This window comes from Diadema antillarum, unplaced genomic scaffold (genome assembly GCF_040938485.1).
Source record: "Diadema antillarum isolate AM-2024a unplaced genomic scaffold, OU_Dant_1.0 seq00002070_RagTag, whole genome shotgun sequence".
In the NCBI taxonomy this organism is placed as follows: domain Eukaryota; kingdom Metazoa; phylum Echinodermata; class Echinoidea; order Diadematoida; family Diadematidae; genus Diadema; species Diadema antillarum.
The window spans coordinates 54,606-117,212 of NW_027272717.1; the positions used below are offsets into that span (position 1 = coordinate 54,606).

At 38.8% G+C, this 62,607-nt stretch overlaps 1 protein-coding gene across 1 annotated transcript; it reads left to right on the top strand.

Moving 5' to 3' along the window:
- Positions 1–25,702: 25,702 nt before the first annotated feature.
- LOC139713812 (uncharacterized) lies at positions 25,703–60,621 on the top strand. The gene is made up of 21 exons (XM_071625518.1): positions 25,703–25,818; positions 26,930–27,267; positions 31,288–31,508; positions 32,277–32,427; positions 33,141–33,302; positions 33,919–34,028; positions 34,486–34,608; positions 35,544–35,635; positions 36,557–36,683; positions 38,167–38,244; positions 39,108–39,247; positions 41,743–41,918; positions 43,374–43,457; positions 44,521–44,639; positions 46,267–46,382; positions 46,842–47,043; positions 47,675–47,900; positions 51,416–51,563; positions 52,498–52,560; positions 57,758–57,989; positions 60,583–60,621. The coding sequence occupies exons 2-21, from the start codon at positions 26,970–26,972 to the stop codon at positions 60,619–60,621; spliced, it is 2,907 nt and encodes a 968-aa protein (XP_071481619.1). The 5' UTR covers positions 25,703–25,818; positions 26,930–26,969.
- Positions 60,622–62,607: the final 1,986 nt, after the last annotated feature.

Sequence of the window (62,607 nt, forward strand, 5' to 3'; positions counted from 1 at the left end):
ATCCCCTACCTTTAAGAAATATTGTGATGTATATAGATATATGTAATCATTTATAATCATTGGTTTGTAACTGAATTGAAACAAACATGAATGCAAAATACGATAAGATTTACAACTTGAATCAATTAAAAAAACGGATATGTGTAGATATGAAAGTAAAGAAAAGAAGAAAACTCCGTATTTAACTATTCGTCAACTTGTGACTTAATTGCATTAAAAAGATGTTGTTTATATAATCTTTCAAATTGTCTTACGGTCTTACTGATCCTGAAAACTATATTCAAATTATTCCATATAATAGTACCTTTATAAAATATTGATGACTGCGTACAAGATGTGCGATTTAATGGGGGATGAATACTCTGAGCATTTCTGGTATTATAATCACGAATTGAACTATTGAGGGTAAAATAATCAGAGAATACATCAGGGAGAAAACTATTATTAAGTTTAAACATAAATATTGCAGACTCTAATGAAATTAAATCTTGAATGGGTAATATTTGAGTTTCTAAAAACAGAGGTAAACTGGTGGAAGCATATGTTGAATTGGTTATTAAACGCACTCCCCGTTTTTGTAATTTATATATTCGATCAGTATTCTTATTAAGAGTGAATCCCCATACAATATTGCAGTAATTAATGTGTGGTGAAATCAAAGCATGTTATATTACATTTTAAGAACATTTCTCGGAAGATACTGTAATTTATACAAAACCCTATGTTTCTTGATATAATACTGGCTATGTAATCAATATGATAATTCCTAGATAATCTTTCATCTATAATTACTCCTAAGAATTCTATGCTTACAACTCTATCTATTTTCATATTATCAAAATACAATTGCAAATTGTGGTCTGTTATAATTCGCATACCAAATGAAATATAATGAGTTTTATCTATATTCAAAATCAACTTATTGGCTTCCATCCAATCACTAATAATTAACAATATCAAACAGTTTACATGGATCTGAGCCTTTACAAAATACACTGGTATCATCAGCAAATAAAACATAACTTAAATGTTGAGTTGATAAAGGTAAATCATTTATATATATAAGAAAAAGAAGAGGGCCTAAAATCGATCCTTGTGGAACACCACACTTAATCGTTCTGATATCAGATTCAATTTCATTAACTACAGTTAATATTGTTGACGATCTTTAAGATAACTACTTAAAAGTTTGAATGGGGGGGCCACGTATATCATAATAATATAATTTTTGTAATAAAATGAATGGATCTATAACATCAAAAGCCTTAGTAAGGTCAATAAATATTGTTACAGCATATTCTTTATCATCAATACCATCATTTATTTTTTTTCACAAGATCTAATATTGCTGTGGCTGTTGTATGACCCCTTCTAAATCAAACTGATTTTTTATCAAAATACTTTGTTTATCTATAAACTCAATTAATCTATTGAATATACATTTCTCTAATATCTTTGAAAATATAGTTAACACCGATATTGATCTGTAATTATTAATGTCATTACGGTTACCCTTTTTATGAATAGGTGTTTCACGTGCTATTTTCATTTTTGATGGAAAAAACCAACAGACATACAGTCATTGAAAACAATACTTAATGGTTCACGTATAACAGAAATTACAAACTTTTTAACTTTTATATCTAAACCATCTACACCTGAACTTATTTTACTTTTCATTTCCTCTACAATCATTATTATTTCTTTTTTTTATATTGGCTTACAAAATATACTATTTTTGTAAGGAAATTTCAAATATTTATCAAAATAAATTTTCATTTTTCTTATCATTACAGATCTGCAGTTTCTCCCCAATACTAACAAAAAAGTCATTAAAACAATCAGCTATATCTTTATTATTTGTTATTTTTTCATTCCCAATCTCAAGACTTTCTATTAAACTACTTTTAGTATTTCTTGTACCATTTAAAAGATTATCAATAATTTTCCATGTTGATTTAATATCATTTTTCACTTGCTAAAATTTTTCATTAAAATATTTCTTTTTGCTTGCCTTAATCGAAGTGTAACATAATTTCGAAATTTATTATACACCTCTTTTCTATAAGGGGTTGGTTTCTTAACATATTTTTTATACATACTTGATTTTTTACGACAAAGCTTAATTAAATCCTTAGTCAACCATGGATTCTTATTCTTCTTAAAATCATATGATTTATAAGGAAAACATTCATAAATATATTTGAATACTTGCAAAAAACTATCATACTTGAAATCAACACTTCCTACACCAATGTAATTTTCCCATTCAACATTTTTCAATGTGTTTAAAAAGCAATTATATTTGACTGAGTAATATTACGCTTTACATAAATGGGAGGTGATTTGTTTGTACTATGGGCAATGGATGAAGACATACAAAAAATTGGCAGGTGATCACTTACATCACTAATCAAAATTCCTGAGTGAGTACAAATATTAACATTTGTAAATATATTGTCCAACAAAGTGGCAGAGGTTGCAGTTATCCGAGTGGGACTGCTAATCAAAGGTTCCAAATAATCAATTTTGGAATTTAAACCTCTATTCACTAAATCTAAATTCAAATCACCCATTATGAAACAATTATATACACGCGGATTTACCTTATATAAAAATTTGCAAATTCATTCAAACAAATATCAATATTACAATTCGGGGGACGATATAACACACCAACAATTGTTTTTTTGTTTTTTTGTTTTTACATTTGGTGTTGTTATTTACTAACTCAACAAAAATACTTTCAAACGACTCAGATACAACTGTCAACTCTTGTCTGAGAAATACATGTAAGGAATTATGAACATATACACCTGTTCTACCACCTCGTTTGTTAATTCTATTATTACAAAATAAATTATATTCATCTAAATTATAAGCTTCAACTGAAAAAGATTCATTTAACCAAGTTTCAGTAAGTCCTTTTACCTTAAAATTATGACCAATGCTACTTATATACATATTCAAATTATCGAAATTTTTCGACAAACTTCTACAATTAAAATGAACTAACGAAAATAAATCAGAAAACTTGGCATCTTTACATTTTGAGTTAAAGGCGGGCACATCAAAATAAGATTCAGGTAAGTTTTGTTCGTCATGGATCGTATCATACATATACATATTTTTCATATAAGAATATACAACGGAAAGACAAAATATTCACATTATTGAACACAAGCAATTTGACATAGCTGTTGGAGTTTCGTGAAGCAGGTATAGAACAGAAGATATCGGAGACAAGGTAATGAATTGTAAAATACTGGTACATCGTTAAGTAGATGACATGTGATAATGAACACAATTTATGACATACAAATTCTATAATCTTGATTGCAGTGAAACGATAAGAAGAATAACATAAATCGGAGTAGAGGATTGTATATGACATGCATACTTTATATAAACAGTAGTAAACAGGTAAGTATACTTTGTATTTAAGTAATCAAAAATATATCATTATAAGAGTGATTAAGTGTTACTATGAAGCAGCTTCATTCAACTATTATTGTCAATGTAATTTCGTGATGTCTTCTTCGCAGGTGATCAGTTTTGTTGCTGTCTTGCCACCCGAGGCACTGATGAGGGCCAACATTCTAATGCATCAAACATTTTCATTATCAAGTTGTTTAACGATCCATTACTGTTTCACTCTATTTATATAACCTGAATCTTGATACAAGTACAAGTTATAGTTCTTCATAAGTTGATATAATAACACGAATGATTTTTCTGGGTTTGTTTTTTTCAGAACCCTTCGGAGTGGCAGTCGATCCCAGCGAGTCCAAAGTATACTGGAGTGATTTCTATCCCTCTCTCAGTAAGATAGCCGTGGTGAATTACGATGGATCTGGGAGAAGAACTTTAGTTTCTTTACCACAAAAGCGACCATACGGAGTTACCATTAATCCTATAAGAAGGTGGGTCCGTAGGATTTTACTCAGTGTAGAAGATTTTTACTTTATGCTAACAGTATTCAAGAAAAAAATGAGTGAATTGTATTTGATTCATTTGATTGAAGTCAAAGCAAGTTGTGACAGTGGCATAAAGTTACACCCATAAACAAGAAATCATAAAAACTTTTAAAGGAGTAACGTCAATTATGATTTTAAAAAATAAGAACAGATCATGTATAACTAAGTAAAGCCATCCTTTCGTTAGTCTCAAAGTTGAATAATCGTTGATAACTTTTGATACCAATGTAATCAATGTATAAGTTTCTAAGATGAATAATAACAATAGATTTGATGATGATATATTCTTTTGTAACCGTATCAATTTCTGAAAGAAACATCTTTTCGCTTCAAGGATGACTTCAGAATAGAAAAGAGGCCAAAAAAAAAAAAAGAGAGCAGATGATGGAAAAGAAAGCCACAGTCAATGCAGTGAAAGCTAAGATGATAAAGGGCGGAACACTTCCTTTTGAAAATAGAATGACTTAAGCATTGTTTTGAAGAAATTAACTATTCTGCAAGTTTAATATTATCAGGGAGACCAGTCCATAGTTCTGCTGCCTCCAATGCAAAAACTCATGGTCCATTAAATTTTGTTACGGTTTGGGGTTGAGCAAAAAGAGGCTTGGAACGCAGATTTCCAAGTAACTGATATTTTTGGATAAGTTCTTGGAGATTCATTGTTTGGCCAAAATTATATATGCAGGAGAAAATCAAAGAAAACCCAAACCCAAAGAGAAATGTGGATTGAGTGAAAGCAGCAACATTAGTAGAACATATCAGTGAAAGTTTGAGGAAAATCGGACAATCGATGCAAAAGTTATGAATGTTTGAAGTTTTGGTGTTGGAACCGCTGGATGAGGAGACTACTAGAGATTATGATGAATGTTTGGACATCAATAAAAAGAAAATATAAAGGGAATTCCACAAAAATTCACTTTTCATTAAAATTACACATTCCATCAACTTGATATTGACATAATAAGAGTTGCAAGTATTCCCCCCTGCTTTCTGAAAGCGGTTAGTCAAGTACTCTTTCATTATGCTAGAAAAGTGAATTTTTGTGGAATTTTCTTTATATTTTCTTTATACTGTTGTCCACACATGCGTCATAACCTCTTGTATACTTTAGTCTCCTCATCCAGAGGTTCCAACACCAACACTTTGAAAATTCACAACTTTTGCATCGATTGTCCGATTTTCCTCGAACTTTCACTGGCTTGTGGTACCAACGTTGCTGCTTTCACTCAAGCCACATTGCTCTTTGGGTCTGGGTTCCCTTTAATAAAAGAATCTGCGCCGATATCGTGGTCTGGGCAGCCAGTGTAATCCATGCAAGTGGCTGTGATGTGGTCATGTTTACGAGCATGGATTACACAACTTAAAGACGAGTTTTTTATTCTGTCCAGTTTTTTAATGTGTGTATCATGAAGTCCGCGTAAACTATCGCAAAATCATGACAATATACGCACATGCCATCTCTCCGCTGATTCCCGATTGAGAAATTTACGCATTGTCCCAATTTTAGGGAATGTCAATGAAGCTCTTTTATGATTCATTTACAAAGGCATTCAAAGTTAGATGTGAATCAAGCATGACACATACATTACATAATTATACAGGCCAACGGCGTAGCCAGGATTTCATCTTAGGGGGGGGGGGGCGGTTAGTCTGCGAGGGAGCGAAGCGACCGAGCCCGAGCGAGCGGAGCGAGCGAGGGGGGGGGGGGAGGGTGTGGGAGGGGGGTGTCCCCCCTCCCACGGTAAGAACTTTTTGCATTTTGATGTTGTAAATGGTGCAATTTGATGCATGTTTTTGTGCGTTTTATCGACGTGAAACAGTCCCACTTGTTTAAGGTAGCAGTTTATTTTGATGTAGATTATTATTGAACAATTTTCCCATAAAATGGTATAAGTTAAATACACTTCTTGTATTAATTCTTTTCACTGAATATCATGAACGCGACTGAACCCGAGCGAGCGGAGCGAGTGAAGGGGGAGGGGAGGGTGTGGGAGGGGGGTGTCCCCCCTCCCACGGTGAGAATTTTTTGCATTTTGATGCTGCAAATGGTGCAATTTGATGCATGTTTTTGCGTGTTTTAACGAGTTGAAACAGTCCCACTTGTTTAAGGTTGCAGTATATTTTGATGTAGATTATCATTGAACAATTTGCCACAATTTAAATACACTTCTTGTATTACTTCTTTTCACTGAATATCATGAACGCGACTGAACCCGAGCGAGCGGAGCGAGCGAGGGGGGAGGGGAGGGTGTGGGAGGGGGTGTCCCCCTCCCACGGTCAGAACTTTTTGCATTTTGATGTTGTAAATGGTGCAATTTGATGCATGTTTTTGTGCGTTTTATCGACGTGAAACAGTCCCGCTTGTTTAAGGTAGCAGTTTATTTTGATGTAGATTATTATTGAACAATTTGCCCATAAAATGGTATAAGTTAAATACACTTCTTGTATTAATTCTTTTCACTGAATATCATGAACGCGACTGAACCCGAGCGAGCGGAGCGAGTGAAGGGGGAGGGGAGGGTGTGGGAGGGGGGTGTCCCCCCTCCCACGGTGAGAACTTTTTGCATTTTGATGCTGCAAATGGTGCAATTTGATGCATGTTTTTGCGTGTTTTAACGAGTTGAAACAGTCCCACATGTTTAAGGTTGCAGTATATTTTGATGTAGATTATCATTGAACAATTTGCCACAATTTAAATACACTTCTTGTATTACTTCTTTTCACTGAATATCATGAACGCGACTGAACCCGAGCGAGCGGAGCGAGCGAGGGGGGAGGGGAGGGTGTGGGAGGGGGTGTCCCCCTCCCACGGTCAGAACTTTTTGCATTTTGATGTTGCAAATGGTGCAATTAGATGCATATTTTTGCGCGTTTTATCGACGTGAAACAGTCCCACTTGTTTAAGGTAGCAGTATATTTTAGTGTAGATTATTTTTGCCTATTTTTGCCTATTTTTGCCTTATTTATTTGCCTATAAAATGGTATAAGTTAAATACACTTCTTGTATTAATTCTTTTCACTGAATATCATGAACGCGACTGAACCCGAGCGAGCGGAGCGAGTGAAGAGGGAGGGGAGGGTGTGGGAGGGGGTGTCCCCCCTCCCACGTTGAGAAATTTTTGCATTTTGATGTTGCAAATGGTGCAATTTGATGCATGTTTTTGCGCGTTTTATCGACGTGAAACAGTCCCACTTGTTTAAGGCAGCAGTATATTTTAGTGTAGATTATTTTTGAACAATTTGCCTATAAAATGGTATAAGTTAAATACACTTCTTGTATTAATTCTTTTCACTGAATATCATGAACGCGACTGAACCCGAGCGAGCGGAGCGAGTGAAGGGGGAGGGGAGGGTGTGGGAGGGGGTGTCCCCCCTCCCACGTTGAGAACTTTTTGCATTTTGATGTTGCAAATTGTGCAATTTGATGCATGTTTTTGCGCGTTTTATCGACGTGAAACAATCCCACTGTTTAAGGTATAATCCATATTTTGATGTAGATTATCATTGAACAATTTGCCTATAAAATGCTATCATTAAAATACGCTTCTTGTATTAATTCTTTTCACTGAATATCATGAACGCGACTGAACCCGAAAGAGCGGAGAGAGCGAAGGGGGAGGGGAGGGTGTGGGAGGGGGTGTTCCCCCTCCCACGGTGAGAACTTTTTGCATTTTGATGTTGCAAATGGTGCAATTTGATGCATGTTTTTGCGTGTTTTAATGAGTTGAAACAGTCCCACTTGTTTAAAGTTGCAGTATATTTTAGTGTAGATTATTATTGAACAATTTGCCTATAAAATGGTATCATTTAAATAATCTTCTTGTATTAATTCTTGCACTGAATATCATGAACACCGTCTGTTCAGCAGTCAAACAGAAAAAGCATGCACACGAGGGTGTAGATAGGCGCATATCCCCTCCCATCACACGAAGGTGATTTTGCGTTTTCAGACCTGAAATTCAGCGATCTGTTGCAAATTTTTGGTGCAATACTTTTTCATCGAAGTGATAAAATCACGGAATTTAGCTCTTATTCCGAATGTGCACCATCTGTGTGTATGTATAAAGTCTAGTGAGGTAGAGCTTAGGGGAAGGGGGATTCCTCCTCCCGCTCGCGGAGCTTTTGCGTTTTTAGAATTGAAATAAAGCGATCTGGGTATAGCCACAGTCTACTTCTATGCATGGCGGAAGGGGGGGGGGAGGGGCGGACGAGCAGGGAGAAGGCGTGGGCGAGTGTTATCCCCACCTTTAACCACCCTTTTTAAGGTTGAAATTGAGATATCTCGTCTACGCATATTTGATGGAATCAACATTTGGGAAATGACACACACACACAAACTGATTGGGGGGAGGATTGAGGGAGGAAAGTGTCGATTAAAAGGGGAAATTCCCCTTAAACATGAGGGAACCTTGAGTTTTCGGAATATAAGTGATAAGTCTTGTGCACTCGGAATTATTCACAATTTTTTGTAAATATAAAAAGTGTACTAAGCTAGGGAAAGAGGCACAAAGGGGGAGGGTTTGGGAGGGGGTATCCCCCTCCCAAGCACGAGAGATTTTGCATATTTTGAATTGAAATTCAACGATCTGGTGCACACTTTGAGTGAAATATTAAAAAGTATCTTATTTGATGAAAGGTTGCAAAGGAGACCCGCTTCATGTGCATGCATACAGTATACACGCATTTTTTTTTTTCCGCCTCCCAAATCCCCGGTCCAAATCTTAGGGGGGGCGATCGCCCCCATCGCCCCCCCCCCCCCCCTGGCTACGCCAGTGATACAGGCCTACATGATTCGATGAATTGTAAGATATATACTAGACAAGATTAGGAAATAAACATTGGTGTCAAAAGGGCTGAAATAATTGATATGCAGTTATGCATTTTGCCTACACTGTGTCTATTTCTCTCTAAATTCCGTGGATTAAAAGTCAATCTAGATTGTAGTCAGGGACCAATCCAAAATTGGATTGAATGTTTCAATCGAAAAAGATTGAATTCTAACTCTGTTAGATTGAAAACTTCAATCCAACGTTTGGATTGGTCCCGGACTACAATCTGTTTCAATCTAAGGAATTTAGAGTGTTGGCAATATAAACTGTAATGTTAATCATGATTGATGTTTGAAATTTGGGGCGGAGAAAAAAATTACGAACACTTGGAAAACAAAATAAAATTCACGAAAAGATGCGATTAACAAGAAAAGGGTAAAAACCAGGTAGAGGACGTTTACTACTTCGACTGTTTGAGAAAGATGAAAATTGGCAGGAAGGTTGATAGCCCTTCAGCTAGACGTGATCTACTAGCAAGACAATCGCCGTTCTGACAAAAACAATGAAGAACAGTAACCTGATAAGATCCTACCATTGTGGACAGTATACCTCCATGGCTATACAGCAATGGCTATGAGGACAATTACCTCTGCGCTATATACAGTCTATAGGTATTAAACCGATTATGTTACTGTCTCCGATAATTTACACTCTAGGCAATATCACTTATTATACAATGCCATATCTGCTGGTGACCTGTTCGTATACTTTGGTTTAATCATGACATCAGTTGAATTGTGAGCTGAAGGTCCTGAGAGGTCAAGTCAACCTTATCTACCGTGTAGGTAATAGATTATAAACTTCAGTTTCATCGCGACTGATTGACTTTTTGTAATAATGGTAATGATCGGTGTTTATATACGTTAGTCAATAAAAAAGAATCATTATTTATTCTTTTGATAGTAAATACGCATTGATCACAACCATCACTGGCCATCAGGCGGAAGCTAAGCATTCTAATGGATATGAGGCATGTCTAGCAATCAGGAGATCCTGAAATTGAATCCCATTCAAATATTTTTGGCAATATGATTATCACGGTATTTACTCAGTCATTGATTGACCGGGGCTATACCTCGACAAAGAGCAATTTATCATTCAGTTTTGATAAAAACAACAACAACAACAACCCGACGCAAGAATAACTAATCTAAGTAAACTTCAGTTTGTTAATTTATTTTGTATATGTGGAGGTGTGAGGATTACTTTTGACATGTTTTATGTCAAACATATAAGTAGTCATTCACCCAGTCATATTCAGCAATTTTCGCACATTACAGAGACTATTGGTTTAGAACATGGGGATTTTTTGAAAGCTCTTGAGGAGATTACCTTCCTTTTTTTATATTCTTGACTGCATGGTGAAGTCAGCCACGCCAAGCAGAAGTGTGTTGACATATATACATAATATTACCCGTGATCGCTAATCCCCTGTCATCTAATCTAAAATAAGTCTGATCCTAATCATCTGCCTTAATTCAAATTAAGCGTGATCTCACAAAAACTACGAAGGGGAAAATTGGTGTTGGTAGATTTTTTTGACTGATGCCGGCAGGGTGTAGGAACATAAACTCGAAATATCTTACGGAACGTTGCGGAACGTAAAAAAAAAAAAAAAAAAAAAAAAAAAAAAAAAAAAAAAAAAAGTTTTGACGCTGATAGATCGAGACTCATTTATGATTTGAATCACTGTGAAAGTGAGTAAGTTTTGGTTTGCTGTCTTCCAGAGAACTATACTGGGGAGTCCAAAGCCCAGGAGCCATTCAAAGGATAAGCATAGACGCCCTCAACGCTGAACCCGAGAACGTTGTTGACACTCAAATCCAGTACGTTCGTGGCTTCGCTTTTAACAATGAAGGTGTGTACAGCATTGTTATGCTACAGTATCAAACAACGCAATGCCATCCAACTATACCACAGATAATGTATTTGGATGAATATGAGTAATGATAAATGTCATCAATATTGCGCGTACACGAGCACACACTTTTATTTTGTATTCACATTAAAAAACAGGTCAGGTTTACAGACGTGTTGCTAAATTTAGTGACTTCCGTTCAATGCCTCTCTCTCCTCCCTCCGAAGGTAGCATCCGGGCACTTTGGTATGACCATAAAAGTCACTTTAAATGAATTTCACACTGACTTCCTTTTCTACCTTGTTGCGCTATGGAGGATACATCGGATATGTATCGAGATACTAGGTTAATTTTTTTAATGTCTGTGTGTCTTTTTGTCTATATTCAAGATTTCTCCTCGAATGACCTGCCATTATTACCTTAATCGGTTAATGCTGCAATATGTACCCATTTAGACACACCAGCTGGGTTAGTCAGGAGGGATCAAAGAGGGTAAAACATGTTTCCACATTAGAAGTGAAGTCATCACATAACAGTCTTGAAATAAATCACAGCATTGCCAAAGTCGCTCATATGTAGCTATATGATACGTTTAATTCCATTTCATAAAGTCTCCGGGTGTCTTACGAGCGAAAAGTCTCATAAGACTTTTATGAAACGGACCCCAGATCTGTATCCTCTGCACCGCAGTGTTCATATGGTGTTCAGTGCTCAACAAAGTTGTAGACTGTTCTTTATGTCTAGGCCTATATAATTATACAGGAGATTGGTTCGTATTACCGGACACCTTCTTTTTTTTTTCGTGGCTCTGAATTCTCAGAGGATGAAATTTCCGCCAAAAATAGCACCTGTTATTCACAAAGTCCTGAAAATTACGAATTCGGCAAAATTATGAAAATTATCTACTCCAATTTTTGGAAAATAGACTTCGAATATAGGCCTACCCCTCTCCCAAAAATTGTCTTTTTGAGGGGTGTAAAATCGCATAATTTCGGACACGATTTTCGTAATGGAATAATCGACGTCTTTCGCACCTTGTCCTTGCACCAGAATCACAATTCATCCCACGAATCACCGTACAAATTCTTACCGAGCGGACGACAAAAGAAAAAACCGGCAAATGAGGCTAAAATTTTGTATCTTATGGTAAAATGTCTAACTTGAACATTTCGAACAATTCACGCGATGAAACCTTATGGTAAATTGACATCTTCTCCTAAATCTGAGGTAAAATGCGAATTTCTTAGCGTTTTTACATTTTTAAGTCACGGTTTGTTTGTTGTTTTTTAGCGATTTCGGCCCATACAACGCTCTGTGAGGCTAATACACAAGGTCCCGCCAGTACATTGAATGTCATTCGCGCGCAAAAATGTCTGGTCATGCTGGAATTACCATGCTGTCCGGTAAAACCATACCTGACACACACACACACACACACACACACACACACACATATATAATATCAAATAGAATTGTTATTGACTTCAGCAGAAAGATAAGCAAAGAGTACCCCTACTGTTATTTATCGTATAGAGGATGTTGTCACTATAACTTACCTCGATTAATGTTCCTCCTATTCCACTTCTGGGCTCCTATTTAGGAACGAAAATGTACTGGCATGATGACGGTTCCAATAGGATCGAATCTCTGGATTTATTGAGTGGCGAAAGGACCCTCTTGCTGACTAGGAGTGGTTTTCGTGGACTCACCTGGCACAATGAAGAAATATACTTAACGGAAACATCCCGTGACGTCATAGCAATCATGAACGAGACTTCACGAGGAGTACGGTTCGTCGGTCCTCGGACATTCTCCAATGCCTATGATATTTGTGTGGTCTCATCTCTAAAAGGTCAGACTTTGTAAACGGTTTTATCAGTGTATTCGCGCATTAGTTTAGAAGGGATCATCTTTAGTTATTGATTAAGGGCCTACTTCAGATTCTCTGACAAGATTGTACGCTTTCTTTGTAGTCATGGATTCGATAATAAGGAATAGCTCGAGCTTAACACCAAAGGCCAATGTAACAGAGATTCTGTTTTCTGTATGGGCCTGTGAGTGAATGTATTCGTGTTGTCAGAATGTTTTTAGTAATTCTAAAAAAAAAAAAAAGCTTTGATATACATGGGTCTTATATATACCGTACAAGAGAATGGGTTATATTTTCACATTTCTCGTCTAGCAATTCATTAGGCAGTCAAATAATGTCATATGAAGTTATCAGTGAAAACGATTTCGTCAAGTTTTGGTTCACTTTATCTCAGCGGGTTATTATCATTACCTCTTTGGTCCAACGGCCCCAAAATGTCTATAGCCAACTACATACGTCACGTATACTATAACGTTACAAAATCTACACCTTTCCTATGTTGAGTGACAGCATTCTGTTTCTATAGATCCATCACAATGGGCTTGCGATTTCGACAACTTTGGCTCTAATCTTTGTGGGTGGAGTCAAGATTTTCAGGACGATTTTGATTGGCTGAGACTGCCACGTAACGTCAGCAGACATTCAGAGAATGGTCCATCCATTGGTAAGTGGAAATGCCAAGTTTGTTTCAGCCATCACTGTTTTTTGGTTACCCAATAAACCTCCGAAACAATAGCTGGACTTAAATAACATTTACCATGGGACACACTGCACCTGAGCAACAGCTAGTATTACTGAAGAAAGTATTGCTTTTTTTTCTTTTCAGAGCGACAGGGGGAGTGATTTTCTGGTGTTACCGGAATTCCAGATTCTGAGCATTCTTCCCTTGAGCCATTGAAACCGACTGAATTTAGTCCATGGGCCAGGCCAGATATTGGTACCATCTGAGGTGGCAAAACCTTTTTGGTGTCATTTTGTTTGTCGGGCATAGATATGCTTATCAAGCTATGATAGCATTTCCAAATGAGTAGCTTAGTCATAATAAATGAATTTTTAACCACTTTGGTCTCGTTATTATATCCCTATACTTCTGAATCGAAACTAATCGCTATACAAAGAAGAGCAATGTCTTCTGTATGTTTCATAGAGCTGTAAAATGCAGCTCTGTGGTATGTTCACAGGTGTTCTGTTGTAAACGGTAAGCACTATCTGGGCACCCGTCCCGCTTCATCATGAATATTCATCATCTACGTGTATCCGTAATACCGTGGAAATACATATTTTTTTTTCATTTCCCGGCAGCGTTTTTACATTTCTCGGCAAAACTGAACATTTTTCCATCTCCCAGCGAGATGTTTTAACATTCCCCGTTGATGCAATTTTTCGAGATTTTTACATTTCCCGGCAATACGTTTTGCACGTATCCAGCGTTCTGCCATTTACTAGTACAGTATCTTACTGCCTGATGAATATTCATGATGAAGCGGGACGGGTGCCCAAATAGTGCTTACCGTTGTAAACGCGGTGCGCTTAGTCTTTATTCAAGGCAGCGAAGGGAATATCCAAAGGTTATGATGTCCACAGCGCTTAGTCTTTATTCTAGACGGCGAAGGGAATATCCAGTGCGTATGATACAGTGTATATCCTTTTATCTAAAAACAACAACAACAAAAAAAAACAATTTCTCGTGAATTTTGCAGTATTTTTCAATTATTTATCATTTTCCGGCGAAAACGCTGTGGTGAAAACGCTAATATCACGCCAATGTCGTTTTATTTCCATCCAACGATATAAGATAATGCAAAAACGATGTACCGGTACACTACGATACATTATAATGAATAATATTGTAAATGAACAGAGCGATTTTTGTTTCAAACTGATGTATTTGTCGATAGGGTAGTATAAAAACAGTATAGATAATCCCTTTTATGAGGAACTTCAGATATGATAACGGTACATTGGTCTAGATAAAAACTAAGCGCACCGCGTCACAGCTGTGGACATCATAACCCTTTGGATATTCCCTTCGCTGCCTTGAATAAAGACTAAGCGCACCGCGTTTACAACAGAACATCTGTGGACATACAAAAGACAGTGCTCTTCTTTGTATAGCGGTTAGTTTCGATTCAGAAGTATAGGGATATAAAAACAAGACCAAATTGGTTAAAAAATTATTTATTATGACTAAGCTACTCATTTGGAAATGCTATCATAGCTTGATAAGCATATCTATGGCCGACAAACAAACTGACACCAAAAAGATTGTGCCACCTTAGATGGTACCAACAACCCATTTTTCGGGTCTTGGCCCATGGACTAATTGTCTTTCTTTGATATTACATTTACAAAGAATGTTAACGAAGGAAAGTGCATGCTCTATATCATGTTTAGCCTATCGTTCGCCATCAGAGACGTGGGAAGGGAGGTATAATCAGTTTGGTTGTGGTTATAGGGGTGCATGGTTTGACTAGCTACCGGATCGAAGAAACTATCTGCGACTTATAACCTTCATAAACTCCTTCATTGTACTATCTTTCTCTGTTAGGAGATTACAGTATGTTCATCAACGGCACAACACAGGATACTGGTGCTCGAGCTAACTTCACAAGTCCTTATACCAACACTGTAAGCACAACTGCCACCTGTTTACGGTTCGCCTTCGTCATGCCGGGGGTCTCCAGTCACTCCTTTCTCAAACTCTACTTCACCAATCAAAGTTTTTCCAAGCTCATCTGGCTGAAGCGGGGTGACCAGGGAGCGTTTTGGAAACTAGCTAGGGTGGTAACCTCTGGGCTGGGTGAGGGACATTTCATCTTCGAAGGCGTGGTGGGTACTCCAGAGCGTAGCGTTATAGGAGTGGATGACGTCCAGTTCGGACCCTGCGATGACCAATTCGATGGTAATCATAGATCAGCAGTTCGTTATCGTGGTATTCGTACACGTTATTACAAATTATCGTAAATAGCCCATTAACTTCTGTGTGAAACGTTAATCAGTACTACTAGGTGATTTGGTTATGTTTTGTGAAATATCGTGACTGCTGGATTTTATGTCATTCTTGGTCTCTACCATTAATTCTCCTTTTTCTCTCCCTTCTCTCTGGCAGTTCCGAAAGTATCATGTGACAACGGCAGAATGGAAGTACTCCTCAAAAGGGAAAGTTATCGGATCTCAGCTCCTAGCCAAATTCGGTTTTCTGATTCTCGTTGCTATGGTTACGCTTTCAACTCTGACTACGTCACCCTTTCAACATCTTTCGAAGAGTGTGGAACGCGCATAGCGGTAAATATGATAAAGTTTGGCGGAAACATGTACCGACAATAAATTATTTGACAAGACTCGTGTAGATTATCTGGCATCTCTTTTATTGTAACAACAAAAACAAATTCGAGTAATTACGACTTATCCTGCCATGGTGAACGTTTTCAGGTATGCTACTCGTCATCTTTAACTGTCTGTCCAAAGAGCTGAGACGTCTGGTCTTGAATTAGCCCAGTTAAATTCTTCCATGTTATTGTCATTCAGTCGCTGCCTGTAATGTGAGATGGAAATTACCAGACCCCAAATTACATAAACTGCAGTCGTGGAAATGTAACGTCTTTCCCTGAATTTGTTTTTGTCAATGCGCTGTGTGTTGAAATGTGAATATCCTAATCATTCAGTGCTGTAAACAAAACAACACATATTCTTATACATTGCAGGAAGGACAACGTGTATACGAAAACTCAGATAACCTGTTTACGATTTCTATATACAGGGAGGGGTGTTGACCCCTGGTCATTCCATCTGACCTTGATCTGACCTGCAGCATGAATAAAAGAGGGTGACAAGTTATAGACCATTGGTTCAGGCATGCTCTGTGTATCGATATCACATGCAACCCTTATTTAAGGGGACCTTCATAACCCTGACACAAATATATTTTTTGTATTCAGAGTGACGAGGAGAACTTTTTCTTTACGAATGAGATTGAGGATGTGAGCGGGGTTATGCAAAGCTTCGTCGTCAATTGCACGGTGAGGCGCAGACAACTCGTCCACACCTCATACATCGCCCAGTCATCTCTATCGGTCTTCACAGAGGCGTTTGGCCATGGCAATTTCACCATTGCCATTCGACAATTCACCAGTCAAAATTTCGACGTAGCTCTGCCGGAACCGGCTCCCCCACAACAGGTATCCTACATCACCCGTCCTTGTATTTCATTGCAATTATCATGAGTCAGTGCCATGATCACAGTGTGTATGGTGATGAACATCCAAATTATAAGCGGCTCATGCAGGCGATAATTTTATTTGTTCAGATCAAAAGAATATGATTATTTAAAGGGAAATTCATTCGAGCAAAATATTCCAACGTTTGTTAGTATAGTGTGTGATGAAGATTATACTTTATATTATCTAATTTGTAATCAAACGATTGATGCTTTCGTAAACACTTTTTCGCCAATCACTAATGAGCCAGCAGTACGTTTTGTGACTTCTGTGACATGTTGCTCCAGGGTGCTCATTGTAAAGATTTTACACGAGGTAACTTCAGCCTCTAAGATAATAGAGTGAATTGGCAGCTTTTCATATTGATACGGTTGTGTCATGGAATTATCTCGAGTGCTTTTCATATCAATTGTTCGATGAATGAAAACTATCAAGGTGTTTGAAGGCGATACCATCTACCTCGGCACAACAATCGCATCCATGAGGAATCTATACATCCTCAACGAGCGTTGCTGGGAGACGCCTTCTGCAGACCCAGCAGATCGGAGTTACCGAGACCTGATAGAAAGTGGGTGAGTTTAGGGGAACAGTGATAGCCCTCTTACTCAATACGAGTTTTATCCCTTTATACACCGCCTTGTGATACTTTAGATTGGACATCAGTTCCTTCTTTTATAGCAGGATTGCATCCAAACACTTCAACAACCTTTATACGATTACTGCGTCTTTGGATCTGCTCATCTATTATTTTTGTATGTTATGCAAGACTTTGGACACCCTCGGAAAATCTTTGAGGCTGTACATGAAAGTCACTTTTGTTTGGGACAATACCATACGAAATTACTTTAATGTACTGTGAAAGTGATCAGTGTTTCCTAAACATCTCTTAATTACGTGTAAATAAACTATTCAAACTCTACATTTTCAATCGTTCATCTATAAGCTTTTAAACATCTTCTCAAAGTAATATAGGTCTTGCAAGTGAAAGCTCTTGAGCAAGATTCGTGATTGCCGTGAAGAAATTTGATGAGGAAAGCGGGTACACATTTCCAAGCGTTTATTAAACCATGAAGCTACTAGAGTACCTCCATGATTAAACCGTTCTGTATAATGATAAAAACATACCTCATCATTAATGTATTCATCATGAAATTGATTACTGTAACACGTTTTACATCGCGAACTGTACGCATTTCACCAAGCCTTGTCATCTTTAATCAAAATTTATGCAGATTGACTGTATCGAGAAATGTGGAAATCTTTGATATTAACAACTCAACGGTGAAGGCGTTTTCCGTCAGGGCCTTCCAATTCAGTCGCGTTACCGAGTTGGTAAGAATCTTTCAGCACTTATTTCCATTAATTGCTCTGCAACGATGAACTTTACGGGTGTGTATGGTGGACTCATGTGTGATGGTCTGTGGTAAGTGGGCATCATCTCCATAGCTTCGAATATGGATGAATAAGATCAGGAAAATGGCGACTGTTGTCCAGAGGTGGATGTCTCAGAGAAAGATCCACACCTTCACGATTGTCTTTTTTTTTTCTAGTATTATTTGGGTTGTTAATTGATGTTAAGATGTTGGTGGAAAAAGATGAACTCCGTTTATATCTGTGTAGTCAAAGATTGCATTGGTTTTGCAGACCCAGAGTAAGCAGAGTACTACAGGTACTTGTCTGACACTAAATCATGACGTCATGAATCTCAACCAGCCTCCAATATTTGGTCCCAATGTATCTTCACTTTTCTTTTCTTTTTTTTTTTTTGGGGGGGGGGGGGTTTGCGGGGGAGATTAATCCAAGTTTAACGTTAAACTTGACTGTTGCAAACAAACTCCTTCTTCAACCTATTCTACCACATAAAATTGCACAAGTTTAAGCCGAAGAAATCCTGGTATGACAATAGATTAATGGAACTGTGAAGATATTTTGATTTTATGTCTACAAAGACTAAATTTTAGGTATAATTTTATTCAAATTTTCTCCCTCTACGATGCTGGCGACCAATTGAAGGAAAATTCACACTTCAACCTTCACCGCTCTACTTAATTATTCTCTTGCTTTCAAGACTGAATTTGTTATTTTATCTTGAGTAATAAAGCGCCAGCCACGGAGCCATTGAACACAGTATTTTGTCATGGGATTATTTAACAGACATACATCCACTGTAACGTCCTGGCATGCCAGCAAAACGATCGATTGGAAAGTTGCCAGACTTCGGACCGTTCTGGCCCACGTGCCAAAAGGTCTTTGAACCGGAAACCTGCTAATGGTTACATACTGTCAAGCGGACCATTCGTCGTCCAGACAAACAAAGGTATATTGCGATTAATTTTAAAGATACCAATTTAGGTGGTTCCAAAATACTCCTTGCTTGTGTAATATCTAGATATATAGATCTCTTGTCAAAGAAAAAAAAAGTTATCTTCATATCAATGAAAAGTGCATTTACATAATCCAGAAAAGAGAGGAAAGGAAGAGAGAGAGAGAGAGAGAGAGAGAGGGGGGGGGGGGGAGGAGAGATGGAGTGAAAGAAGAGAGTAACAACAACAACAACAACAAAAAAGACCTTCTCTTGAATCCGGACTGGTGGACATCTGTAGTCCTACCTGCCTACAGCTGGGTATATAGTGTGATGCATTTTAATTGTAAACTTGAACTGTTGTGATAAATTTTCACACCAGTACCTCGATGTCTGTTGTATCTTTCTACCCCTCAGTGGCTGTTTTCCATGACTATGTGTGTATTCATTTCTGTGTGTGTGTGTGTGTGTGTGTGTGTGTGTGTGTGTGTGTGTGTGTGGAGATAGGGCGACATACTTGTATACATGTATGTATAAGTATGAAGTGTGAAAAACGATTCCACTGGATACTGCCGTATATACAAAATTGACGCAATCATTAGCATTATTTTGACCTAATTCTTTGACATGAATGTTGTTACTTTCAAATTGCAGTATAAATACGTTTTTCGTTTTTTTTTCTTTCTTGCTTAATTTTATGCTTTGTTTTGTTTCGTTTTTTTTTTGTTTTTTTTTTTGCCTGTTTTTTTTTTTGCCAGCAGCAATATTGTTCAGTACAGTTCAATTCCGTAAGTTGTAGCGATGTTCGTCATGTCGATTATTGAGTTATTGAATGTTTGATCTTTATTTGATTGTATTGCTCTCGATGCTCAGGTATGTCAGTGAGTTCGGTGACTGTTTACCTCACTCTGTCCGCCGTGTTGGTCTGCATCGCTTCCCTCGTAGGTGTGATCCTCTATCAACGCCGTCAGATCAACAGGAAGTAAAGGCTCCAGAGAGGAAGGCTTTTAACACATTCCATACTGAATTTTGAAATCACTATAGACATGCTACACAGGCCACCAGGTTCCCATAGGGACCGCGGGTTGATATGAATATTACTTCATTTGCAAAAGTTATGAAATTGCCTAGAGAAGTAGATCAAAAAGTGTGTAGTGTTGGTCTGCTTTTGGTAGTAAAAAAAAGTCTTTTCTACCTAGAGAGGTTGATTAAAAGTGTGTAGTGTTGGTCTGCTTAAAAAAAGTATTTTCTTCCTAGGTAGGTAGACTAAAAATGTGTAGTGTTGGTCTGCTTTAAAAAAAATCCACGGTATAAGTTAACACTATGCCCAGACACATACAATAAGGAGATATCACAGGCACAAGTCTTCTTTATACTTCTCGGAACGGGATCAGCTAAGGAAGATTACGCAATATGTTGTCACTGTAACTGTGGCCATCAATTTTATGCTAAAGATAGGCGAAGAAAGAACTAAACTTGATAATGCTGGCAGTGCGTAGTTTTATGTACGGACCTATGATAATTATTTACTTATTAGTGTGAATGAAGCACGCAAAACTTCTAAAAGAGGCAGAAAGATTACATAATATGGTCATATTATATCGACTGACATTATTATGCTGTGCTTTGAAAATAAAACAAAAATGCAGAGGAAGAATATCAATTGTATAGCCGTAGATGTGATACATGTATGATGGGACACTTTGGTTTATCTTGGTTATAGTGCATGGAAGCAATAGATAAAATTTTCTTAGAATAGATTGTTGCAAATGTTTTTTTTTTTCATTTAATATATTTTTTGGTATATGCTTTGATATGTTTGATAACTTGCATTTGTTGTTTGACTCTTACTTTCATTTTGTTGCATCCTCCTGGTACACATTATTAGGGCTCGCTGCTTGTCCAGCTCCCGCCCCCCCCCCCCCCCCCCAATGCTGTTGCTATTCCACCCTTGTCCTTTTTTTAATCCCTCTGTTGTTCCCCATCTTGTTTGATGTTGCCTCCCTATTCCTCCTATCCTTCAAAGGTTGCCCCCCATTGTCCTCGGGATCATCAATAACCCTCCTCTGCCTTATGTCTGTCCATCCTTTGCTAATCCTCCCCCTTTACCTGTTGGGCTACTTGCCCATGACCTCCCACCCTCCCTGTTCTGTGTCCCTAGTCCGTCCCTGACTGTTCTTGTTGTGTGAAGTCCTTGTGCTTTCCCTGCCTGTTTGTCATTTTGCCTCTGACGAAAATTCTGCTAGGATCGAAAGATCAGGCCCCTTTTGGCTTCACATTTTTTTCCCACAGTGAATGGAGATTCTCCCTAATTGATGACACATATAGTGTGAGCTGTTTTTAATGATAATTTACCTTAACACCTTTTATTTACCAATAATGTGTTCGTTTACGAAATGTACAGTTAGCTATAATGGAGACTAAAAAAATGGTGTAATAACTACAAGAAGACCAGTCCCAATGCAATCCTTAGCCAGTCAGGGTTTAACCGAGGATGGGCATTTTTCATATCATGCACTAACTAGAACAAACACTATTCACTATAGGTACCACCTGTTCGGTCTCCATGTTTATTAATTTTTTTAAGATGGTCGTTGAAAGACATGTCATTACTATCTTCTTCTAATTGTTCTTTTCCTACAGTGTATACCATGGACTTCGTTGAAGTTCGAAATAAATTAGTGAAAGAGACTATCGTTTAGTGTGCTTTCATTCTGTATGTCTTGTGTTTATCAAACGTAAAGTCAAAATGTCTATTAACTTTTATATCACACAGTATCAGATTCATATTCTCTCAACGTAACCGTACACTTTCCAGTGAGCTCTTAGAAAAGAAACGAGTAATGATATTCACCTGTATTTCATGCACTGCACAGAGTTAGAAAATTTAAGTTACAACTTCAGCGTGTTCAGAGAAATTCACAGTCTGGTGTTTGTATTGAATGGCACCTTCCCTTGCAAAACCATAAACATGGATTAGAAGTGCAGGTGCATAAAACGTTATATGATATTTTTGACAACATATTCAGCATGCTGTAAACAATATAGAAATCATTCATATTTTGATACAGTCTATTCATAACTTATCTATCTATCTATCTATCTATCTATCTATCTATCTATCTATCTATCGGGCTCTCTAGCTAGTTTTATATTCACATAGCTGTGTATCTTTCTGTATACCAAACATGAAAATCAGGAATATGAATAGATACAAAGTAAATGAAGATGTGGATATATGGACATCTTCATTAACGTTGTCTCTATTCATACTCCTGATTTTCCATGTATCATCTATCTATCTGTATGTCATCATACCATCAATCTACAATGTAAACGCGTGTTGTGTGTCTGATATGACAGCATGTACTACATATAATTGCCATTTTACCTTATTTTAGAATCCTTGGACAGTCACATGTCTGCAGCATCAATTTATTGCAGAGTTTGAGTGAAGTAGGAGGGCTTTTTCAAGATCCTTAAAGCTATCAAGCCCAAGTTGTTGTTTTCTTTTTCCAAGCCCAAGCCGGGGGGGGGGGGGGGGGGGGGGCACATTGTACCCCCACCATGTAACTTAAAAAATATTTCATGTATTATCATAATATTTTGATAGCACATGAGTAGAGCAACCCATACTCTATGACCGTACATTTGCATTTTCTCAAGGTTACCCATGGAAGGCGCTATTTACCAAAATATAAAGAAATGATTTTTCTGTATAGATTCTTTATCCCCATGCAGTATGTCTTATCATAGACCAATCATTTTCATATTTGCCACAAATATTAAGCAAGTAGAATGTTATGATTTGTAACCATAGTTGAAATTTCTCAAGGTCACCACATATTCATAGCAACATAAAGAAATACACTATGAGACCTGTGACGAAATGTATGGGATAGGTACATGTATAAAAGCACATTTCATATTTGCATAATATCGGAATTTGAGTTTGCAGATTGATGATATGATAAACTAATGATATTACAGGCATAACTTAAATGAAGGAATCAAAATGACACAAAATAGAGGGGCAATCTTTGGAAAACACTGTTGTTTTCAATTATGTCTATTATATCTAATGCTTTATGCCTTTGTCACATAAAAACAAAGGAAACAATACCAAAAACATTTCAAGACCATAACTACTTCCCATTTTGTTTCTTCAGCAAATTTCAGCCAAGAAATGCCCATTTCATACATTGTAATGACGTTAGTTGAAATTGGGTCAGAAAAAAAAAAGCAAAATCTGACTGACACAGTTGTAAGTTTCAAAATGTTCGCAATAAGATTTCAGGAAAAGTCACCAATTCTGTTGAAATTGGCTACGGAGTGGCCAATAAATATCTGCTATAGGGGGTGCCCCCTTGGGCTTTATAGGGTTGTTTCCAAGAGCTGAAAGTGGTGGTCCGTGGTAGCGATGATGATGATAATTACACTAGTAACATACTGATAAAAAGTAATACTACTATACTACTAATAATGATAATGATAATAATAATAATAATACTAATACTAATAATAATAATAATAATAATGATAATAATAATAACAATGATTATTATTATATTATTATCATTATTATTATTATCATCATGATTATTAATATTATAATAATAATGATAATAATAATTATACTTTTATTATTATCATGATTATTAATATCATGATTATCATTATTACTATTATTATTATTACAACAAATGAACTGTAACATATCATTTATAGTCAGTTTGTGGTATATGTTCCTTTATAATCAATACTAGGTATGTTTGAATTGCTTTGTTTCAGAACTGACAACTGACTGACTGACAACTGACTGGGTACTATAGTATGAATGCTTATTCGCTTTAATAGATTATCAAATATAACAAACAATCGATGGTATAGAAATGTACAGTTCATTTAATTTTGTCAATTCCAGCTTGATTAACTTGGCTCAATTCATCAATTCTACGTGAAACAAACTCCCTCCGCAAACACAAGCATTTATACACAAATACTAATTATACCAATTAAAGAGCAAAGTCATTGGAAGTTTAACGCCGCGATGTTGTGCATCCCCCTAATTATGAATTGTAAGAAGAGGACCATAGATATAAACATTTGTACGTACTGATATTTGATTTGATTTGATAATGGTTTATTGAAACAAAGATTATATACATATAGGCCTTGATCATTATTAACCTCGAGGACGTTTTGTGTTATCGTAAATGTGAAGTAGTTCCAGTGTACAAAAAGAATGATCGTAAATGCATTGAGAATTATAGACCTATTGCCTTGTTACCAATATTCTCAAAGATTCTGGAGAAAATAGTTTATAAAAGACTGAATGACTTATTTTTTTGATCCCCCAGCAATTTGGCTTTCGCAAAAATTGCTCCACTAGTATGGGTGTTTTAAATTTAGTAAATACAATTATTAGTGCAATTGATGATGGAAAATGCTGCCTTGGTGTATTTTTATATTTGTCAAAAGCATTTGACATCACTATTGACCACAATATACTCATGTGTGAAGTGTACATGCATGTGTGTATGCGTGTGTGTGTTTGTGTTGTGTGTGGGGGAGGTGGTGTACGTGTACTTGTCTGCATCTATTATGTTGTATAATTTGTTCCTGTTATACTCCATGTAAATATGTTACACCTTGCCATATTATACTGTAGTGTATTGTGTAAAGGGGCCCCGACCAAAAGCTGTGCTTCACTGGGGTCCCAAACCTAACATTCTGAATTTTTGCAGTTATGTCTTGTACTTTTGTTATGTTTGATTTGGTTTGAATAAACTGAAACTGAAACTGAAGCTGAAACTGAAGGTAATTCGGAAGGCGGCGCAAATACGCCTGATCCTGAAAGGACAAGTTTAAACATATGACTATAAACCATAGTGTAAGTGAATCAGGGGAGTGAATTTAGCTATGTTAGTAGAACACACATCAGTGAAAGTTTCATGGAAATCTGAAAATTCGTTCAAAAGTTATGAATTTATGAAGTTATACTGCCGCCATTGCTGGATGAGTTATAGACTATAGTAGGACTGCTACAGTTTGTGATTTCACATGCTTAGAACGATAAAGGAAATAAAGATAATTCCAAAAAACTGCAAAAAAAAAAAATTTCCCGCGACTTAATTGTTATTCCCATGTCTTTTGAAAGAGGCAAATCAAGTGTTCTTTTATTATGGGAGAAAAGTTACAATAAGAAATCTGTCAAGCGGTTTACAAGAAAATGAAAATAGTAAAAATAAAGGTTCATGCACAGTTTTGCTTCTGAGTTTACATATCTACCATCTACCATAAATATACGTAATACCGTTGAGTAAATGATTTCCCTAACTGCCGGATACGTTTTGACAAACCGGTCAAAATTGAAAATAAATTGTACATTTCCCTGCGTCAACTTCGTCTCAAACCCGCCGTACAACCGTACAGTGTCCACGCGGCGCACGGAACAGCGAAACTCATTCAGGCATCAGGGGTGCCGTTTCTATGGATACGACGCTCTATTCAGCTCATGCACCTGCTACAACTTTGCCGTACCGTCCTCGCTCGGGATTGCGGCATACTGAGTATGCAGTATACTAGTACATTGTAGTAGGCAAGGTCCTCCGACATTAATAGGTGGTAGATAGAGTGCAGTGGTGGGGCTGGGAATGCGACACGAAGACCCAGGCTTCACTCGCGTGTGTGGTGGTAAAACTAACCCTGCAGTGACGATCGTCTTTCGAGAGAAAAGCAGAAGTTGCAACTTACGCTATACAGGTATGAAGAAATTACAGACGTTTAGAACTTGATGCATTGGTTTTACAAATTCAAATAAGTTTTGGTCTAGATCTTCTAGTCCCTTAGTCCCTATAAAATGAACTAACGTTACATTTAGCAGGTAACGCGAACGCTGATTTTTGGTGTGCGCTCAGCGATATATGCACGTGAAGTACTGTCTGTACAGCTACTGACACTGTAGTCCCAGTACTTGACATTGGTGCATCGCTCAGCAATAAGACCTCGAAGTCAAATGTGTTTGCTCAGATTTGCTTTTAAGTCGTATTAGATTCGTTTCTTACATTTTTAAATCTATTAGATTCATTTCTCTACTTAGTTTTAGACCCGAAAACCTAGTAGAATCTTTCCATCTATCCTAGATCTAACGCTAGCGGTTCAGCCCTGCTGAGTGCTGTTTTTTAGTCATGACATTTGTTTATAAAATTTTTCTAGGTTGTAAAATATAGACTCTAGATCTAGTTCTAATTTAATACAAATTGTTTCCTACCACTGCTGTACCACTACCACTTTGTCTTGTCTGTCAGTGGCAGCAGGTCGAGACAAAGAGTGTCAAGTGAAGGCACCTCTTCACAACCACAGCCGCAGGCACATTTATAATGGAATGGGCTTGTGCTGTATTATAGTCCATACCAGCCACAGCACAAGTATGATCTACTTGCAATGATACCCAATATCCAATGTAGATTTATATATCTATATAATGCACACAAGCCTAAGGCCTAGCCCCCTAACCCGGCCCAGGATAACCAGTGTGCATGTACATTTTGTGCAATGTGCAAGTACACTTTGTACCGGTACACCCTCACAGAAAAATTTCGCTATCCCTGTTGACGTATTCCTGTTGGTGTAAAGCAAAAGGTGAAATAAAAATCAAAATCTTTATAAGAATCTCTAAGACTCCACTTACATTGCGTCGTAATTACAGTGTACACAAACTATAAAATAGTTAACCCATTGAGAACAGACTGATTTTTCTTTAACATGCATTTCCCATAGGGCCATAGACATCTGCCCGAGTACATGTATACTTGGGACTCGTCTTCAGTTGGTTAAAGATTTTTTCATATCAAACGTGTATCATGTATCATAGGTAATGGAATGACTGAGAGAGGAGGCTACACACTTCAAGGATGAGTTCATCAGCAGATGACAGTCAGACCAGGACTAAGAAGAAGAAAAAGAGGAATGGTAAGGTGGGGAAAGTCTTCCCACTGACAAACGTTGCTGTGGACAAGGGCAGTGACCATGAGAAGCTGGTTGACCAGAAGCTGCTTGACCAAGAGACGAAGGGTGAAGAGGAAGAAGTGAAGATGAGTGTACACAATGTAGCCGCTGATGTCGTCAGTCTTTATAGGAATGTCAAGAAAGGAGTCGAGAGGTTCAAACATTTACGCTGTGGTCGTAGAACAATATCGACCGGCACATCAGGTGAGTAAGTCTGTTTACATGTATCTCAGGCTGTCTCCTATCCATTTTTACTGACCTCGTTTAATCAACAGTTGAATTCTTTCTCTCTGATAGATATAATCTGATCATCAAAAAAGAAGAAGAAGAAATGTTTGCAATGTGTGTATATGATACAAGTAGAGATCCCACAACTTTGATACTGTAATTGTGAGATTGGCCAATTTAATGTCATGATTCCTTTATCTGACTGGATGTTAATAAAACTCAATTCTTTAAGTATGGCACCAGCTGACAAGCTTTATATTTTATCATTTTGTAATCAAACAAGTCTAGTAGATGTTATTAAAAATGAATAAAGAAAAGGCAAATTCAAGTATGAAAACACAAGTCAGTATTCAGTGACAAAAATAGATATGAAATTCATACAAGAATGTATAGCTGTATGTGCAATGTGAGTTGTACATTGAATACTCTGTTCATGGGATTATCCTTTGTTTTGGCCCAAATTTTGCTGCAACAGGTCTACAAGAGGGTATGTTTTTGAAAGGATGCTGTGATATCTCACACTAACATTATTAACAAGCTGCACGGTGCATACAGTAGGCCTACCTACATGTACATTGTGCATAAATTCAGCTAAGGAATAAAACACATTTTGGAATACCAGTAAACTCAACAACATTCTGAGTAGCCATGATATACGGTACCTGTACTGTTAGCTTTTGGCCCATAATTTCTGCACAGTGTGAGTGTGAACATTGCACAACATACAATGTACATTGTACACATGTACATGTACATGCGTACATGTATGACTTTATTATTCTGAGTGGCATTCCATTTAAATGCATGAAAGAAAGTGATAAATTTTAATCTAACAGTCACCCCATACACTAAAATCGTTCCATTACTGCATTAAACAATTTAGCAAAGGGCAAAGTCCTACATACATTGTTTGTAGCCCCAGTCAAAGCATCACAAACAGTGATGAACACAATTGCCACACCAGCTTTGTGTTCTCATGTTCCAATGCAGAATCAGATGACATGATTTCAATGTTCATTTCATATCTGAAAGCGATATTTACCCAGATACCAATGCATAAAATTATTATTTCTGGAGCTACTACATAATTGTACAAGGATGTAAGTACATGTACATCTGCAGGCAATATACAGTATATTTCACAGGGTAGAGATTACACTGTAAATACCAGGAACAATGAAAACAATGATCTTGCATAAACCAAGCATTTATTTGATATTTCTCAATTATTTTGTATTAAAAAACTCTTTTTGAATTGTTTTGTTGCTGAAAACATCATGTGTGAAAAAGGTTTTGAAGAGGCCCTAATAGGCCTCCTGATTTGTAGCATAATAAGATTTCATTTGCATAGAAGTTCAATGACCTTCTTCCAAAATACACTTGTACACTAGTTATCTTGCATTTATACTTCTTATGCTATATGTGCAAAACACTAATTTTTGATGTGTCTTAATATCCGAGCTATCTATGTAGATTGTATTTCCACACTTACAATACACAATGTACTGTATTTCTGTTTCCTATTCTGAAGCTAATAGTTATGTTTCTTCCACACTTCTGTGACTATGTCACAACACTGTATGTCTCCAACTACTCTTTTCCAACAATTCCAAAATCTTGTCTGTGGTGAGTATTTTTATTCAGTCTTACGGTACAAAAAGAATAAGTTATCTTGATGAATAACTTTGAATGTCCTTATAAAGCCATTTGCAAAGCACTATAGGGAGCTTATGGACCTGTTTGTGGATTAGTTATTGATTTGTTTGATAAAGTTTGTTCTTCACTGCATGGTTTGAAACGTCATGGGGAACAAGCTACTAATTTCACAATTGGGCATAAAGGTTATAAATGCATGTTTCACCTGGACTTTAAAAAAAGAAAATCCACTAGTGGAATAGGACTAATAGAACAGAGTGAGTAATGCAGTGTATCTGTGATGGTGACAAGAGCCATGTTCATTGTGATATACTGTATATTTGAACCAATTGATGGCATAACCATGGGTAATCTAACTACAGTGTAATCCATTATTTTCAGTACAGTTTTGCACTGTCCACACTTGCAACTGCCTGCCACAAACCCACCAAATGCACATTACTTGTAACTTGGCCAAAAAGTTGAAACACCTTGATTAGTCAAAATATGCCTTTCGGTGTAAAGTCTGTGCTTAGCACTGAATTGGTCCGTGTTCCACCTTGTGAGGAAGGTCAGTGTTAAAAGATGTGGATTTTCATGATTTATGCAGGGTTCTTTTGGACCTTTGCTCATTCTTAAATTAGTAAATTATCATGAGAACCATGAACCCCCTCCTATTGACAATTTCTGTACTGAGTTTACACATGAGATGTTTTTTTTTTTGCAGACTCATTCCCATGGTGGCATAATAGCTCAGAGGCTTTCAATGTTTATTAGATTTTGTAACTTTATGTTTTATGCTAAGAATTGGTCCATTCTGATAGGACAAAGTACAATGTACATGTAAGACAATAAATCTGAATGGCATTTGGTGGGTCAGTGTGGGATGGTCACAATGGTCATTTGTCCAGAGGGTTGTAATCGATGTATCATGGGCTTCTTGCTACTTGTGTCCTTATTTTTTTTTTTCACTCTGTGTTTGATCTGCACTCATACATTGTACATTGTAAATGTTGTACACTCATGCTTGTATCTGGGACACAGTACAAAACTAACATTCAACTTCAATCTGGAAATGCTAACTCTAATGGTGCAAAGTTTTCTACAGCATGTCACTTCTTGCCAATGTGTTGCTCTTCAAGCAGAATTTCATCATAGAGCATACAATGTACATTGGTATTGACACAGCTGATGGTCAACAGTGAACAAGTACCAATAAAGTTTTTTATTGTTGGCAAGTTGGATTGAAGAATAAAATGAAAGTGAAGCAAATCAATTAGAATTACAGTCCAAGATATGGTGTCTCTGTTGATCAACATACAAAACTGTATAAATGAAATCTACAACATTTAGTATATATATTTCTTTTTTGTTGAATGAAAAGTTGGAGATTTTTAAAAATCATATATTTCAGACAGAAACACACTGTAAAGTATGTACTTGTGCATTGTACTTTATTGTGTGCTGATCCTATGCAGTCATTCTGACCATGATGTCAAAAAACAAATCCTTTTGTCGCATGAAAAAAAAGTGTACACACTTGCAGGTAAATACTTTTTGTGTTCATACTTTTCACACTTTCTACCATGTACGTACAATGTACGTATGTTTTCAGTGCATCCACAGTTTGTCTTTTTTCTCTCTAATGATATTGATGAAACCTGTTCAGAAAGAAGAAAGAAGGAACACAAAAACTGCTTGTAACAAAACACTTTCCTATATATTGGTAGACTGATGTACTCAACATGTCAACTATTTGGCATTTCACTTCATCTCTTTAACCATTCTATGGGAAAACACACTAAAATTTGTACCTGTAATTGTTCAAAATGGCTGGTTCCAGCTTCTCTTCTACATACAATGTGGCACATCATGGTTTGTGTTGGACATTTCTCACCATTTTCTCAGGGAGATCTATAAAGTTGACCAACAAATTATTCTTATGCTTTGTTATATATATGTGTGTGTGTATGTATATATATATATATATATATATTTATAATTTATTGTATCATGTTTTATTTTAAATTGCTAACCAGGTGAGAATAGTCAGTGTGCAGCTGTATGAGACACAGTGACATCTGGACACTGCAATTTATGCACAGAGATGACTTCAGCAATCACTTATAGCCATAAAACAAGAAGGTCATTAAACCATTGAATACATGTAATGTTATCCTGTAAATATGCAGGACATACACTTGTACATATGTACTTAATACACAATGTGTACGTTAGTGATCCAACTTCTTAAATGTATGGCTACATATATTGTCTTTCATAATCTTGCAAAAATTTCAATTTGGTCATGCTCAGTAATATTTCATTCTCCTTTTTTTTCACTTTCTTATTAAAATACAGGCATTAAAAAAAATACCTTAGTGAAAGGCATTGACGCCAGTATCTCTCCAGAGCCTTTGAGTCCTAACGTTGCCAATGCAGAGCTGATTGGTTATTTTGGTCACCTGGCAACCTCGGAAGACCCCAGTGTCAAAATTGACCTAGAGTACCTGGAATTGATCTTGAATCGTGGAGCCAATATCAACTGTACAGACAAGTATGGTCAGACTGCTCTACATGAGGTGAGAGCCAGCCCAGAATAATTTAGCTTCCTGTGGTATTGTCCATTGATCATTGTAGTGGGCTGCTAATGGTAACTGTATACGCTCTTATTTTTGCATACAGATACTGTACATTTTCGCGAATGAGGAGGTCATAGACATTTTCACGAGATGCTGTTTTCGCGAATTGACTCTGACACTAACGTATTATATGCACTATTTACCCAAGCACAAAGAGACATACCGTATTCGCGTGTTGTTAAATTCATGATCCAACTGTGATTCGTGAAATTCACAAAAATTATTAGTACTAGTATTTCATCCTTTCTTCAACTTCACATTTTTTCTTTGTTATTTTTTCCAGATTTTGTAAGATTTCAGTTCAGGACTATTTTCCATACCGACAGTAACTGATCTTTCAGTCTATATCTAAACATAGTGATATGCATCACTAGACATGAGGTAGGCAATTGTTTGCAAAATTTTAGATTTGCATTGATGACATACCTTGTACTGTAGCAGAATAAGTTAATACCACTGATACAGTGTGTACATTGCTTCTATACATATAATGTGTACATTGATGCTGTCAACAGAGTCATAATTGCCTTAATTTGCATAATAGAAGAATGTGATTTTTCCAACAAACAAGTACACACCAAGCTTAAAACATGGGAGTTTGTTTGTTTGTTTGGTCATAAAAGGAAAGTAATCATCTTTAGTTGATTTTCCTCTGACAAACAATTGCCCTGATATAATGTATAGACTGCCTGATGATAATCTTGACAGGTTGCTAGGACATGGGATCCAGACATCGCAGTGTTCATCATTCTGAAGGGTGCTGATGTTAATCAGGCAGACATGTTTGGCAGGACACCTCTCCACATTGCAGCAGCAGTTGACTTCCCAGAAATGATTGCTGTTCTACTTGATAATGGAGGTGAGACTGATTTTACAATGACATACAAATTCACTCACTTTTTATAATGGAAATAAGAGGCGTGATGACTTTTGGACAAAGTGATTGAGAGGGAAAAAAAAATTATATGACGTTATTTTCTTCACATTCACATCTGATAAACAACAACAACAACAACAACAACAACAGCAACAAAATTGACCATGTATACAGTTTTATGACTGTACAGTGTATGTTATTATTGCAATGTTGTTATGATTATTTTGTTGAGGGTTTGCCTGTCTGACTTCAGGATTTAGAATGTCCAAACCTTGCTGACCAAAGCCCAACCTCAAGTGGACAAACCAACATATAGTGATTATAACAGAGTTACATACGGTAGTGTCTCATAGCAGTGATACTGATCAGTGGTAAGGTGTAAAATGTTATATGCGCAGGTATTTGTACCTATTACATTTTACTTCTAGTATACTATTGGCAGCAGTATCATTGATTCCTCACCATCAAAGCCATTGTCTTTATAATGCTAATCACTCTCATCACCACGGCCATCATGTAATATCATAAAGTGCCTTCAGTATTACCATACTTTGTATCATCATAGCCATTATGCATATAAACATCATTATCAATGTCACATTGATTGTTGCCATCAACGACATCATTACCGTGATCGTTGCATCATTATTTTCTGTGGATGTCATCATCATCACTGTCATTGTTTATCCTCGCAGCTAACATTGAGTCTCTGACTGAGGGTGAGAAGCAGACCCCCCTTCACTATGCAGCCAGGAATGACGCCTGCAATGCTCTCCGCCTGCTCCTCAAGAAGGGGGCAAAGATGCATGAGAGAGACTACAAGGGGCGCACCCCGCTCCTGGTAGCTGCAGAGTTGGGTCAGTCTGTCTTTTGCAATCGTAATGATATTGTGTAAAAAACACAAAGATGATCTAAAAGACTCAAAAGAAGAAAGAATGGTCATCTGTGTGTATTGAAATGACACATTCTAGCTGTGTATTAAACGGAATAATAAATGCAAAATGACTTTAGTGCAGACATTTTGATGACATGGCAAACTTATCCGTAATGTTGTGCCCCAGGTCGCATATTTTGTAAAATATCTAAAGTGATTGTCAGTTTCCTAGATTTACAGCTTTCTGTTGACTCTACAACTGATATCAGTCTATTCACAATCAACTGAATCTTGATATAATATGAAGCTGAGGTAACATTTGATGAGGAACAGAAGATTGTCATGCAGCGTTACGTTGTGTACCACTCTTTCACCCAATTACAGTGGACTCCCATTATAACAAAGTCCTCAGGACCTGCAATTTTCTTTCATTATATCAAAATTTGCTATAACTGAACAAAGAAATGATAAAATTACATAGTGTGGGTAACGTTTCGGTCTAAATTTTTATTTCGTTGTAACTAGAATTTCGTGTTTGCTATTATGGAAGTGCACCGTATGTGATATGTAATACGATATATTGTCTCCTCCATACACAGATCGAAGTGAGACGGCTCACTTGTTATTGGAGCTAGGGGCCAGGGCATGTGACATGGATCGGACTGGACACACAGCCCTTCAGATTATGGTCAACAAAATGCCTGCAGTGGTAAGTCAATGGTCGTGGCAGCTTTGACAAGACCTCAACGTTGCAAATGTAGTCATTTTAAGAGTAGTAAAATTGCACTACTTACTGTGTATGAGTTAGCAAACAAACTGTTATTTGAATGGGTCCACTTTGATGTATAGAATAAATCTTGTAACTATGGTCTTTTTATGACTCACTGTGGTATATTCCTTACAGTGAAAAACCATGCTTGGATATTGTGTACAACTGCATTGATTTCTGTTCCTTCTGAAATCTACACCGAAGTGGTGTCCTAGATGAGCATCTTATGAAAAGAAAAAAAAAATGTTTTCTAGAGGATTCTTCCTTGAATGTAATCTACACCACACATCCTGCCCAGTTTCAACCACAACACATGCAAGGGAAATAATACTTGCTCTAAACGTTCTCTTTTTTCTCTTCCTGTTTCCTGTGCGTCTTCTCTGTGTTTGCATGATAGGCCAAAGAAGGTCTGAACCAGCTGTATCGCTATGACCGAGCCAACCGCAAGCAGTACTATGACCTGCATCTCTTGGAACCACTTCCTGTCGATGAGAGTGTGGAGGTTCCTGCCAGGACAGTGGTGAGCCCTGGATACCTTTATTTCATTTCACTTCGTTTCGCTTTGTTTCATTTTGTTTTGTTTGTTTCATTTTGTTTTGTTCGCTTCGTTTCATTTAATTTCACTTCACTTCACTTCACTTCACTTCACTTCACTTCACTTCACTTCACTTCACTTCACTTCACTTCACTTCACTTCACTTCACTTCACTTCACTTCACTTCACTTCACTTCACTTCATTTCATTTCATTTCATTTCATTTCATTTCATTTCATTTCATTTCATTTCATTTCATTTCATTTCATTTCATTTCATTTCATTTCATTTCATTTCATTTCATTTCATTTCATTTCATTCATTTCAATTTCATTTTTTATTTCATGTCACTTTGTGTGACTTTATCTTACTCTATTTCACTTCCACTTATTTTCACTACTTTCCTTGACTTCTTTTCCCTCTCATTTTCCTGTCCATTTCTACTTTCAAAAGCTGAATTATTATGCTCAGTGTCTTGTGCCTTGTGCAAATTGGCATGGTTACTGTGAAGCAAAGATAAAAAAATGAAAAAGAAAAAAGGGGAACCAATCATCATTGGCATAAAGTCATAAGGTCATAAAGTCATGAAGAAAGAGAAAAAGGACGTACTGTGTTGTCTTGCATGAAGTATTATAAAGTGATAAATAAACAACTATTCATGAGTGTCCTCAGAAAGTTTTCTAATGCATATCTTTCACCAAAATCGCAACAAGAACAAATAATACAGTGATTTTTTAGATCCTTAACTCTTGTATCAAATTCATGACTTCCCTAAACTTCAGAACCTATATTCAGTGTGATTCATTAGCACCCAGTCATGCGCAAGTGCTAGCAAAACTTATCACCATGCTGAGTGAAACATGTGAAGCAGTATCTATAGTATTTGAACTAAGTGGTGTTCATTCTTTGTACTTCTTCAGCTCCAGAATATTGTGATGTACAACCAGTTGGATCTGATCATGCACCCAGTCTGTAGACAGCTTGTTGAAGTCAAATGGGACAAATTTGGAAAGTAAGTATAATAAACATTATACTGGTTGTAAATGGGAAAGTATAGTATAGTAAACATTAGACTGGTTGTAAATGCGGAAGCATGTACTTCTCTGTCAGAGAGATTTTCTCAAAGGGGTAGTTTCTTGGGGTGGGGGGGCGCCAACAGCCCCCTCCCACCCAAAACAACAACAACAAACAACAACAACAACAACAACAACAAAACAAAGTAAAAACGTTTAACTGTCCCTATTAAGAGATTTAGTATTTTTTCTGACTTCCTAAGGCAATTTGAGCTAATGTACAATCATACTCATGGAATGTACTCGTGTAGCTGTGTTGAGTGTACATCAAATCTGTATACTTCACTATAATCAACATATTTTGGCCAGTGGTATACCAGTAAGTTGATGTGTTGAAAACATATCTGGGCCCTGTTGCATAAAACCCTTACCGCTGGACTTACCGCTCCTGTCTAGCGGTAAGTCTGCAAATTAGCGGTAAATTTTATAATCCTTGATGCTGATTGGCTGTGACGCCTAATTTTGACGGTAGTTACCGATGAAATTCAATGGTAAGTTTATGCAACGGGGCCCTGGTGTTTGTTGTTTGTGTCACTACATACACACATGATATAGATTTGTGTTTTATTGTCTGTACTCTGGTCATTTTTACAACATCATCAATCCTAACAGGCCTGTCAGAACTCTGGTGTTCAAGGTGTTCATTGTTGTAGCTGAGTTATTCATATCAAACTGACTATTCATATCAAAGTCATTACATTAATATTTTCCATGGCAATATGGTTATATATTGTCCATAGTTACACTTTTTTGTACAAGTATGCTGATGGAGTCTCAGAGTGAATAGCATACAATAGTGTATATCAAATTATCCTGTCTTGTGTAATAGATGCTGATCTATTTTTATTTCATGGCTACAGACGTGGGGCTATCAAACAAATGATCTTCAATCTCATCTTCATCTTAATGTGGAGTATCCTTGGAGTGAGTCTAGAGAATCCCTTTGAGTACAGCTTCCCAGAGGACATTTGGAGGCTTGTCCTTGAGGTAGAACTTTGTATTACTTGTTTTCATTCCATAAAGTTATGCCTACAGTCAAATAATGTTAGATGTCTTGTCTGCCAAAGACAGCTGTTTAATAAGTTTCCGAGACTTCTTCAGATGATAGAAAAAATCTCTCTCGTAATATGTTTTGAATCGTAATTGTTATTGCAATCTACCGATTACATTACATTTGGTGCGGTGAATAAGTCTGTGGCGTGAGTAAATGTAAGGTCAAGCTAGCTCTACTTTATTTTGGACATGGAGTCTTTCAGATGGGAAATCAAGCAAATCAAGATTTATAACACTTTAACCCTAACTAGGCCGGGGGGGGCCTCCGAGGCCCCCCCTCGACGTTTCGCGCGCTGTATCGCTAATGCGAAAAGCTATCGCCGCGACGTTTCGTGACTTTTTTCTTTTGAGTCTCCTGCATCTTTTGACACCAAATTTGCAATGCCCGGGCGCGCGGTTCCGAAGTTGCACATAAATATGTACGTGCATGTCAGACCAAAATTTGCTCAAAAACGTGAATTTGTGTACAATTTCAATGCAAACTGTGCTTACAGGCAAATTTCATAAAAGCATGATTATTTGGGGGTTTTATTGATTAAAATCAATTAATAGCATATTTTCTTGTTCGGAACAATGTCGCGGACAAGTTTTATCGAAAAAACAATGAAAAACATAAAGTCGAAAAAAACAGAAATACATGAGAAATTCAAAAAACAATAAAATACTTAAGAAATTTTTTCTGATGCCGCAATTTTTTTCCCTTGTATTTGCTCAGAACACTAAAAAGAATATTAACACAAAAAATGTGCCCATTTTGAGCTTCATTTAGTGATTTATACCAAATTGTCTGATCTCATGCATCATTATGCATAAATTAGCATAATTTAGCGTAAATGATAAATTTTTAAAAATTTAACTTCGTGGTACTGTAGATTACGTCATAGGCAATGTGTGTGCCAATTTTCGTCACGATCGCGCTGTCGACGGCCGAGATCTGGAGGGGGGGCCTGGGAGCCCGCCCCCCGGCTCTACGATCTACCTAAATAGCCCGGCCTAGTTAGGGTTAAGGACCTTGATCTACTAATCATGATTCTAGAATTGTTGTTTCAATAATTTGCTCTCAGATGTGGGAAATATCTTGATTACAATCAGGATTTTTTTTTTGATAGAGACTATAATTCATAACAGAGATTATAATCATGATTACACAAAAACAACAACAAATTTCTGTCATCTGAAGGGATGGGGGAGGGGATGTAACCAGAGTCAGGCTGGATGTAGAGACCTTCCCTCAAACTTTGTTTTTACCTTTCCTAGCACTTTTAGTAGTACTCTGTACATTTATGATTCTCATCTTTGTCTAAGAATAGACAGATTAAAATGACCTTTTCAGCGTAATAATGACCATTTGGGTTTTCGATTGAGATATAACATTCTTCATTATATATATTGTTGCTGCTGTTGGCTTTCTTCCTAGATCTGTGGTGTTGCTCTTACAGTTTACCAGATAGCATTGGAGCTGAAAGAATTCAATGACTCAAAGAACTTATTCATGGTAAGTCCAATACAAGTGACTAGTTTATATGCTACGTATGTTCATTCTTGCGTCTTGATTGTGAGATATATGTATGATACTTTTCTCGTATTCTCTTTTAAGATGTCCTTGGAGAGCATTTTCTTTGTATTCATTCTTACTTTATTTGTGCGGGTAAGCAACGCAACTGATATAACTGATTCTGCATTCAAACAAGTCCTTTGTGTTCAATCTGGTTTGTGAGAGAGAAAATAACATTTCTTGGTTATGTCTAATATTATAATGATTTCGCTTATTCAAAGCTCCTCAATTCATGATGATAATGATATTAATAAATCATTGTTGAGTGGAGGACTGTAATAAAAACCATATAGCTATGCCTACCATAATACTGAAAACCTGAAGTATTTCATGGTGTGGACATTTTTGTCTCTTCATGCCATATGTGAGTTTATACAGTCACAAATGAGTAAAATAATGCCAGCAAAATAAATAAGTGTTTTTCATAGGCCCATTTTCAGCAGCCATTCTTGCGGTGATAAATTCAATGTTGGGTTGGTTTGTATTTTGGAGACTGTAAAGACAATTTGAATTGCCATACATCAGATCAAACTTTGAAATACATGTTTCTATGTGATAGATGTAATAAACTGTAGATGATAAGTAGAAAATCATATCAGCACCAATTCTTGCCAGCTAGTGAGAGATTTCACCACCTTTTTTTTTCTGCTGGTTGAAGCCTTGTGTTTGTAGCACACCTGGTTAAAGTTGCAAAATGTCTGCTGCGGTTGTGCACTCAGTCTCTCATATCTGTCAGTACCTGCTGTGTAATGATGGAAGACCTTATTCATGAAATTGCTTTTGTTTTTTACACCCAATCTTAGTCGTGGAAGAACTGGCGAATTAATGACATTGAGCGGGACTTTAAGTACTGCCATCCCCGCTGGCCTCAAGAGAGGCAGTACCTCAACCAAGAAATCACTGAAATCAAAGAACAAGGGCCTGTCTACTTTTCAGATTCATGGTGAGGATTTCATGAATGGATCATGTATGTGTGTGGGAGGGGATGTTTGATCACTGTCCTTCTCAATTCTTTGATTGTATTTCATAATGCAGGTTATTGTGTACAAACCAAAAAATTTATCTGCACATTGTATTGGGCACAGAATAGTAGTATGCATTTCACTATTAGGCAATTACTGCTTCAAGAAACAAATCATATTGATGAAAAGTGGTGATTTCTCTTCTTTTCTTGTGATATATTGTCAATATCTGCATTGTCTGCTGTTGGCTTAAACTAATTTGTGCTGTCTGTCACAGTCTTTTTCATTGCCAAAATCTCCACAAATAATCAATAAGACTTAAAGGGCAAGAACTCACCCTCTCTCTTAATATCTATGAATAGTAATATGTATTCTTATCCCAAGAATCCATTTAACCCTAACTTACCTGGGCTATTTAGCGAGCTTGAATTCCTGGGGGGGGGCATTATGGCCCCCCCTTGAGATCTCGGCCGTTGATCGCGCGATCGCCGCAAAATTTTGCATGAACATAAAGCCGGATGTAATGTACAAGACTGTTAAGTTAAATTTTCAAAAAATTTTCATTTTCTATTTTAAATTAAATATATTATGCAAATATATGCAAAAAAATCTAATTTTCGTCTGTAATTGGCTTATAAAGGCTTATGGAATGCTGACTTTTGGTGTAAATATTCCTAGTGACATTCCGAACATTTGTGTGTAAAAAAAAATTCGGTATCAAAATTAATTTCTTATGTTTTTTATTGTTTTACCAATTTTTTATGTCTTTCATTGTTTTTTCAAACTTTTGTTTTTGTTGTTTTTTTCAGCAGGATTTGTCATACACATTTTTTGAAGCACAATTATACTAAAATAAATTGATTTCAGCCATTAAAATTAAAAATATGAATCTTTATATGAATTAATTGAAAAAACACAATTTGCATTGACTTTGTACACAAAATCACGTTTTTGAGCAATTTTGGGGTTGACGAAAATTTTTTGAAGGGGCGTGGCTTCGTAACCGTATGCCCGGGCGCGACAAATTTGGTCTCAAAAGTTGCGCGAGACTTGAAAGTAAAAAGTCAGCGAGCGGCGCGGTCAAAAAATTTTGCGCGCCGGAATGGTCGCGGAATTCGTCGAGGGGGGGGCCATCATGCCCCCCCCGGTAAGTTAGGGTTAATATGTTGAGCTTGATCTTTAGCAATGACACTGTTTAGCTGACTTAATGCCTGTTTTACAATTTTCATCTTAGGGTGCATTTATCTAAAAATTTTCTGATGCAGACTCACGATCTTAAACTTGTTGAGGTATTTTCAGGTGATAGATAAATGCAACCGTGTTATCAAATGTGTTTAGATATGCCAATTTGAAACACCAGTCAAAGGACGTTTTGAAACCATTCGAAATGACAATGGCCTTTCTGCGAGTAGGTAAATGCAATGCTGTTTTAAAATAGTGTTCTCCAAGCTGCAAGGTCAACTTCCAGTATACTGTACATGCTGTCGGTTACAGAAAAGTAATAAGTGTGTGCCTCACTTGACCTCTACTTCCCAGGTTGAACTGTGCCAAGTAGCCAGATCGCCATTATATGTTTATAGATAAATGCAGCACCCCGACAATCGTGTTTCAAGCCATGTTTTTTTAATAAAGGGATGGTACTGTTTCAGTTGAAATTGGGCTTCAGGTTTCCATCTTCTTTTGATGATCGTTTTTTGAGATAATGAGAAACCTCTTATGAAATATGAAAGAGCATATCGTCGCTGGGGCGACAAGACCTCGTATCTACAAAATGTCTTAATGTTCAGGAGAGCCAAAAAACATGGCGGCCAAAGCACTGTGGCGAATGGGATATCCTTTCCTTTGACATGCCGTGGTGGCTTTATTTTTGGAGTAAGACAGTTTGGATTTGGACAGGACATCACTTAACCCATTATTTGACCATTAATCAAAAAAAGTAATTTTCACCAAAATTGCAGATACAAGGTCTTGTCACCCCAGCAACGATATGATTTTAAGAGGAGTTCAAAGTTAATTTGATGAAAATTGGTTTTGAACTAACTGAGATATCCACTACAAAGTGATCCTAATAAAAGGTGGGACCCACATTTTGTTATACCTTGTTTTTGGATATCTCAGCCATTTCAAAACCGATTTTCATCAGGTAAACCTTGAATTCCTCCTAGAATTGAATGCTCTTTAACATTTTCATGGAGTAGTTTCTGAGCATATTGCAAAAAGTTAAAAATTGAATCCTCACCTCAACCAATACTATAGCATCCCTTTAATGTCAATTGAAAAGCGTTTTGAAATTGGATTCTCTTGAGATAAAGATAAATGCAACCATAGATACTCAGTAACACCAAAGAAAAAAGGCAGTGATCCCATCTACCCCTCCCTATTTTGTCTCTGAGTAGAAACGCTATAACACCATGTTGTAATAGAATGATGATGAGAGAATAATGCCAATTTTCATTCCTTCTTATCTTTTGACCAGGAACCTGTTTGATTGGTTTGTCTACATCTCTCTCTTGCTGGTCAGCATTCTCCATGTAGTGGACATCTTTGTTGATGCTAGTGGTCTGAGTGATGCCACTCAGAACATCTTTGCCTGTATCCTCATCTTTGTCTGGTTGAGACTCATGAAGACTATGAGAGCCTTCAGGACTTTTGGTCAGTCTTTACATCACTTCTTGTCTCATAATTAAAAAAAAAGTTTGGAATATATGATATTGCTTACAGTATATCAACATAATATTCATGCTATTACTGTATACTCCATATATTTCGCGAGTCTAAATTTTTCGCGAATTGGGAATTCCCTACGATTTTGCAAGTGTTTAAATTCAGGATTGTGGAGTCCTGTAGCGAATGGAGAAATATATATGCATACGTAACACTCATAGCGTTATCAGAGTCAATATTTTCGTATGTCTTTAATTTTGTGAATAGCACCTGACTTACGAAATTCACGGAAATAAAAACCTCACGAAATATTTGGCGTATACAGTAATCAGAAAGAAAGTTTGGAGTGTATGATATTGCTTACAGTATATCAACATAAATGCTATTATTTGTTTGGACATATTTTCACTTGGTCATTTTGAAAAAATGAATGCCAAGGTACAAGGAGAGTCACTCATAAATTTTGAACAAGATTACAAACCTTGACAGGTGATAAGGCTGTACATGTAGAAATTAGCTCACCCAAGCCACGGGTTCAAAGCAGTGAACTGTAGCTGTGACTTACCATCTACAATTACATTGCATGATATGATGATTGGTGTGAACCCCTGAGCTTTTTCACATTTTCTTATTTATTCTTATTAAAACATGACAAATTATCCTTCATGAAAACTTCTGTAATCTTATCTTGTTGAGGACGAGCTGATTTTGCTATAAAACATGTTTCACATAGACACATGCCCAAGTATACTTGGGACTCGTTGTCCTCATTGGGTTTAAAAACAGACCCGGTAGCATGGGATTCATGGGTGGGTCCAGTTCATTCTTTTCCCACTGCGGTACATATAAAAACCACAAATAGCACCAGTACAGCTCAATGGTAATGGTTGACTCCAGTCATGATTCTGAGGCTGTGTGTGTACTTACATAGGGATAAGTGATAAAGCTGCACACAGTTTGTTACAGGGATTCTTGAATACTGAACCAAACCAGGCAAGCATTCCCACTCCATGAATCTCCATGCTATTGGTTCTTTAACCCATTGAGGACGGACTGATTTTGCCACAACACGCATTTACCATAGACACCTGCCCGAGTATACTCGGGACTCGTCCTCAACGGGTCAAGTGTATCTCCTGCAGTTCTCTGTAGGTGAATCATTCATACTCTGCAGAGAGGTAGCTCTACTTGCTTGCTTTTTCCATTCTAAATCTTCAACAGATTTATCTTCTCTCAAGTAGAGATATGAGGTCTTTAGTTGTGGTAGTATTATTTTCATTAGAGCACCATTACGTGATGGTGACAAGGAAGGTAGGGAACATACATGTATAGATGGTTTTATGTGAAGGAATTTACTGAATGTTATATCTTAAGATAGCACCATTAAGTATCTTTTCACCAACATTCAAATTTCAGCATGCTTTTTAATGTCTCCTTCCACAGGTCCTTTCATTGTGATGTTGGCACTCATTGCAAAGGATTTTGGGATTTTCATCTACTTGTATTCAAACTTCTATGTACCATATGGTAAGTAAATAGTTACTGTAGAGACACTAAATGGGAAATTTTGATCTCTTGTACTCTCAGATTCTTTATGTAGGTAATGCTGAAAGCAAGGAAAAATCCTCATATCAAATTACTGGAGAACTGAAGTGATTGAGCAAAGGAGGTCTTTTTAAATAAAAAGGGAAAGTTGTAGCTGCTTGGTTATTGAAGAAAAAAAGAAGGATTTTCATTATATTTCTGATTTTATCATCTTAATGACAAATCATTGAAGAGATTGTAAGCATTGACATTGTCACCTTTAATAGCACATTAGACAATGTTTTATAAAACTCTCTAGAGGGAGTACAAAAAATGATTTATAAAGCTCTATAGAGGGGACCTCTAGGCTAGGAAGACCAGAATTCCAAATTGGGGTTTGAAATTTGTAAATTTCTGTTAACTACTTATCCCAGACCTCATTGCTTTGGGTACAAATTTGAGAAATGTAACAAACGTTACCCATTGGTTTATTTGATTGAGTGTAATCATTCACAAGTCACATACTTTCAGTGATACACCCCCAAATTGTGAGCAACACAGCGTTTACAAATAGTGCTTTAAGGTATTGGCCATAGCTCATACACAAACTTCCAGTGGGTATAAACTAGCTGTGTTATCTGGCATTTCACATGCTGGGGTTGACACTTGTTACATGCAGTGGTCAGCATTGTATCAATCTGCATTGCATGGTCGCATTGAGGAATGTATCATTACAAAAAGTCAAGCCAGCTAAAGATTGCACAAACATTGTCCTTTTATGGGGGCAGTAAAGGTTTTTGACATAAAAACAGTTGTTATATTATATTAGAGTGATGTATCAGTCACATGGTAGAAACAAACTCCTTCCTTGATGGTATCAACTAATGAAAACTTTAGAAACTTTGAAATTCCATTCATCTTTTACCCTTGTGTTATGATGATAAAATTCAGACACCTTCACTGTTCTGTGTCACTTTCACTTTCACTGTTCTGTTTAAATCTTTTCACTAAAACCATCTTGATGTATATTGGACTTTGCTTTGAATTCACCCATTGCTTCGTACAGCGTGTGCATTCTGGATGACCTATGGAGGCAGAAATAGCACAGTGCCCAGTATGCAGACTGTTGATCAGATGATGTACAGTCTCTTCAGGATCACCCTGGTCGATGAATATGACTATGACGTGAGTCTGATGTTTAGACCACAATAGCTAAGACTTAAGCCCACCGCACACTATACGACTCACGACTATACAACCCTGACCTGGCAACGCACACTATACATGCAGACCACACAACTAGGCTTATGACCTTACTGAGTTTAGTGCATCCAAGAGAGAAGTGTTCACATTGCGCACTGTATGCGCTCGCATTTTACTATATTGTGAATGGCTGAAAGCTCATGACTGGTCGTTGAAATTTAACATGTCAAATCTCTACAACTGGCACTAAGACCCAGTCGTATGACTGGAAACTGGCAAAACTGGTGATGTCATACTTCCAGTCGTAAGGCCATACGACTTGTCGGATCGTATAGTTTGCAGCGGGCTTTAGTTCAAGTCTAGTGAGTGTCATGTCATTTGCTGGTATTAGAGACGCTTTAGCATAGGCAGAGAAAGTTGACCCAATTGGATCAGGCTTAATTTGCTGCCTACCTGTTGAGCTGCATTTGAAAACCATTAAAAGTACAGGCCTGCTAGAGTAATATTGCACATCAGCGAATATGTACATTGAAATGTAAGCTCCATGGTAATGTTCAGCCCCAGCCGAGAGTTTTCAGCTGTGCGTATACTTACACAGAGAGATCAGTGATGAAGGTAGACGCTGTTACGGGTATTCCTCCTCAAATTTTTCTGAGTTAGACCAGCCTTAATACTCATTGAATGGTATCACCACATTACTCGGTCCTTAACTCTTTATGTGCCATGTTGTAAACCCCCTTTGTGCCACGTAATTCTGAGACAGGAACGTAGTCATGTTTTGGGAAAACATTAAGTTTTTTCATATCTGTGTAACTTTTATATATTTTTGTTACCCTAGACATGTGATGAGCAAAGATGTAGAGAATATGCCAAGCTTGCTTTGATGTAGATTGTATGACAAATCTATGATTGTTTTTCTTTCAAATGACCAGTAGTTGTAGAGGCATGACTTTTGCACACAAAACAGTGACAGTAACTTAAAACTGACTCACAAATCCAGTAAGTAGCACCCCTTGATAGTCAATCACCACACGAAATGCAAGCTACACATGACAGGAATGGAATCTCAAGGATCGCTTTCATTGTACTACCACATTTGGTGATTTATCTATCTGTTCGGGCGGGTTTGTGCATTAAGGCAGATTATGTGAAGTTGACACACTGTCGACTGAGTTGGGCATGTGAATGTGGCACATAAAGAGTCAGAAGATATACACAGTAGACTCATTTTCAGACTCATTTCTCAACTGCATTTAAAAGAAGAATGCTGTGACTAGTAAAAGCATACCTAGGTATATTCCAGTTCAGGTTATCATTTGATAGATACCTGACAAAGAAAGGATAAAAGAGTGAGTATGCTTCTCTTGATTTGGGCAGAAAATGAACCTGTAATCCCTATTATTTTACAAACAAATTAACAAGCCAAAACAGTTGATTTAAAAAAAAAATGCTGCATTATGACTTTGTGAAGAATTAGTTGTGACAAATCATAGGCATTTGTATGCTGGGATGAATGAAACACACTCCTTTTTATGTCAAGTGATGTGACATGGTTTCCAAACATCTGTTCACTCCAATGGGTGTGTTTGTTTTATCTATTGGTCTACAGGGCATGAGGCAAGAGAATGTGGTGATGACTTACATCCTTCTAGTGACATTCCTCATGATCTCAGCCATCCTGTGCATCAATGTACTCATTGCCTTGCTATCCAACACATTTCAGAGGTAAGCATCAATGAACTCAGTGCCTAGGGTAAGAACACTTCTTCTAGAAGCCCTAGAGTCCAATGCACAAGTATATTTAGATTAGTGTAAGTATATGTTTCATGATATGTACAATGTAATTCATATCAAATTAGAGTACTGAGAAAAATATCCTGGAGGTTTCCTGCTATTGGCTGGTAGTCCAAGGTAGCTTGAAATTCTCACACAATTTAGGCAATGTTGAGAGGTATGCTTTTACCCTTAATTCAAGATGTTTAATTCTTTTTTGTTGATAATTTTACTCTTGACTTTTTACCCATGAATCGGTACTTTCACCAGTGTTTCATTACATTTTACTTTTTATTCAAGATGTTTCACTGCTAGTTTAAGATGTTATGTCTTCAAGTCAAGATGTCTTATTCTTGATTAAAGAAACTAGAACAAAGCCAAACTCATATTTTACCCTCCCGTGTCCCCCAGAGTCTATGACAATGCCACAGCCATTGCCTTGATGCAGCAAACTAACATTATTCTCAACATTGAGGGAGGCTTGAACAAGAGTCGTCTACGCAAGTATCACCAATACATCAGGGAGTTCTGTAGCCCCCAGACACTTTACTATGACGATGACATGACCTCAGAAGGTGCAGAAGACCTTCGCAAGATGACCTTCAAAATCAAGGTACAAATTTATTACTTAGTATCGTATCTTGTTTAGTCTATTAATCCATGTAATGCAGTATTCTTAATCCCCAGCTATCCCTCTATAAATGCAATCCATGGTTTTAGATGTATGGCATCATAGCTTATAAGACTTGTGAAGTATTTTATGCTACCTGTGCCACCAATGTATGGAATCAATGCTTGGATCACCTTTTCTGTCTCAGAAAATGTTTATCAAAGTGTCTGTCACTTGCTTAAAGGCCATTGTCCAATTCAAGCTGTTTGCTTATCATTATTGACAAACAGTCTCCTCCACCTGTACCGGTATACTTAAAGATTTGTCGTCATGTATTATGTACATGATTATGTACCGAGAACTCCCGTTTATATGTCCATGATTTGCAAATATGTTTGATACTGTCATAATTTTTGGGTTCTATACAAGTGGAAAAATAAAACTTACTGAAACTGAAAACTTTCAAACAAAAACAAAAAAGGGGAAAATATGTATTGTGATTTCGCCATACAAATTTGTAGTTTTGACCAAGGTTAACTTCTCCTAAAGTAACTAAAAAATCAGAGTGCACGAGTTGGAGTACATCAATCCCTGCAAAAATTTCAATCTATTTAATATCCCATGTCTTAACTAGGACTCCCTTCAAGAGCTTGATGATTATATCCGAGAAGACCAGCACAAGAACCACACAGGGAGTATCAAGGAAGTGAAGGCAGAAATAGAGGAACTTCGTCACCTACACCAGAGAGCCATGAAGAAGGTGCACAATGACCTCAAGGTTACTCAAGAGCTGCTCAAGGCAGTGCTGGAGCAGATGGCAGGAGGCAAAGGAGGAGGCACAGGAGGTGGTGGTAGAGGAGGTAAGGAGGTGGTGGTAGGGGAGGTAAGGAGGTGATGGTAGGGGAGGTAAGAAGGTGGTGGTAAGGGAGGTATGGAGGTGGTGGTATGAGAGGTAAGGAGGTGGTGGTAAGGGAGGTATGGAGGTGGTAGTATGGGAGGTATAGAGGTGGTGGTAGGGGAGGTAAGGAGGTGGTGTTAGGGGAGGCAAGGAGGTGGTGGTAGGGGAGGTATGGAGGTGGTGGTAGGGGAGGTAAGGAGGTGGTGGTAGGGGAGGTATGGAGGTGGTGGTAGGGGAGGTAAGGAGGTGGTGGTAGGGAAGGTAATGAGATGGTGGTAGGGGAGGTATAGAGGTGCTGGTAGGGGAGGTAAGGAGGTGGTGGTAGGGGAGGTAAGGAGTTGGTGGTAGGGGAGGTATGGAGGTGGTGGTAGGAGGTAAGGAGGTGGTGTTAGGGGAGGTAAGGAGGTGGTGGTAGGGAGGTATGGAGGTGGTGGTAGGGGAGGTATGGAGGTGGTGGTAGGGGAGGTAAGGAGGTGATGGTAGGGGAGGTAAGAAGGTGGTGGTAAGGGAGGTATGGAGGTGGTGGTATGAGAGGTAAGGAGGTGGTGGTAAGGGAGGTAAGGAGGTGGTAGTATGGGAGGTAGGGAGGTGGTGGTAGGGGAGGTAAGGAGGTGGTAGTATGGGATGTAAGGAGGTGATGGTAGGGGAGGTAAGAAGGTGGTGGTGGGAGAGGTAAGGAGGTGGTGGTAAGGGATGTATGGAGGTGGCAGTAGGGAGGTAAGGAGGTGGTGGTAGGGGAGGTAAGGAGTTGGTGGTAGGGGAGGTATGGAGGTGGTGGTATGGGAGGTAAGGAGGTGGTAAGGGAGGTATGGAGGTGGTGATAGGGGAGGTAAGAAGGTGGTGGTGGGAGAGGTAAGGAGGTCGTGGTAAGGGAGGTATGGAGTTGGCTGTAGGGGATGTAAGGAGGTGGTGGTAAGGGATGTAAGGAGGTGGCAGTAGGGGAGGTAAGGAGGTGGTGGTGGGGGAGGTAAGGAGGTGGTGGTAGGGGAGGTATGGAGGTGGTGGTAGGGGAGGTATGGAGGTGGTGGTAAGGGATGTATGGAGGTGGTGATAGGGGAGGTAAGGAGGTGGTAAGGGAGGTATGGAGGTGGTGATAGGGGAGGTAAGAAGGTGGTGGTGGGAGAGGTAAGGACGTCGTGGTAAGGGAGGTATGGAGTTGGCTGTAGGGGATGTAAGGAGGTGGTGGTAAGGGATGTAAGGAGGTGGCAGTAGGGGAGGTAAGGAGGTGGTGGTGGGGGAGGTAAGGAGGTGATGGTAGGGGAGGTATGGAGGTGATGGTAGGGGAGGTATGGAGGTGGTGGTAGGGGAGGTAAGGAGGTGGTGGTAGGGGAGGTATGGAGTTGGCTGTAGGGGAGGTAAGGAGGTGGTGGTAAGGGATGTAAGGAGGTGGCAGTAGGGGAGGTAAGGAGGTGGTGTTAGGGGAGGTAAGGAGGTGGTGGTGGGAGAGGTAAGGAGGTGTTGGTGGGAGATGTATGGAGGTGGTGGTCCTCTTGCGTATGAGACCTGCTGCTATGCTACGTCTTGGAGGTGCTGCAGCCATTCCACTGTTGCTGGGCATGGGTTGGTCAAGTTAGTGTGGGATCCTAGAGGTGGTCCGAGCTTGGTACATTCCAGCAGGATGTGGTCCGCTGTCTGCTCAGGTGCACCACACAGACAAGCAGCTGAGGAACTGAGGCCCCAGCGATGCATGTTGGCCCCGAAGCGACCTACACCAGTGCGGAGGCGGTTCAGGGTGACCCACTCTCTACGAGGGAGATCAGCTCCTGGTGGGATGGTTATGCCAGGGGGGATGGTGAACTGTGTGGGCTTTGTCGTCTCTTGCCAATCATGTTGCCATTCCTCCACAAGGTTGAAGTTGGAGGTTGCTAGTGATTTTGCATGATAGCTGAAGGGTCGACGAGAGCGTAGGCGTTGGCGGGTGAGGTTTTGGGCTCTGGTGACACGAGCATGTATGTGGTATGAGGTGTCTGGAAGAGCCTTTCTCACCAGACTGGCCATGTGGTGTTCTCTACGGAGTGCAGGTGGGGCAATTCCAGAGAGGACAGGGAGGTATTTCACTGGGGTTGGTCGTAGGCAACCGTTGACTATTCTCATGGTGTCGTTGAGAGTAGCATCCAGTTTGTTGACATGGGAGCTCCTACACCATGCTGGGGCAGCATATTCTGCAGCAGTATAGACGAGTGCGAGGGCACCTGTTCGGAGAGTGCTTGTGTGGGCTCCCCAGGAAGAACCAGCCAAGCGGCACAGAAGGTTGTTCCTTGATGTCACTTTGCCACGTAGTGCCTCGATGTGCTGTTTGAAGGTGAGTTGCCTATCCAGTTTCACCCCGAGGTAAGTCGGGGTGGGGTTGTTTGGGAGTGTTGAGCCATCCAGCTTGACTGAAGCTGTCTGTGAGCTTCCTTTGTGTTCAAGGTAAAGAGTGTCGCAGTGGTTTTTGCGTAGCTCAGTCTTAGCCGCCATGTCCTCAGGTACTTGGCGAGAGCATCCATGTCATTTGACAGTGTGTTCTCAACCGTCTTCTAGTTTCTGCCAGAGTACAGGAGTGCAAGGTCATCTGCATAGGCGTACTTGGATGATGAGGTTGAGGGGAGATCACTGAGGTAGATGTTGAAGAGTGTTGGAGCCAGAAGGAGGTGATGGTAGGGGGAGGTATGGAATTGGTGGTGGGGGAAGTATGGAGGTGTGGTAGGGGAGGTAAGGATGTGGTGGTAGGAATGGGTATGGAGGTGGTGGTAGGGGAGGTAAGGAGGTGTTGGTGGGGGAAGTAAGGAGGTGATGGTAGGAATGGGTATGGAGGTGGTGGTAGGGGAGGTATGGAGGTGTTTGGGGGACATAAGGACATGTGGTAGTAGATCTATATTATGGTAAGGAGGAGGAAGTTGAGTTGTAAGAGATGCTGATAGTGAAGGTAAGGTGTGGTAGTAGACCCAAGGGAAGTAAGGAGGAGGCTGAGGAGATGGTGGTAGGGGAGGTAAGGAGATGTAGTAGTAGATCCCTAAGTTTGATACATGCTGGCAGTGTAGAGTCGCTTGCTTCATAGCTAAGATTGAACATGCAAAGAAACCTTTTCTATCTGCCAATCTGAAATCTATCTCTTACTGAATACCAAGTAACATCTTTAAACAGGCAGAATTGTCTGGTTGACTACTTGACACTGTGATTTATTTTTTCTGTCTTGATACCCGAAGCATTGTCTATTTTGATATGCAGAATTATTAGTCAGGTGAGAACACATAATAATGTATGACAAACAACCCACTAGGGTAATAGAGTCAGCATGAGACATGCATACAGGACACACAGTTTGCCTCAGGAAAAGTCGCTGATCAGCCTGTGCGTTTTGGAGAACTTCACATCAGAGACACGTTCTTGAATTGTGGCAGATCAATTTGTACAATCCCAATGAAACGATATTTGCTACGATTTGCTAGTAGTGCGATACCTCATCCTTTGCATCTTTTTAATGTCTATTTCCAGTTGTTCTACCTCCAATCACCCAGCAGCCAGATGATGATGAGGGAGAACGTCAAGGTGCAGCGACACCACGGTTTGTTGGTCGGAGAGAAAAACGTTCCTCCTTACCATCACTCTTTGGTGATGACAATGTGGATGACACTATGAGAAGGTGAGTAAAAACAGGGGGTAGAGCCAAGAACAGAAGGTTGTAAGATGGTGTGATATGAAAATATCCAACTGCACTTTGTTGTTGGAAGGTTTATCGTTTACATTATACTGACCTAGAAAATAATGATACTGAGATGGAAAGGATACCCACAGTGCTGGAGGATGGAATGGTCTAGCAGAGAGCAGAAAATTGTTTCTGTGTTTATTGGCATGAAAGCTAGTTATATTAAAAATAAAACAGTGTACAAATGCACATGATAAAATTTATGTCAACAAGATGGAGCATTTAGTGCTATTTCAGTGTATTATGAAACAAAACTAACATCACATTTGTACATATTCAGAGGATTGGCCATTTAGTGCTGTGAAATCTATATCATCTCATTTCATTTAGAGCATACTGCTATAAATCACTAAATGGGGGGTGTTTCATAAAGCTGTTCTTAAAGTTATGAACAACTTAAGAATGACTGGTGATCAGTTCTTGTGCTGAATTATTGAAATTCTGATGAGTATAGCACATCAGAGCTGATCACCAGTCGTTCTTAAGTTGTTCGTAACTTTTAAAACAGCTCTTTGAAACACCCCGTAGATCTCATGGGGTTTACAATGTGTATTTGAAGCATGTCAATAAATGATAAATAAATGTGTGAACTGCTTAGCAAATGAAGTCTTCAAGCTCTTCTAAAGGGAGAGCAGTGTTAATTGCAAGAGACAGCATAGATATTAGTAGGGTTATCAGTGTATGTCCCATGTAGTCTTTAATCCAGACTGAGGGAGCTGAAATACACAGACAGTGAGAACAAGCTGTGATTTCAATGTGAAGGAGGAGCATGAAATCAGTATACATGTCTGACTGACCAAAAGGGAGGATGACTTTGTCTGGGACCATTACAACTCATTCATTCTTCCTTTTCACTGTCTCTTATTCACAGCACGAGGGAGCCCCCCTACTTAACCTCTCCAAGACCAGACACAACTGGAGATGACAAACAAAGGTATGATTCATTTTATACTTAGCCTTCTTTTGGCTAGAAAAAGGTGGCAGCTCCAATTTTACCCACTGGATTCAGAAGTATTCAAACCATATTCTCAGTGCTTTGTTTTTTCGTAGGGTTGGAAAAATAGCAGAGAAGCACATTTTGATTTTTAGTTATGAGAATGATATTGGATTTGCATTGGGAAAATGGCTCACAGTTTATTTCATTTACTGCGGCTTCACCTCCCACTGCTATTATCATTTTAGGAAAGAGATACCGATGATGTATATCATGCATGAGAATCTGACAACAGAGTCCACACGATGGTCATCAGAGCAGAGGCTGTTGAATCAACCCCCCCCCCTTGATATTTTCTGCGACCATTCTGCTGCACGAATTTTTTGGACTGCGCCGCTCGCTGACTTTTCACTTTCAAGTCTCGCACGTCTTATGACACCATTTTCACGAAAATTAGACATACCGTTACGACGTTGTACAACCTTTTATACATGCTTTTCAGATGAAAATGGCTAAAAAACATGATTTTGTTTACAAAATCTATGCAAATAGAGTTTCCTCTCCTCATTCAAAAAAAAGATATGATTATTTTTACTTTCAAAGGCTGAAATCAATTAATTCTAGCATAATTATGCTTGGAATAGGTTCTGTAATAAATTTTGTGGAAAAACGAAAAAAACAAAAGGTAAAAAAACAGAGAAATACATAAGAAATTAATTACACAATAGAATACATAAGAAATGAATTTTGATACCAGATTTTTTTTACATTGGTACATTGTTAGGAATGTTACAAGGAATAATGTCACCAAAAATTAGGATGCCATTAGCTTTATTTTCTGAATTAGAGCAAAATTTATGATTTCATGCATATTAAGTAATATAAAATATAAAAAATGAAAAATTCAGTTTTTTATTTTATAGTTTGGCAGATTACACAGGGGCGTCACCAGCTTTTTTTCAAGGGGGGTGCGTTTTGACCCTAATGTAACGAGATTTTTTTTTTTATTGGACAGACATTTGGAATACAGGAAGCTCTCAATCCCTAGACTTTTACTCTTGTTGAGGGAAACCAAGCGGGGAAAGGGCACCGGCGTAGCTAGGATTTCATCTTTTACAGTAAAAAAACTACCATATGTTGGAGCTATATTTTTTCGCTTTGGAAATAAAGGGGGGAGGGCGCACCGGGCGCAGCTGCCGGCAATTACTGGCAGCAACATCAGGAGAAAGGCATAACATTTAAATGCGAGCGAGCGGAGCGAGCGAGCTTGAATATTTTGACATTTTACAGTAAAAAAACCCCCTGCCGTTTGTTGGTACAGTATATTTTTTCGCTTTGGAAATAAAGGGAGGGGGCGCATCGGGCGGAACTGCTGGCAATTACTGGCAGCAACATCAGGTGAATTGCATAACGATTAAATGCGAGCCAGCTTGAAAATTTTACATTTTACAGTCCAAAAGCTGCCGTTCTTAGCCATATTTTTTCGCTTTGGAAATCAAGGGAGGGGGGCGCACCGGGCGGAACTGCTGGCAATTACTAGCAGCAATATCAGGTGAATTGCATAACGATTAAATGCGAGCGTGCGAAGAGAGCGAGCTTGAAAATTTTACATTTTACAGTCCAAAAACTGCCGTTCTTAGCCATATTTTTTCGCTTTGGAAATTAAGGGGGGGAGCGCATGCCACCGAGCGCAACTGCTGGCAATTACTGGCACTGGCAGCAACATCAGGTGAATTGAATAACGATTCAATGCGAGCGAGCGAAGAGAGCGAGCTTGAAAATTTTGACATTTTACAGTAGAAAAACTGCCGTTTGTAGCTATATTTTTTCGCTTTGGAAATTAAGGGGAGGGGGCGCACCGGGCGCAACTGCAGACAATTACTGGCAGTAACATCAGGGGAATTGCATAAAGATTAAATGCGAGCGAGCGAAGAGAGCGAGCTTGAAAATTTTACATTTTACAGTCCAAAAACTGCCGTTCTTAGCCATATTTTTTCGCTTTGGAAATTAAGGGAGGGGGCGCACCGGGCGGAACTGCTGGCAATTACTGGCAGCAACATCAGGTGAATTGCATAACGATAAAATGCGAGCGAGCTTGAAAATTTTACATTTTACAGTCCAAAAACTGCCATTCTTAGCCATATTTTTTCGCTTTGGAAATTAAGGGGAGGGGGGGGGGAGCGCATGCCACCAGGCGCAACTGCTGGCAATTACTGGCAGCAACATCAGGTGAATTGCATAACGATTCAGTGCGAGCGAGCGAAGAGAGCGAGCTTAAAAGTTTTGACATTTTACAGTAGAAAAACTGCCATTTGTAGCTATATTTTTTCGCTTTGGAAATTAAGGGGGGGGGGCGCACCGGGCTCAACTGCAGACAATTACTGGCAGTAACATCAGGGGAATTGCATAAAGATTAAATGCGAGCGAGCGAAGGGAGCGAGCTTGAAAAGTTTACATTTTACAGTCCAAAAACTGCAATTCTTAGCCATATTTTTTCGCTTTGGAAATTAAGGGAGGGGGCGCACCGGGCGGAACTGCTGGCAATTACTGGCAGCAACATCAGGTGAATTTCATAACGATTAAATGCGAGCAAGCTTGAAAATTTTACATTTTACAGTCCAAAAACTGCCGTTCTTAGCCATATTTTTTCGCTTTGGAAATTAAGGGGGGGAGCGCATGCCACCGAGCGCAACTGCTGGCAATTACTGGCACTGGCAGCAACATCAGGTGAATTGAATAACGATTCAATGCGAGCGAGCGAAGAGAGCGAGCTTGAAAATTTTGACATTTTACAGTAGAAAAACTGCCGTTTGTAGCTATATTTTTTCGCTTTGGAAATTAAGGGGAGGGGGCGCACCGGGCGCAACTGCAGACAATTACTGGCAGTAACATCAGGGGAATTGCATAAAGATTAAATGCGAGCGAGCGAAGAGAGCGAGCTTGAAAATTTTACATTTTACAGTCCAAAAACTGCCGTTCTTAGCCATATTTTTTCGCTTTGGAAATTAAGGGAGGGGGCGCACCGGGCGGAACTGCTGGCAATTACTGGCAGCAACATCAGGTGAATTGCATAACGATAAAATGCGAGCGAGCTTGAAAATTTTACATTTTACAGTCCAAAAACTGCCATTCTTAGCCATATTTTTTCGCTTTGGAAATTAAGGGGAGGGGGGGGGGAGCGCATGCCACCAGGCGCAACTGCTGGCAATTACTGGCAGCAACATCAGGTGAATTGCATAACGATTCAGTGCGAGCGAGCGAAGAGAGCGAGCTTAAAAGTTTTGACATTTTACAGTAGAAAAACTGCCATTTGTAGCTATATTTTTTCGCTTTGGAAATTAAGGGGGGGGGGGCGCACCGGGCTCAACTGCAGACAATTACTGGCAGTAACATCAGGGGAATTGCATAAAGATTAAATGCGAGCGAGCGAAGGGAGCGAGCTTGAAAAGTTTACATTTTACAGTCCAAAAACTGCAATTCTTAGCCATATTTTTTCGCTTTGGAAATTAAGGGAGGGGGCGCACCGGGCGGAACTGCTGGCAATTACTGGCAGCAACATCAGGTGAATTTCATAACGATTAAATGCGAGCAAGCTTGAAAATTTTACATTTTACAGTCCAAAAACTGCCGTTCCTAGCCATATTTTTTCGCTTTGGAAATTAAGGGGGGGGGTGGAGCGCATGCCACCGCGCGCAACTGCTGGCAATTACTGGCAGCAACATCAGGTGAATTGCATAACGATTCAATGCGAGCGAGCGAAGAGAGCGAGCTTGAAAATTTTGACATTTTACAGTAGAAAAACTGCCGTTTGTAGCTATATTTTTTCGCTTTGGAAATTAAGGGGGGCGCACCGGGCGCAACTGGACGATTACTGGCAGTAACATCAGGGGAATTGCATAAAGATTAAATGCGAGCGAGCTTGAAAATTTTGACATTTTACAGTCCCAAAACTGCCGTTTGATGCTATATCTTTTTTTGCTTTCGAAATTGAGGGGGCGCACCGGGCGCAACTACTGGCAATTACTGGCAGCAATATTAGGAGAATTTAAATGCGAGCGAGCGAGCTTGAAAATCATTGTGACATTTTACAGTCCCAAAACTGCCGTTTGTAGCTATATTTTTTTTTTGCAGTAAGGGGGGGGGGGGCACCGGGTGGAACTGCCGGCAATTACTGGCAGCAACTTCAGGAGAATGGCATTACGACTAAATGCCAGCGAGCGAGCTTGAAAATTTTGACATTTTACAGTCCAAAAACTGCCGTTTGTAGCTATACTTTTTCGCTTTGGAAATTAAGAGGGGGCGGAGACGCCCGGTGCGCCCCTCCCCCTGGAATCCGCCACTGGTAGTCAAGGGTGTCGGTTTATGTTCATGACTGGGGGAGGTATGACCAGCGAGGTGGCGTCGAAGTGACCAAGTATGGGAAGGATGTCCAAAATCTATGTATATAGTCAACACTGTATAGAATGCACTTGCACTAGTAGATAATTATGTATAAAATCAGTGCTGCCAGAACCAGGGGTGCGGATTGCTTTTGCCTACGATTTTTTCTTCTTTTTTTTTTTGTCCCCGATGCAAAATTTCAAAAAAATAAATAAATAGATAAACAATAATAATCATTTAGTGTCCGGCGTTGAGGTCGCTCGCAGACTGAAGGTTTTTTTTTTTTTTTTTTTTTTTAGGGTCTGAAGGGGGGTGCGTTCGCACCCAACGCACCCCCCCTGGTGACCCCCATGTTACACAACAGGTAATGTATGTGCCAAATTTTCAGGGCGATTGCGCGATCGCCGGCCCAGATTTTTTGGGGGGTGGGGGGGGGGGGTTGAATCAACCCTCCCCCGGCCACAGAATAGGCCAAAAAGCCCGGCCTGATTATGGGTAAGAAGATTTACAATATTGTACAACAATATAAAAATCTGAGAGGGCACCCATGTGAAATCAATATGGAGTATGTTGTCCATCAAGCCTCAGACCTCTATCCTACCTTTTTTTTTTTTTTTTAAGTCCTAAGTAGCACAAAGCAAATTATCACTTCTTGTTCACTTGCAAGGAAACTTTCATCACTTTATGCTGTGACGGGATGAAAACCTCATGAAATGCTCAGCAAAACATGCTCACTCTTGGATCCCTCTTATTCACATGTTAACTGTCTAGATATAAACAAGAGACAACTATTACTCCCTTTTTGTCTCCTCTCCAGGATCAAAGTCTACCGAAATGAGAGCAAGAGGCAGCGGAAGTTACGTCAGCAGCGAGAAGAGTACCTCCAGCAGAGATTGAGAGGAGAAGAGAGCATGGCTGACCCAGGCCCCTCAGGTCAAAGGTCAAAGGGTGAGACTCGGGATGGCCTGGAGAGTAGAGGTCAAGACGTGGATGAGGAAGCTCCCCCTGAGAGTTTGGCAGACCTGGTACGACTGCAGTCTTCTGTCATGGTGAGTTTTAGTGATGGAATAGACCTGGTATGACTGCAGTCTCCTGTCATGGTGAGTTTGAGTGATTGGATAGACCTGGTCTGACTGCAGTCTTCTGTCATGGTGAGTTTGAGTGATGGGATAGACCTGGTATGACTGCAGTCTCCTGTCATGGTGAGTTTGAGTGATTGGATAGACCTGGTCTGACTGCAGTCTTCTGTCATGGTGAGTTTGAGTGATGGGATAGACCTGGTACGACTGCAGTCTTCTGTCATGGTGAGTTTGAGTGATTGGATAGACCTCGTATGATTGCAGTCTCCTGTCATGGTGAGTTTGAGTGATGGGATAGACCTGGTCTGACTGCAGTCTTCTGTCATGGTGAGTTTGAGTGATGGGATAGACCTGGTATGACTGCAGTCTCCTGTCATGGTGAGTTTGAGTGATTGGATAGACCTAATCTGACTGCAGTCTTCTGTCATGGTGAGTTTGAGTGATGGGATAGACCTGGTACGACTGCAGTCTTCTGTCATGGTGAGTTTGAGTGATGGGATAGACCTGGTACGACTGCAGTCTTCTGTCATGGTGAGTTTTAGTGATGGGATAGACCTGGTCTGACTGCAGTCTTTTGTCCTGGTGAGTTTGAGTAATTGGATAGACCTGGTATGACTGTAGTCTTCTGTCTTGGTGAGTTTTAGTGATTGGATAGACCTGGTACGACTGCAGTCTTCTGTCATGGTGAGTTTGAGTGATTGGATAGACCTGGTCTGACTGCAGTCTTCTGTCATGGTAAATTTGAGTGATGGGATAGACCTGGTACGACTGCAGTCTTCTGTCATGGTGAGTTTGAGTGATTGGATAGACCTGGTACGACTGCAGTCTTCTGTCATGGTGAGTTTTCGTGATTGGATAGACCTGGTCTGACTGCAGTCTTCTGTCATGGTGAGTTTGAGTGATGGGATAGACCTGGTCTGACTGCAGTCTTCTGTCATGGTGAGTTTGAGTGATGGGATAGACCTGGTACGACTGCAGTCTTCTGTCATGGTGAGTTGGAGTGATGGGATAGACCTGGTCTGACTGCAGTCTTCTGTCATGGTGAGTTTGAGTGATTGGATAGACCTGGTCTGACTGTAGTCTTCTGTCATGGTGAGTTTGAGTGATGGGATAGACCTGTTACGACTGCAGTCTTCTGTCATGGTGAGTTTGAGTGATGGGATAGACCTGGTACGACTGTAGTCTTCTGTCATGGTGAGTTTGAGTGATTGGATAGTCCTGGTCTGACTGCAGTCTTCTGTCATGGTGAGTTTTAGTGATTGGATAGACCTGGTATGACTGTAGTCTTCTGTCATGGTGAGTTTGAGTGATGGGATAGACCTGGTACGACTGCAGTCTTCTGTCATGGTGAGTTTGAGTGATTGGATAGTCCTGGTCTGACTGCAGTCTTCTGTCATGGTGAGTTTTAGTGATTGGATAGACCTGGTCTGACTGCAGTCTTCTGTCATGCTGAGTTTTAGTGATTGGATAGACCTGGTCTGACTGCAGTCTTCTGTCATGGTGAGTTTGATTGATGGGATAGACCTGGTCTGACTGCAGTCTCCTGTCATGGTGAGTTTGAGTGCTGGGATAGACCTGGTACGACTGCAGTCTTCTGTCATGGTGAGTTTGAGTGATGGGATAGACCTGGTCTGACTGCAGTCTTCTGTCATGGTGAGTTTGAGTGATGGGATAGACCTGGGGGGCATTTCATGAAAGGTCTTGTCGGATGAAATATCTGACAAGTCAGTTATATCTGACAAGTTCAGAGAAATCAGCCAATCAGACTAGAGAATTTCTCAAAACTTGTCGGATATAATTGACTTGTCAGATATTTTATCCGACAAGTTCCTTCATGAAATGCCCCCCAGGTACGACTGCAGTCTTCTGTCATGGTGAGTTTGAGTGATGGGATAGACCTGGTCTGACTGCAGTCTTCTGTCATGGTGAGTTTGAGTGATGGGATAGACCTGGTCTGACTGCAGTCTTTTGTCCTGGTGAGTTTGAGTGATGGGATAGACCTGGTACGACTGCAGTCTTCTGTCATGGTGAGTTTGAGTGATGGGATAGACCTGGTACGACTGCAGTCTTCTGTCATGGTGAGTTTGAGTGATGGGATAGACCTGGTCTGACTGCAGTCTTCTGTCATGGTGAGGTTGAGGAATCAAGTATTCCTTGCAAAGCTCTTTGGTTGTACTAGCTTCTAGAATTCTAATGAAATACACCATTCAACGATGTTTTGTGCTCTGTTTTGCATATGATGTTTTTGTGATAAATTTTGCTCTTCTAGATTGATGAATGTGATGTATTCTTAACCACCTGTACAATTCGACAAGTAGACTGCATGTACATGGAAGTCTGATCAGAACATGACTAACTTTCATGAGAATGGTATTCTATTCAGGATATTCAAACTCCAAACCAGGCTTCACAGGAAGTATACACTTTGCAACTTTCAAAATTCATGAGTTTCCTTTTGAAATCCAACTTGTGTCAATTAGTTAGTTTGATTAATCAACAAAGCTGATCACTAAGAAGTGTTTAAAATTCTCTGTCATTACTTTCCCTTTTCTGTGTGTCTCAGTTTGATACAGAGATGAGTGAAGACACCACGAAGTGCTGAAGACCTCGCCAGTGAGCTGACAGTGTGGGAGTGTGCTGTACATTATACCTGTAGGTCTCTGCACTGCAGGAAAAATCACCTTGAGATACAGCAGCATAGGGGAGTGTGCTGACTGACATCAGACCTGCAGGTCTCTTCACTGCGGGCAGGATCCGTATTAAGAACACCTTGAGATACAGCAGCATTGGAGAGAAGTGGTCAAATTTGACAATGAGTGTAATGGTTTGTATGGTATGTGGAGATAGCTGTACAATTGTAATACATGTATGTATGCCTACAGACCCTCAGCATTGTCAAAATGAAAACTATTCTCACAAGAAGGCAATGTATATAATATATATTTATATCTTTTCTGACTCTGTGTGCAATGTGTGTTGGAAAGATTTTATTTTGAGCAAAACTTGTGGTGGTTAAGCAGTAATTTGCTTAGATTTTAGTGAAATCATTTTTTTGTTTTTTTAATTCATTTCAATTTTGTATTAAATAATGTATTTTATTATTGGCTTTTCAAAAAGCCAACATGGTTGTGTAATGTATTCTCTCGTAAAATATGAATTTTCTTTGTACAGAAAGTATCCAAGAAGAATATTTTTAGAGGTTGTTAAAAAGTGTTTTGTGGGCACATTCAGGGGAATATACACAGTGTAGGACCACTGTCTGCCATGTCTTGTACGGTGTCAGGGAGTCTTTCACTGTGGAGTTGATTTGTTCATCTCTTTGTTTTTAGGCTGTACAATCCAAATGCATATAAGTGATTTGCTACTTTATAAGCTCATCTCAGCTCAGCTTGAAGAACAAAGCAAATCTCCCAATTCTTAGCCCTCTGACCAACTTTGCACACCAAAGAGTTCACTTCTAGTCCTCTCCTCTACTTTCATGGCCAGATTATGATTCATAATACTCATACTTCATATGTTAATGTCATTTTTAAACCAGCTGGAAGAAAGACAGTCAAGTTATGTGCGTTAGGGAGGGGAAGGGGAGGGAAGGGGAGGGAAGGGGTGGGGAGGGGAGGGGAGGGGAGGGGAGGGGTGGAGCTGTGCCCAAGGTGCTATCATTGGTATCCAAAACAAGACAGAGACGGGTATTAAATAGTGTCATGTCTTTTATTGTATGTCTGGTGAGCACATGCAATGTTAGTAAGATGATTTCTTCCTTTTGTGATACCCTCTTTGAGTAAATTGTAGAACTAACTCTGTCCTGTGCACGTACTCAAACTTGGCTGAATTTTAAGGGGAAATGCACAATTAAAGCATGGGCATGAATTTCTTCATAATTTTCACAGAAAGGAAGTTTACCAGACATGTTTAGAGGTACATCTAGTGTATCTAAAGACATTGAGAAAATATAAGATATGTATTGTTGTTGTTTTCATTGATGTATTGCCTATGTTTATTCATCAGTGTATGTAGAATGAATTGTGTACCTTTTATTGATCACACTTGAAGAGGCTAGTGTTAGTGGTATGTAATTTATAATTGTCTGTAGTGAGATTAGCGACTAGTTCTCCCCTCTTCCCATATGACCGTTTCTTGTTTCTTGAAATGATTCCAAATTGAGCTGCTGATATGTCAGACCCTGTTTACTACTTCAAAGGGTTGTTCAACTTTCAGAAGGCTAGCAATGCTCAGTTTTCTGCCTCACAAGAGATCAGATCTGATAGCTGCAATGTGTACCACTCTGTGGAAAGATGTTTTTAATGCTGTTTCAAAGAATATCACAAAATGATATTCAGAAGTAATGCTAAGTAATACTGTGTTTATGAGGAGTTCAAGAAGCTTAAATTTCTATTATCCAGAAGGCATAACAATGTTTCCATTATGTAACTGCAATATCCGAGACAAGAAGGAAACCCACTTGAATACTGTAACCACTGAAGTAAGTTAGAAAGAAGTGAGGCATTCTGGAAGTTTGGTTACAAACAACAACAAAACCAAAAATATACATTTAAATAGTAATGTCGGTCACAGAATATGGCCATGCATT

Bases quoted from the DNA above. Each gene is read 5' to 3' on its own strand.
- LOC139713812 (XM_071625518.1), top strand. From the start codon at position 26,970: ATGAGTTCATCAGCAGATGACAGTCAGACCAGGACTAAGAAGAAGAAA. The intron at 33,303-33,918 runs GTCAGTCTGTCT...CTCCATACACAG, and splicing joins CCTGGTAGCTGCAGAGTTGG to ATCGAAGTGAGACGGCTCAC. The intron at 47,901-51,415 runs GTAAGGAGGTGG...GTCTATTTCCAG, and splicing joins AGGAGGTGGTGGTAGAGGAG to TTGTTCTACCTCCAATCACC.